General features: G+C 41.6%; 3 protein-coding genes and 1 long non-coding RNA gene across 5 annotated transcripts; 2 read left to right on the top strand and 2 right to left on the bottom strand.

Moving 5' to 3' along the window:
- Window positions 1-5,107: 5,107 nt before the first annotated feature.
- On the top strand, window positions 5,108-8,768 carry six7 (SIX homeobox 7). Its single transcript, XM_005945312.3, has 3 exons — window positions 5,108-5,910; window positions 7,027-7,190; window positions 7,374-8,768. The coding sequence occupies exons 1-3, from the start codon at window positions 5,503-5,505 to the stop codon at window positions 7,582-7,584; spliced, it is 783 nt and encodes a 260-aa protein (XP_005945374.1). The 5' UTR covers window positions 5,108-5,502; the 3' UTR covers window positions 7,585-8,768.
- Window positions 8,461-10,977, bottom strand: LOC121812097. The gene is made up of 2 exons (XR_006052868.1): window positions 10,155-10,977; window positions 8,461-8,514 (listed from the first exon to the last, which is right to left on the bottom strand). It is a non-coding gene; the product is annotated as an uncharacterized LOC121812097 (long non-coding RNA).
- An 11-nt stretch (window positions 10,978-10,988) lies between these two features.
- zgc:101810 (uncharacterized protein LOC493612 homolog) lies at window positions 10,989-16,232 on the top strand. The gene is made up of 9 exons (XM_005945310.3): window positions 10,989-11,195; window positions 12,270-12,380; window positions 13,536-13,694; window positions 13,797-13,926; window positions 14,051-14,187; window positions 14,302-14,451; window positions 14,537-14,682; window positions 14,780-14,912; window positions 15,579-16,232. The coding sequence occupies exons 1-9, from the start codon at window positions 11,148-11,150 to the stop codon at window positions 15,747-15,749; spliced, it is 1,185 nt and encodes a 394-aa protein (XP_005945372.1). The 5' UTR covers window positions 10,989-11,147; the 3' UTR covers window positions 15,750-16,232.
- A 2,620-nt stretch (window positions 16,233-18,852) lies between these two features.
- On the bottom strand, window positions 18,853-59,914 carry rin1b (Ras and Rab interactor 1b). 2 transcript variants are annotated; one of them, XM_042213260.1, is made up of 12 exons: window positions 59,606-59,914; window positions 39,275-39,418; window positions 38,762-38,876; window positions 36,957-37,029; window positions 36,503-36,594; window positions 35,676-35,848; window positions 35,190-35,471; window positions 34,494-35,049; window positions 27,281-27,589; window positions 26,739-26,870; window positions 24,875-25,044; window positions 18,853-20,965 (listed from the first exon to the last, which is right to left on the bottom strand). In XM_042213260.1, exons 2-12 carry the CDS (start codon window positions 39,416-39,418, stop codon window positions 20,642-20,644), a joined length of 2,370 nt encoding a protein of 789 aa, XP_042069194.1. In that variant the 5' UTR covers window positions 59,606-59,914; the 3' UTR covers window positions 18,853-20,641. The 2 variants fall into 2 exon arrangements, with proteins under 2 accessions (XP_042069194.1, XP_005945371.1); XM_005945309.2 differs by having other exon boundaries at window positions 35,190-35,474; window positions 59,606-59,913.
- Window positions 59,915-71,573: the final 11,659 nt, after the last annotated feature.

Below are 71,573 nucleotides of genomic sequence, written 5' to 3'. Positions count from 1 at the left end.
AACTATGAGATCCAGGTTTGTCTTTCTGTAAACAAATCAGGCAAAAAAAAAAAAAAAAGCTAAAGAAAAATCAGCAAGTTGAGCAACTGGATCTACTTCTGCTCTCCTGAAAAGTGATCGATCACTACGAACATAAACCAGAGGATTTCCTCCAACTTACTGTTGTTAAGAATCAGCATATCGTGTCAAGAAGATGAACCTTAACCCAGTGTGTATTGGGAAAAAGTCAAGGTATACTCTAGACAGACTGGCAGTCTGTCACCTTGTTAGCACCCATAAGCTGTGTCCCAATTCAGGGACCGGAGTGTGTATTTAAGACCAGGTACATCACGATGGGCAAACGACACTCGGTGTGAAAACTCTGCTTCATCAGGGGATTTCGAGCCACAAACATACAGAAAATGCAGATGATGTTTTTTTTAAGGAAAAATGTGGAGATCAGTAAACTGGACAATATTCTTTGCATATATACATAACTAATATTAGAGTACAGAACTTTTTGTAGAGGCACCACTTGAGTAATTGAGCAAATTTAAGCACAACAGCAAACATAACAATCAGGAAAACAGAATTACAAAACAATAAGATGACATAGTTAAAATATGATTAAAATTAAAACCTATGCTGTTCACAGAAAGACGCAGTTAGTTTCTAGTTGAGATTTAAAATCTGTTTTGTGAGGCCGACAGCCTAAACTGTAGGAGGAGGCTGCTCCAGAGCTTTGGAGCTGCGTTTGCTGCAGCTGACGTCAAGAGAAACAAAAAAAAAACAGTCACAAATACCTTGTAATGGCTCAGAATACTTTAATTGTTATGATATTTCAGCTTTTGTTTTTTTAAACTAAAACCTAGATCGTCCCTAAAATTCTAGTTCTGCCTTTTCATAACAGGGAAGTGAATACAGTCATGAAAATCAATTATTTAAATGATTTTAGGAAAAGGCCGCATCATAAAAAGAACACGACAGGGACTGAATGTACTGTAACTGAGGACATGCCAATAAGCTAGTCATCTATGACTGTACAGATTTTTTTCTGCAGTAACTGTGATTAGGTTGAGATCAGGTGATTGACTCAGACACTGATGAATATCTCATTTCTTGGCCTTGAGAAACTCTCGGGTTGCTCTCACAGTTTTCTTTGGGCCATTATCTCATTGCACAGTGAAGCCCTGTCTGATCAGCTTTGCAGCTTTTGGCTGAATCTGAGCAGAGAGTACAGCCCTGTACACTTCACACTTCATGCCACCTCCACCGTGTTAGACAGTTTTCTTTCTCCAGATTTCTTCTTGTTCTTGAGTGTAATATGTGGTTTTCACCTTGTTGTAAATTTCCCTTCATGAAAGCATCTCTTGACTGTGGCGTTTGACAGTGACACTCCTACCGTACCACCACAAGAGTTGCTTGACTTGTTTAGATGTGGTGAAGCTGATTTGATTAACTATGGAAATAATTCTGTGATCATTCACTTTAGTTTTCTCTCAGATCTTTTGGTGTCTCTGAGCTGGTCAGGATATTCACTCTTTATAAGCAATACCCAGATTATTGATGTGGCCTCTGCTAAAGTTTTTGCTGTCTCTCTAATATATAGTTTATATTGTTTTTTCACCCCACAAAGGCCAAAGGCCTCCCTTACATCAAGAAGTCGGACCTCCTGTTGAAGCTCCAATAATAAGATTTGTTTTTAAAGTGTTTCCTAAATCACCATTAATGTACACATGGTTCAGTTGGATATAATTAAAATAAAAGTTGAGCTGGAAGCATTTTATTAAGAAAAATTACAAAACAATAACTGCACTTCTGATTTCACATGTACTGTTGGGATTAAATAATTTGCAGTCTCTCAATAATGCAGGAATCAAAAGAACTCGGTGAAGTGTTGGTACAGCACTGATTACTTTGTGAGTTATTTTTATGATACAGGCCTTAGTTTTGTTTAGAGGCAACATTTTATGATCCCTTTTTAGTATCTCCAGTAAAAAAAAAAAAGAGTCACGGTGAGTGATTTTCTATTTTAAGACTATATAAAATGAACCCTCTGAGCCTCCCACTGCCTCCTCCCCTCCACAAACACATGCATAATCTTTTTATTCCTCCATCTTATTATTCATTCTGCTCTAACGGCTTGGGAGTACTTAAGCAGATTTTGGTTCAGTCTGCCCTCAAAGTGTTAAACAGATTGGGTAGGGGGGTATTTATTTTAATGAAGGTGAGTGTGTGTGTGTTGTGTGTGTGTGTGTGTGTGTGTGTGTGTGTGTGTGTGTGTGTGTGTTGTGTTGTGTGTGTGTCGTGTGTTGTGTGTGGGGGTGCGTGCGTCCGTGCGTAGAGTCTGAACTTGGACGGGTTAGATTAACTATGAGCAGATCTTCACTGAGCTCATTTCCCCCTTTTCTGTGACAATGAGTGTGCCTGGCACACACACACACACACACACACACACACACACACACACACACACACACACACACACACACACACACACACACACACACACACACACACACAGAGCTAACCACCTTTCCATTAGCTCACCAATCCCACCTGGTATTTTAATCTAGATTTAGGCTCTAACACGTATCAAATGATGGCCTTCTGCTTACAAAGTAATTCTACACCCTTTCTATACCCTAAACTCTCGTAAACAGCATCTGAGGAACAGATCTGGAAAACCTCTAAAAGATTAATCAACTACTTATTAAAGGAAAATCAGCTAAAGACATTTTAATAAACTGGATCTTTGTCTCCATTCAGAATATTGGGAATAAAGTATCCAAATACACATTTAGGTGTTTATTTTAACACACTTTGTTTATTTGACATTTATGCAGATTGGTGTGTGATTAATGAGATACCTCATTTGCACATTTTAACAACTTGCCTTTAGAAAAATAACTTTTATAATGTAGTAACAAGCTGGAGAAACTTCATGGTGATATCTGTTACTTTAAAGAATCAGTTTTCCAATTAAAAATGTATGATCGCTTCATCCTGCATTTACATTTTTGCTCTGGACAAGTTTGAAAATTTTTTAGATACATAACAGATGTATAATGCCACTTTTGAATTCTTAATTTTTCCTTTTTTTTTCTTTAACAAGGGAATAAACATCAGAATAGGGAGAAACATGTAGGGGGAAAACATAATTATATAATCCAAAATGTCCAAAATGTTTTAGAAATTACATCTTTGACCCGTGTTGTGACTTTTGACCACCTGGCTCATAACTGTCTGTAGTTGTGCTTCAGTTCTAAAGTCAGGAATTATTGTTTGTCTTTTACCATATCCAGTCTCCATCCTCAGCAGATCAGATTTTATCCTTTTCCCTGTAAGAGCTGTTTTTCATGCAATAGTCAAAATTTTGAAGAGGTAGATATCCTCTCTTCTAATCATTCCACTGCTGATCCCAGAAAATCTGCAGAGGTCCCACAATCTAATGAGATCTCATAGATGATGATTGCTGTGTCTTACACGCGGAGTGCTAATCAGTACTCAGTTTTTTCCCTCTTACCTCACTTGAAGTTTTAAACACAACATTTCTGAATACTTGTAATATCAAAATATAACTCGTTATGTAAGTAAACAACTGAGGAAAGAAAAAAGTTTTACTTTGTTTTCCTTAATTTATTTGACCAGTTGCTGGTTGCAGGTTACTGGGTTAAAATCATTACTTAAGTACCTTACCAAGGCAAAATAATCATTTTAAAAAAGATATAAAACGTTTGCTCTTTTGCAGCCGTGGGTCCTGAATATGCAAGCTTTGATTCCAAAACTGTTGGCACAGAGTTTTGGAAATAAAAACAGAACGCAATACCTTGCAAATGTCATAAAACAACATTTTATTTGCAATAGAACACTGGGAACATCAATAACAAATGTTTAAACTGAGAAATCTACCTTTTTTAAAATAAAAAAATTACATTTTACAGTGTCCCAACTTTTTGACAATTGCAGTTGTGAATTGTGGAAAAAATATTCAACCTTTCTGAGTAAAAGCTTTAAACTTAGTTTTTGTTTGTTTTTTTTGTTTTGTGAAAAAGGTGTTAAAAGCTAATTTTCATGTTAATCTCATGGTTGTGCACTTTGTGTGCACATCAAATGTGCACACAAAGGTAATTATGTGTCAGCCTGACCGTCTGTGTTTCACATGAACACAAGGTTAAGACTCCAGATGTTCATAGCTCAGCCTTTGATGTCTGCTGGGCTCATATCTCTATTCTAGACAGAGTTTGAGACAAAAATTTAAGCTCCTTCTACTTATTTTAAAGCAGATGATCCTTCACCTGACTGCAACCTTTATGCAAAGTTAAATTCACTCTAGGGAGTAATCGGTGTCTGTCTGCGGAGGAACTTTTTGCAGACCCTAACTCCACATCTATATAACAGCCTAACTTTTTCCTCAATGTTGTGCTTTGTGCAGATAAAGTTTATGTTTGCATTGCAGCTGACAGATGCTTTCAGGGTCCTTAACCTGATTAATAACAGAATTGCCCTCAGACTGATTAATGAGCTGCTGAGATCAGAAGGATTGAACCGGGCAGCGGATCATTAATTCCATGTCCTGGAGTCACTCTGGTGCACGTCGATGTCCAGGGGCGTTTTCATTATGTCTCGGCCTGACGAGAGGTCGCAGAGGATAGCCGATGTGCAACCATGTCTGCTTTAATTACAGGGGTATTAGCTGGTGGGGAGATCCCTACAGCTTTGTGTCCGACATTCCCTCTGGGCCAAATGTCCAGGCAAATGTGACATTTTTTTTATATCAAGGGACATCCGGGTTTCATTGTGGCATCCAAGTGTGTGGCAGAAATACTTTCAGATATCAGACTATCACTGGTGACATAAAGGCAGAACAGCTTTAATAGAAAACCTCCCCAAAAAATTGTATTTATTTTGCATTTTTTGAGCCTTGATTGGCCTCCTCTTCAGACACTGAGCCATTTTGTGGCCTGCACCCTTTCTTGCCCAGCTTTCCTCCAGCCCATCATCCAGCAGGGCTCCAACTCCACTGGTCCATCTCCACCGATTAACCAACCTAACCTCACTTGTTTGCTCACTGCAGTCATTCTGGCAGTCAATGTATCCTCAGGCTAAGCCAAACAAGCTGATCAGCCAGCCACCTCTGTACACAGTACCCCCCACTAAGAGGCTAATGGCCGGGATGTATAATCCTTCTCAAAACAACCACAGAGATGCTAATTGTATCCCACTATAAATACTGGCCGACTCCTTGTCCTCTTTCTTCATTTACCTATGCTCGTCTAAACCTGGAACAGCCTACGCCCTTCACACCGGCTTCCCCGAAGCAATTTGCACAGATACCAGGAAAAACTCCGTTACATAAGACAGGCTCTAGATAATTGAGACAAGTGTCAATAAACCTGCAGCATCTGAAAAAAGGAGAGCGGCAGAGAGCGCGCGGGGCTTTACGCACGGATACAGCCTTTCATGCGTCTTTTGGCCACTTCTTCACTTCTTCTCTGAGCTGCTGCGAAGCAACAGGTCGAGATGTTCCCCCTGCCGATGTTCACACCGGACCAGGTAGCTCGGGTGTGCGAGAACCTGGAGGAGACCGGGGATATCGAGCGCCTCGGTCGGTTCCTCTGGTCCCTGCCAGCCGCCGTCCCTGGTTCCGCCGGGGAAGCGCTCAACCGACACGAGTCCATAATGCGAGCCAGAGCGCTGGTCGCGTTTCACGGAGGGAACTTCGAGGCTCTTTACCAAATCCTGCAGAGTCACCGTTTCACGCGCGAGTCTCACGCCAAGCTGCAAGACCTGTGGCTGGACGCGCATTACCGAGAGGCAGAGAGGCTCCGTGGGAGACCCCTGGGCCCGGTGGAGAAGTACCGCATCCGCAAGAAGTTCCCGCTGCCCCGCACCATCTGGGACGGCGAGCAGAAGACGCACTGCTTCAAGGTAGGGTTGTGGTTTCACTCTTTTGGTGACAGAGGGAAAACACGGACTCTGCAGTGCCATCAGAGGCTGCTACAACAAGCATAAACACTTCTGCAAACTACACATTAACTAATAAATCAGGGCTTTTTAACATGACTGTTGTATTCGTGCTGGCTGGTCTTTGAGCTGTTAAAATGATGACGGTCAGAGTCATGGGTTTCCCCTCAGATCAGAAATTTCTGAGACTTTCTTACTTTAAAAGAAAAACAAAGTTGAATAATTTCATTAGAGTTAAACTGTTTTTGTGCAGATATGACAAAACTAATCTACGCTTATCTGTATGATGCAGCTGCGTGTGTGTTTAAAAGGAAAGTTCCTCTGTGGATCTGTGTTAAAATTGTGGTTTCAGCAAAATTCCTCTTCTTGTTCTGTAGCCATGTTTAAGAGAACAGTTTCCAATGCACACCTTGCAGACTGCTGGTTTGCACAGCAAGACTTCTTCTGTTAGATTTATAAAACTTTTTTCTTGTGACACATTAACAATGCTTTCCAGATGTGCAGAGAAGCTCGACTCAAAAGAAAGAAAGAAAGAAAGAAAGAAAATGTTACATTTTGATGCCATGAGATTTGTTGCAGTTCCTCAGGAGGCAATTTGGCGACATTTTTGGCTTTTAAAGTGCAGTTTATAAATCACAAATCGGTAAAAGTATACAAAGTACAGCTTTAAATATACAAAATAGTATGTTTGGGGGAAGTAAAAATGCACTTTTCCTCTTGGAAGTGTGTGTCTGAAAGTGTGAGCACCCTCTAGTGGCAGGGTGGTGAAGTATCATTCAGAGTTAATCTTTAATTCCAACCCTCAGGAGGGGTAGCTTCTCCAGCAGCTTATTAAACCACTTAGCATGATCCAATTTAGTGGATAAACATTGTTATGTGTGCTTCTAATGTAGATTGTGTTTATCTATTTATAAATCCGGACTAATGTGATTATACCAGGTATCATAAGAGTGATTATTGCGGTTTAATAGGATGATATTAAAATAACACTAACCACTTTATTGTCGTCACCTTCGGTTGATCCGTCATATGAGACACGTAGAGTCTTTAATGATCCACATCATTTTAATTCTTACCCAGGAAAGAACTCGCAGTTTGCTACGAGAGTGGTATCTCCAAGATCCGTATCCTAATCCGTCCAGGAAACGCCACCTGGCCCAGGCCACCGGGCTCACACCTACGCAAGTCGGGAACTGGTTCAAGAACCGCCGGCAAAGAGACAGAGCTGCCTCAGCAAAGAACAGGTATCTCAGAAATTCCACATTTTATACAAGTTATGACTCAGAAAGAGAGAGAAACCCTGTTTAGTCAAGTTAAAGAGACTAATTAGGTGAAGTGGCTGTACTTGTCTGAAGATCAGCTCCGACACTCGCACTCTTAAAAACAAGACTTCTCACTCTTCTTCTCTTTTCTGTCCCCTGATGCAGGCTGCAGCAGGATCCTTCCCTCCTGCCCTCTGAAAGCTCTCCCAACGGCTCCCTCCAGGGACGCCATCATCACCCCCACCTGCTGCCCGCCTCCCCTCGCCACCCGGGCAGCCCCGAGGCCAGCGACTGCAGCACAGAACCCGAGCCCAGAGGAACCGGGGCCTCCACCCCGGAGATCTCCGTCAGCAGCGACAGCGAGTTTGAGTCTTGAGACGAGGGACTCTCTGTCGCAGACAGGCAGACTCTTACTACTGTCTGTGATCAGACCCAGACACACTTACAAAGACACTTGAACTTTCAGCGTGACTGCGGACACATTAGAGCTGTTCTCGGTGGGAGGAGGGTAAGATGAGACCACTTGTTGTGGATGTGAGTGGACAAAGTAAAGATATGCACTTAAAAAAAAGCACCATGGCACATGACTCTGACTGTTATGTATTAGTTTAATGTGACTCAGTGCTGTAAAAAGATAAACATCCAGTTGAGTTTCAAACTCTCAGGCGAAGTATTTGTAGAGATCATGCCTATGAGCTTTAGAAGAGATGTGAATATTAATATTTTAAGGTTGAATGCTATTTTGGTAGAGAAAATTTTCTCAGTTTTTATGGAAGCTACAAAAAGAAAAATGCCTTGTGCAGGCTGTTACTGTATGTCAGTATGTTAACACGCACATTGTTTCATTTGATTATCTTCAGATAAGAACCAAAATCAAACTGTGAAAATCCCCTAGAACTGGCAGAGACGTCCCCACACAGTGTTACAGTTTTATCACTCATGAAAAATTACATTCAAAAAATGCACAGCCGCCAGTGGTGGCACACTTAATGATGATAAAGGCAAATTTATTAAAATTAAAAACAGCCAGTAAATGTACAAAATCTGTCTTGCTGCGCTGCAGTTTGCATGTTAACATAGGGACGTACCAACTCAACACATTTCACTGCCTTAAAATGGAACTAAGGGCATCACTGTTTTGCAATGCAATAACAAGCAACGTGTTTAGAGAGACTGAACTGTAACTCATCACCCGTGCACACATGCTGCTTAAAATACAAACCATGTCATTGTGGGCTGTTTTACCTTCTTCGCTGATCGAAATCTGCTGGAAATGCTCCTGAGCTGCTCTGATGATGACGAATTCCTGCAGGAGCCGACGCAGAGGTGAAAGAGGAATCAGAGAGAATAAAACGCACTCGTCGGTCTTAACTCAATGTGCCTATTACATCTGAGAACAGTGAGACCTAATCAGGCATGAGACTGTCCTCATGACAACGACACACGCAAAGGCCTACTGTTTGCTGTCTTTCTTAACGACCATCATTTCTCATAAAGTATCGTTTCAATGATAAATGTGTATTTTGTAATGTTTTGTGTAAATAAATGAACCTATTTTTATCCAAAGCGATGCAGTCTCTTTTTAGCTATGATCAGTATGAATACACTGTTTGTCTTTCTTTAAATCACCTTCAATATCAAAAGGCTTGAGCTTTTTTCACCAAACAAAATCAGCATGAAGCCACAGATTTACTCAAGGCTTACAAAGAATCAGATATAGCCTGTTGAATACGCCTTTAAGTATCATATTAATATAAGGTGTAAAGATTTTGAGTTTTTTAAACTACTCTGCAGTGGGTTACAGTTACAATTGCAATACCAGGACTTATGTAGTTATGTTAATAATAACTTGAAGCAATCATTTTCTGTGTGACTTATCAGTCTCTCGCATCACTGTGGAGAAATTCTAGCCCACTCATCTTTACAACACTGCATCGGTTCAGTCATTTATGCACAGCTCTCTGTCTCACCACAGTATTTCAATCAGGTTGAGGTCTGGACTTTGGACCATTGCAGCCCTTTGATTCTTTTATTTTTTCAGACTATTTGTTGTAGATTTGCTTCTCTGTTTGACATCATTGTCCTGTTGCATGACACAGTTTCAGCCAAGCTTTAGCTGTTGGACAGATGACCTCACATTTGACTCTAGAATACTTTAATAAACAGAGGAATTTGACTCGGTGACTGCGACGTGTTCAGGTGCTGTGGCTGCAAAGCCTAAACCATCACCCCTCCATCACTGTGCATGAGGTGTTTGAGCTGATATGCTGTGTTTGGTTTCGATTTGTGGTGCCGTGCATCACAGCCAAACATCTGCACTTTGGTCTCATCTGATTTGTTCACATGCAATTTTGCAAACTTAACCTGTGCTGCCATGTTCTTTTTAGAGAAAAGAGATTTTCCAAACAGCCCATTCTTATCAAAAGTTTGTCTAATTGAACATTTAAAATGCTAACTGAGGCCTGCAGACTCTGAGATGTAGCTGTATAGGTCGTTTTAAAATAACTGTGAGCATTGTAGTGGCTTTTTGCTGGGAAGATAAAGGCATTATGTTACACACATGTATGCTGCAGCCCAACAAAATGCCAAAACTTCTGCTTTTAGAGAGGAGCTCACAAATGCTCTTGATCAATTAGTCAAATGCAATTGATCTGCAGCACGTGGCTGATACCAGCCCTCTAAATTCCCATGAAAGCAGTAAGGGGGTACTGTGAAAATGGTCTTTTTCACATGACAGTTTATACAGCCATCTGTGATAGATAGTTCTAGCTATCTCTTATAATCTATAAGAGTTAGCTAGATAGTACTAGCTAGATAGTACTAGCTAACTCTTATACTAACAGACACCATGCTAGCATACGTTTCTGAAGAGAAATGCACAATTCACAAATGTCTGCAGCTTCCATAAAAAATATATATGTTGAAATGTTGTTTGGAGAGACTTACCTGACTTACCAGGAACAAATGCTGTCTGTCTTTCACAAAAAAGACTTGCTCCTCTGTAGATGAGGTTGGTTCTCAAACTAAACAAAGATGGCGGCCGGAAATAGACGTTTTTTTTTTTTACCTTAAACCTATAAGAAGTTGAAAGTAGAAGCTTAGCAAGCTGCATGACGAGCAGAAAGGAGCCATGTCATTACAGGGATTACAAAACAAACAAAAAAAGGTAAAATATTAAAACAGGTTTCTTCTGGCACTCACCCATAATTTGGATTCACGCTAAATGTTGTGAAATTGCTGAAATTTGGGAAATTACAAATGATTTACTGTTTTTATCTTGTTATTAAAGATAACAACACAAATAGTCATTTAAACTATACCTTTTAATCATATGTTGCTCTGTAATTTCAGTTTAAAACTATGTCAGCACTGACAGAAAACATGCTGCTGCCATTCAAAAAGTTCTGCACCGTCAGGCTGTTATAGGTTAAAACTACTCAGATATTGGATGTGTAACTTTAAAAAAATGAACGAATGGTATATAGTACAACTTAATAAATATCAGACCTTCAACATATTGTATAGTATTATGTTACAAAGCAAGAAAAACAAACAAACAACAAACAGTTCTTTACCAACCTCGAAGTGAACATATACAGAAACGTTTCCTCAGCTGTGACTAAAGGACATTTAGAGGTAAGTGAAATGCAAAATGTGCAAAATGTCAGTCACATGTTTGTGTAAATTCCTCTTTTCTTATCTCATAACAACACACTGTAGAATAGTTCTTCTTCCTGCCTGACCACAAAAATGGGTGTTGTCACGCTCAGTAATCCCACCCACACCAGAAGGAGCAGCAAAACAGACCTGTCACTTTTTAGCCACTGCTACACTTATGTGCAATCTTAGGGCTGCACATAACACACAATCGGCTGTGTGTCAGTGAGGTTCCTGTGCAGACGGGTGGGGGTATTTTGATTTTTGCAATATTAATTAAGAATGGACAGCCAGGGGAGGAAAGTGGTGGTCAGTGACAATGGGACAGGGGTAAGTCAAGCACTCTGCAGTATATTACCACATAGTCAGATATCCTGTTAACAGTACTGGATGTTGTCTTTTATTTTTCTTTCCATTAGCATTTCGTTTTAGCATGAAAAATAATCATGTTAACTGCATGTCTTTTTAAGATATCTTGATGCAAAGTAACCTTTTGCATCGATGTCTATCTTATTTGTTTTATTGTCAATCATCTGGATCATTTAATGGCAAATATGTGAAGAAGTCCTGGGTGTGAGACAAAGTGCACTGCTGTGTGATTCCACATCTGTCTGGACTTGTCACTCCTGCCTTCAGTATGCGCACACCACCATAAATGGCTGTGGTGCTTTGAAGTGAGCAGACATTGGACAAAAACCAGGAAGAGAGACTTATCAGAGGAGATAAAATCACAGAAGTGGCACTCAGTGGTTGATTTCCGGAGGAAGATGCGCATTGACAGACTTTACCTGCTGCAACCAGAAACAGTCGTGTTTTTACCCCTGTTAGGAATGCATTGCATCCCTCCAGGCTAAGGAATGTGTGTCTGTGCCCACATGGACAAGTTAAGACAGTGTAGTAGGAGGAGTAGTTATGGCAGGTAGGAAAGCATGGGAAATTTGGTAAATCGATTGCTGTTTAAAGGCTATCTCTACATTATTGTAGGGTCTTTACCCTACAATAATATAGATATATAAATATCTATATATATATATATATAGAATATAGATATATATCTATATTCTATATATAATAATATAATATATATATATATAAATATATATAGTGTGTGTGTGCTTTCCAAATGAGTGCCAGTAAACATGATGAAATTTCTCTCGCCACTGTCTACTGTCTGTTAAATAAGAAACAATTTGTTAAATGCATTACAGTAATACACTCTAGGTCAGGTCCTTGGAGGCAGATTAATCCCAGCATCAGATTAAAAGGAACAAACCTGATTTATGAATGGAATTTTACCTGCACAAAAGGCTTTTAGTGCAAGAGTACAATTAATACGTTTAACCCTAATGCAGGAATACACAAACACAAACTGGCTCTCAGTTTCATTTTCACATCCCTGTGCAGTTTGTCAAGTGTGGTTTTGCCGGCTCCAACTTCCCGAAGCACATCTTCCCGGCCCTGGTGGGCCGGCCAATCATACGATCATCCGCCAGAGTGGGCAACATTGAGATAAAGGTAAGATTGATGTAAATGAAAGGACTACACATGGGTCTTTCAGTTAACCTAAAGTCAGAATAGAGGAGCATTGAAAAAAGATGAAATAAAGGGAAATGGGGAAATTACATCTACTGTGTGCAGAGTTCTATTAAAAGCAAACAGCATTAAAACCAGGTGAGTCATCCTGTTACAGTTTAGTGCTCTATTGAGAAACCTGGTGTCGAAGCATTACAGCATTCCCAAGAAGGATAAGGGGCCCTGCAACACTACAAAAACTACTACTAAGAACATATTAAATAGCCAAAACATAGACTACAACCACAATGGTCCCACCCAGTAACCCACAGGACTCTCAAGGTCCACGTCTAGAAAAGTCAGAGCTTTTCTGGCAGCAATACAGGGACCTGCACTATATTACTCGGGTGGTTTTAATGTTCGAGATGGCACAGTGGTGTCTGGAGCCTCTGAATGTGGAGTGTGTGTTACCCCAGTGCCAGATTGGTGGCATATCCAGGGTGTACCCTGTGTCCCACCATGTGACAACTAAGATAGGCTCCAGTGACCTTTGACTCGATAAATGAAAGAAATTGTATGGTTTTAATGCTGCAGCTGATTGGTGTAGCCATCTATAAGATCTAGATACACATCCTGAGACTTGATCATCTGTATCTCTGGTTCTCATCAACTTCCTGTGTCTCAGCTTAAAGCGTCTTAGAAGTGCACACCTGCTAGCTTCCTAAGATGCTGAGACTGTTGAGTTCATAGACTCATGTAACCTGAGATCATTCAGACCTTTTAACCTGATAATCCCTGCAGGACCGGAGCAGAGAAAGCATGAAAAGGTCATTGGTACAAATAAATAAGTAAACAAATTAAGGCAGGCTGTTGTGTAATAAACATCACATTTTCATAGATTTTTTATTTAGTGTTCACTTGAAACACCAGGTTTCCCAGGATAGCTGTCTTATATTTGTACTTGTGTATGGATGTGCATGTTTGTAACTTAATATTTTATACAGTATATTTAAAACGTTTCAACAGAAACAACAAAAATCAAACTGATGCTTTCTTTTTTATTATTATTTATTAAACCTATACTTTGCTGTAGGTCAGACAAAGAAGAGCAAAAACAAAACCATTAATATTTCCTGTCCCTGTCATCTTTTCCACCAGGACCTAATGGTGGGAGAAGAGGCCAGCGAGTGTCGCTCCATGCTAGAGATGTCCTACCCCATGGAGAATGGCATGGTGCGCTGCTGGGAGGACATGCTCCACCTGTGGGACTACACCTTTGGCTCAGAATGCCTGGACATCAACCCAAAAGAATGCAAGGTATGAACCCGTGTAAGACAGACAAAGACGGAAATGAATGGAAAAAAAAAAACTGTACAAGGACTAGATTATTATTGAGTTTGTGTATGTTTTCTATCCAAGATCCTACTGACTGAGCCGCCCATGAACCCGACCAAAAACCGCGAGAAAATCGCTGAAATCATGTTTGAGAAGTACCAGTTCTACGGCATCTACGTGGCCATCCAGGCCGTGCTCACTCTGTACGCTCAGGGTGAGAGGGCGCGACACACTGCACAAAAATAAAGGGTTTAAATCCTGACCTGCTGTTAACGGTGCAATTGACTGGATATTTGGTCAGTTTTAACTCCCGCTTTGTTAAATGACTCTGTCCACAGGTTTGCTTACCGGTGTTGTAGTTGACTCAGGAGACGGCGTCACCCACATCTGTCCAGTGTACGAGGGCTTCTCTTTGCCCCACCTTACACGCAGGCTGGACATCGCAGGACGTGATGTCACACGCTACCTCATTAAGGTGAGCTGGAAAGATCAGTGATCGGGCAAAGAGTTGGGTTTTTTTTAGTGTAAGGAAAGTATATGTACAGTTTCACAGCAAACATATGTGTGAAAAAAATGTTCTTCCCATCAGCTCCTGCTGCTTCGCGGCTACGCCTTCAACCACACTGCTGACTTTGAGACCGTGCGCATGCTGAAGGAGAAGCTCTGCTATGTGGCATACAACATTGAGCAAGAGCAGCATTTGGCCACAGAGACCACTTACCTGGTGGAGACATTCACGGTACGTTGGAGCAAGCTTTAATTTATTCTGCTTTCTAAAGTCGAGAAACGTCAGAAAAAATAACCGATTCCTCTCATTTGTGCAGCTTCCTGATGGCAGGCAGGTGAAGGTGGGCGGAGAACGATTCGGGGCTCCTGAAGCTCTTTTCCAGCCTCATCTCATCAACGTGGAGGGAGCTGGAGTAGCCGAGCTGCTGTTTAACACCATCCAGGCTGCAGACATTGACCTCAGGTCCAATCCTCCTTCCTCACTTTTCTCTAATTAATGAAGCTGAACTACTGCAAACACGCCTTGATCAGGTCCGTCTCTCGTCTGCTTTCCCATGCAGGGCCGACTTCTATAAGCACATTGTTCTGTCCGGGGGGACCACCATGTACCCGGGCCTCCCATCCAGGCTCGAGAGGGAGATCAAGCAGCTCTACCTGGAAAGAGTGCTCAAGGGAGACACTGAGAAACTATCAGTAAGAGCTTTCATATTAATGTCAGTAGAGAATGGATTCGATTAAGAGCCTGTAAGGCGTTCTTCAGTGCATTTGCATAAATATAATGTTACTGATGATCAGTGTCATCTGTATCATGAGCTGACGAAATGTTTATAGAATACATTTTCCAGTTATTTAATAAATGTCACCAGGCATTCATATAGATGCTCTGTTTTATTCACTGAACCTGAGGGCTACTTGCATGCAGGTTTTTCCACAGCAGGTCCAGTTTGGCTGTGATATTAACTCTCTGAATTTAAATATCTTTATGAGTTAAAAGTTTAGAAAAAGCTCAGTTTGAATTCCACATTTGACGCTCTGCAACATTTAAGGTTATGTTATCTCTTTTTCTTTGTATTAAAAATAAGTTTGGGCTATTTTATTACAAATACCAAAATGCATTTACTTTTTGTTGTTTTAAAGCCAAACCAATAAAGTGTGACATTTGTCATATTAATTAAATACATATCTAGAAATTGAAAGTTTATTTTGTTAACCTCATTACTGAGGTCGTTTCTCTTTTAGCAGTTTTCTTCGTAGCAGCACAGAATATAAAAAAAGGCTTAAAGGAAAGAATTGTTGTACTTATATATTAGGGCTCTGTGTTTTAATGACCTCTCCTGACTTTTCTCTTCACCCTTGCAGAAGTTCAAGATCCGAATCGAGGACCCTCCCAGGAGAAAACACATGGTGTTCATGGGCGGTGCTGTGCTGGCCAACATCATGAAAGACAAAGAATCCTTCTGGATGACTAGACAAGAATACCAGGAGAAAGGCCTGGGAGTGCTGCAGAAGCTGGGAGGTGGAGTCAGATAAAATAAAACTGAGTTAAACAGAATTTTAAAAACACAAATTAAAAATGAGGAAAATATGAACTAGGTTTTGTACTTTTAAATATTAACTCCGTACCTCTCACAGTCTCATCTCTATTCAAAACAGTTTTAACTGAGCAAAATTACAAGTTTTATCATTAAAAACACAATTTAGGTTTTTTCAGCTTCTACATACTGTTCTAAATATAACAGTTTTTTTGGACGGTGTAGGTGCTCGCTTATCCAGGTCATGTTCTTTGGACCGTTTGATGAAACTTTGATGACTAAAGTTTAAAAATTTCAGGAATTTATTTGTTGCATTAATAGCAAGTTTATGTTTTATTTAACCTTTTTAAAGCCAATAGATCTGTGCTTCAGTACTGTGCAAAAGTTTTGAGTCACCCCTCATTTTTTTATATGTTACTGAAAAAATGGGAAATAGATCCAGCAATGTATTGAAGCATGTGCAAATGTATATACAAACTCAGAAAAGGAGGCCAAAACAAAGTATTAAAGTTCTATAAGGCTTGAAAGTCAACATTTGGTGTGACCACCTTTATTCTTCAGCACAGTCTGAACATGCCAGTCACATGCCTCCCTGAAAGGAAGTCTTTGAAAAACCTTTGGAAAGGCTGGAGGACTATTGTTGAAGACCATTTAAAAAAATACAGAAAAAACTTAACATTTTATCTTAACTGAGACCTAATTTATTCTTGTGCAATACTCACGAGGCTATTATAACACAAAAACATGAATATTTGGATAAAAATGATTTAAATGTAAAGCCGAAATTAAATGATTTTGTTAAACTCTATTACTAATTCATTTTGGGACTCCACATTATGCCAACCAAACAGTAACCTGTTTGCTACTGTTTCTTAGAAATATTTGTCAGTAAAGTTTACTCGCTAAACTTGATTTAATCAAAAATTGATTACAGTCAAAGATCTTCCTCAAACACAAAACTTACCCAGTTTTTACTTTGGCTAGCTTGGCATCTAATCGCAGGGATCCTCTTTTCTTTACTCTGTTTATATGGTTGGTGGTGTTAGCTTATTGTTATTATCAAAAGTTTAACTTTTATTATTGGCTCATATAAACTATTAGTTTAGGTCTTTTGTGCTTTTTTCCCTGCACTTTAATCTTAGTTTTGGTTGATGTATATTATTATTCTTATTAGTGGCAGCCTCCCGAGGGTTCCTGGTTGTTCCTCCCGTTGTGTTTCCTTACTCCTGACTTGTTCAGTGTGTATGCGGGTCTGTGTAGGTCTCTGGGGCTATTTTTATCTGTTTAACTGTGAATGTTAGTATAGCTTCCAGTCTGCCCTCCCCAAAGCCCCGACTGTGACTGATTGTGTGTTACTCTCACCTGCATCTCGTTCCTCACCTGTTTGTCACTTCTCAGTGTATTTATAGTTTGGCCTTTGTTATAACACCTGTGTTTCCGCCCTTTGGTGCTGCTCATTTTGCCTCGGTCCCAGTTTGATTCCTGATTTGTTGCTCCTCCCGTTCTGAGACATTCTTCTTATTACCTTTAAAAATAAATGTTCAATGGACTGGCAAATACAGGCTGAACATTTGAATGTTTTGAGTGGAAAAAAAACCTGTAAAGAATTTATCTGTGGGTTTGTTTGTTTGTTTGTTTGTTTTTAATAAATGTCAAACAGAATTGTTTTTTATTGTACATATTCCTTGCTGTAAGCAATGAAAAATGATGCAAAATGTGACCTGTTACTTCTCTCATATATATAATATTGGGTACATACACTGTCTTAACTGGGTACACCAGTTCAGCTGCTCATTGCTGCAAGTAACTAATCAGCCAATCAAATAGCAGCAAGCTAATGCATTCAGCTATATAGACATGATGAAGACAACCTGCAAAACTTCAAACTGAGCATCAGAATGAGGAAGAAATGTGATTTAAGTGGCTTTGAATGTGTCATGGTTGTTTGTCTGAGTATTTCAGAAACTTGTGATTTATTAGGATTTTCCCACAAAAACATCTCTGTGGTTTAAAGAGTACAGTCTGAAAAAAAAAGGAAAATATCCGGTGAGCAGCAGATCTCTGCGTAAAAATGTCTTGTTCAGGCCTGAAGTCAGAGAGGAATAGGCCAGATTGCTTAGTAAGTAAGTAAGTAAGGTATGCAGAAGCGCATCTCTGAATCCACAACACACTGGCCTTGGAAGCAGATGTGCTACATCAGCAGAAGGCCACACCGGGTGCCACTCCTGTCTGCTAAGAACATAAAACTGAGGCTACAATTCAAACTGGACAACAGATGATGAGAAATGTGTTACCTAGTCTGATGCGTATCAAGCTCTGCTCTGACTTTTGGAAAGGAGGGTCAGAATTTGGAACAAACGTGGATTCATTAATGTTTCAGGCTCGAGGTGCATTAATGTGGGGGAACATTTTGTTGGCACACTTTGGGCTCCTTAGTACAAACTAAGCATCATTTAAACCCCACAGCCTGATGTTGACCATGTCCATCCCTTTATGGCCACAGTGCAGCATCTCCTTATTGCTGCTACACACCATGTCCCAAAGCTCAGATGAAACCGGTTTCTTGAACATGACAATGGGTTCACTGAACTCAAATGACCTCCACAGCCACGAGATCTCAGGCCGACAGAGCACCTTTGGGATGTGGTGGAAGAGGAGATTCTCATCATGGATGCGCACCAACTGTGTGATGCTGTCATGTCAACATGGACCGACATTCCCGAGGAATCTGTGCCATGAAGTATTAAAGCAGCTCTGAAGGAAAACAGGGCTCCAACCTGGTACTAGTGACCAATGAGTGCAGATGTTAGTGCCTTTCATTTAAAAAATATAATTTAATATTTTTTTCCATGAGACCTTTTAAATAACATGATAATAAATCCAAAAGCAGGACTTGGCTTAATGGGTTAATTAATGGATTAATACATGAATTACTAAATAGTCAATGATAAGTCTCAACAATCAAAGTCAGTAAGAAATTGATGTGAAGGTGTGAAATGACAGTGTTAGTATTTGCTGCCATCTGGTGGTTAAATCTGCACCCGTCAACACTCCCAACCCCACTCCAGCACTTCACTCACCGTAACCACACGGCGAACGGATATTGCAATTTTTTTTTATTGCGATACTGAGTTACCTGACAAAATACAGTCATGTGTTTTTACACTGAAAAGAAATAGTGAGCTCTCACAATGAACACATGCTTCACGCACACATACACGCACACGCACACATACGCGCACGCCACATTCGCAGAACCTTCGCGTTAAAATGAAAAAAGCATGCAATAATGTTCAAAACACATCTCAAAACTGAACCTCCTCCCCTCCCCCGACTCGGCTGATCCAAAAACTCCAGAAATGTTGGAATGTCCACATGTTTAGGTTCGATATCTACCCAACAAATTCAACTATTCAAAGTTAGTTTTAAATACACACAATAATGATCATCGATAACGACACTGAGTCGAACAGTCAGTCGATAGTGATGACTTGCAGCAGGAAGTCACCAAGAGGCTGGCGACGTGCACATTTACATTCTACCAGTCGCCGCGAGGCTCCCGGTTTTATTGGTCAGACTGTCCTCTCAGTCCGCTTATAACAAAAAGAAAGAAAGAAAAACAGGCTCGGCCAACAGTAGAACTCAAAAGCGGTGAATCGAAACATGAAACGGATGCAGTTCTGAAAAGGAATAAACACTGAGAGAGATTTTAAATACATTCGCGAGTCATTCAGTAAAATCTGTTGTCCTGGTGTGTGGATGTGATGCGCTTCCGTCTTTTTTCTTCCCTCACTTGGTTTAAAAACAGAGAGAGATGATGCCTTTCTATCACTTCCCTCCTACTCGCCCATTACTCCACCTGCCAAAACCATTAAATAGAATACGCAAGCTGGGAGAAGAGCTTCTTCTTCTTCTTTGCTTTCCTTTTTTTTCTCTTCAGGAAGTAAAAATAAAATAGTCTTTGTGGGGGAGCCTAAAAATAAACAGCTGATTTAAAGCTTCCCTCATGATTTCTTTCAAAGCAAACAGCTGTTGTGTCACAAGATGGCCTTTCTTTTATCTTCTTTTTTCGTCCCTTTGGTATTGAGGTTTGGTCGTGGCTATCACACATCTCCCCTTTTTTGTCACTGGGGTGGGGGGAAGGGAGGGAGGAGGGCACAGAAAGCCTCGTACCCCCACCTTTTAACAGCATAGTTCCATCCAGCAATCAATCTGCAGACATTTACACATAAAAGGAGCAAAAAAAAACCCCAAAAAAAGTAATAAAATATCCAATTTTCACCCAGAACTATACAGTGGAAGGGTTACATCACCGCGGTGGACTATTTGCCTTCTTGCGGCGCGCGCTCGCAGGAAGTGATTAGTTTCCAGGCAACAGTAGTCTCACAGAATTCGTCTTTGGATTCGAGCCTCTTCACATGTTTTTTTTGTTTTGTTTTTAATGATGTAATCGCTTCGTGGTATAACTCTGGGTTCATGTTTCAAATAACAACCAAAATCCATTTATTACACATTTTCCATTGTCACAAGCAGCACACTCCTTTACACTAGCAGCCACACTGAGTGGTACATGGTACAACTTTTTGGCAACACTCCCCTACGTTGGTCCTGCTCTGTTCTGCACGTCGGTCCATTCAGGGAAGAGTTTACCATTTGTTTGTTTGTTTGTTTGTTTGTTTTAAAGCTCTGCTCCTGGTCTGGAGAAGGGCTGCAGTTTGTCACGAAAAAGTCCCGACCCACGACGAGACACAACACACCGTCGGAGAGAGAAAAGAGACAGAACAAGAGAGAGAAAGAGAGAGAGAAAGCAAGAGCCACCATCCATCTCCTCCTCCTCCTTCCTTTCCTTCCTTCCTTCCTTCCTCCTCCTTCCTCCTCTATGCCTCCCACTCACTCCTCACACACCGACTCGCTCAGGTCCACGGCGCCACCCCTGGTGAGCCGCCGCATCTTGCTGAAGTCGTGGTCGGTCCTCAGGTAGGAGAGCGAGGGGCCTCCCTCGCTGTGGCTGGCCAGGTCCTGGGGCTGGGCCTGGGGCGGCAGGGCCCTCATCTCACCGCCGCTGCGCCAGTACAGGGTGTATTGCTGCGGGTCGGACACTCCGAAGGTGGCGGCACACAGCTGCGCCAGGGCCTGGCTCGTCTCCCCGGCTCTCCACTGCAACGTCCGCACGGCGCTCCGCTCCCCGTCCTGGAACAGTATCCGAACGCACCTCTGGAGGCAGCGAGGGAGGGAGGAAGAGAGAAAGAGAGGGAGAGAGAGAAAAGGAGTGAATATATATACTGTATTTATGCAAAACACAGGTCAAGAGGCTTATGGAGTGAGGGCAAACGAGGGGGAGGAGAGAGATGGAGTCAGAGGAGGAGTGAGGACTGTATAAGCACGGGCTGATACGCTGCCACAATAAATGAGCCAAAAAAAAATAAAAAATCAGAAAAAGGACGTTCATGAAAGAAAAATGCCTCTTAAACAAAGCTCCTGCTTCCCACACACAGCCGGCAGGTCCGAGAGCTTCACGCGAAAGCCATCTTCATGAAACTGCTCTGTTTTCCCCTGCTCTGCTTCATGTTACAGCTTCACTGACAAACTCCCGGCATAAATCCACTCGAGCGAGTCCACTTCCAAACTCAAATATCATCCATTAAACTCGCTCTGCTCTGGTGCTCTGCTGAAGTCCCCCCCCTCTCCTCCACCACCGCCACCACTCAGCAGACACAAACTTTTTTCACATTTTCCACAGAGCAAAAAGCGAGCAAACCCAAAACTAACAGGTCTATCGCAACAATCGCTGCTCTTCAGGCACTTGAGCCATTACATAATGTCAGATTCGACCACCTACAGACGCCCTCACAACTCTCTGTAAAGCACACACACACACACACACACACACACACACATTGTGAAAACATGCGGGACATAATCCTTTTTACCAAACATCCAACCTTGAGAAACCAGGGAGAATCCTCTTCCCTGTCGCTCACGGAAACACACAAACAGACAAACCATCCAGCCTGCCTCCCTCAACACACACACCACAGACGAATAAGTGGCTTTTAAAAGAAGCAGAAAAAAAGAAAGAAAAAGCAGTCAGTAGCAAATATAATCAACAGGTCAGCCATTATCAGAACTTACAGAGTCACTGAGCTCCTCGCTGTCCGTGTGCATATTGTGTTTGCCTGCTTCGATGGGTAGATGCAGCTCAATAAATTTCATGTTATCTGACCGCCCACTTCTTCATAGCACTTGGCTCACTGATCCCCGCCTGTGTCAGTGGAAAATCTGGCTGCCGGGTGAGTTAGATCGGCTATTTGAAGCCAGGAGAGGAACCACGTGACGAGACAGAAACGTTGTGGATGACAATGCCTGTTTTCCATGGCATCTGGTGGACCGTTACACAAACGTGGGGCCAGCAGGATGATAATAGGAGAGTGTAGGTAAAAAGTCAGCGTGCGTGTGTGTTAGTGTGTGTGTGAGCGCGCATTAATGCACGACCGGTCGTAAGCCGGCAGCCCCAGATCAGAGGATTACCTCTAAAAATGTCTAAAAACTAATCCCCCCAAATGAATTTGAAACGTGTTTGCACTCAGAAAACCAAAACAGGGAAATCCAGGTGTGCTCTTTCACCTCTGATTTAAAAACCGGCTTTCCAAAAACTCCAGCTCTGTCCCCGACTTCATCAAGAAGCTTCAGCGGTGATGCCCGAAATCAACTTTGAGTCAAATGTGGATCACTGCTCCTTTTTTTTCTACCCCACCTGCCAGAGTCACAGATAGAGGACAGTGTGATGTTGCTCAACACTGTGTTGCCATCAGTGTAATTAATGTGCTGTAATATCTGACCTCTTTGGATGGATTAGCACCTCTTTTTCGATGTCGCTTGCTTCTTTCGTGCAATTTTTATGTGCCAAAGCGCACTGTGACAGTTCTAAGCAGATGCTGGCCGCTCCAAGCTGCAAAGACCACACGTTTGATACGAGAGAGACTTTGATTGTTCTGCCAGAAGAAAAGAGATTTTAACTGGTGCCATCAAGCGATGATTTGCTTTGTTATTCCCTGACAGTCAAAGACGAAGCCAGGGTAGCCTGCTTCTGAGTGCAGCTTTGTGTTTAATCCATAAACGTGCAGAAAATGGTTAAAGCTATACTGCTGTCCAACACCAGCACTAGTCAAAGCAGCATGCAGAAGCTTTGCAGCTGCATGGAAACACTTGTCTTGGCCCTTGTATGAGGTAAGCTAGAGTGGATCCAGAAAGTATTCACATTTACTAAACAAGCTATTTCTAGTAACTCTGTAATTATGCTGAAACTGCCAAACTGATAAATCAAACACACAGTTTCTTGGTGAAGGGGTGAAATCAAAACCCCAAAGTAGACTCCTCTGCAAATAGAACAAAACCTGCAGATTGAGAACATCTGAGTAAAAGATGTTCTGGTCTGATAGGCGGCATGGTGGAGTGGTGATTAGCACTGTTGCCTCACTGGGTTCGACCCCACCTGTGTGGCGTTTGCATGTTCTCTCCGGGTACTCTGGCTTCCTCCCACAGTCCAAAGAGATGCAGTTAGTGGGGTTAACGTAACTGATGATTCTAAGTTGCCCATAGTTGTGAATGTGAATAGCTGTCTGTCTCTCTGTGTTAGCCCTGCAGTCCGAGCATCCTGAACTGGAACCTTGATGGATAGATATTCTGTTCTGATGAGCCTTATAACCCCAAAAAACATTTAGAGAAAAAGATTGGGACAGGAGATAGTTGTCCTGCGATGTCTTCTTAAACCTGGAAATAGCAGCAGGACTGAGCGTGCAGGATGCAGGACATAAAATGTCCACATCCTTGCTGCGAATTAGACTTCAAGCAGCTCCTACAATTACTTCCTCTTTCTTACAATCTAAGACGTGCTGGTGAGCGCGCAGGGGATAGACTGTTTAATACCCAAGTCTGATGCTTTGCTTCTTACACTGTGCAGCTGTAGCTCAGGTGTTACAGCAGGTCCAATCAGAAGGTCAATGGGTTAATCTCTGACTGCTCCAGGCCACATGTCTAAGTATCCTTGGTTAAGATACCAAACCCCGTGCTGACACCCCTAAAACCCCCTTGAATCCATCCGTTGGAGTGTCAGCGTGTGTGAAATGGTGGATGTCCAGGAAACGCCAGGCACTGCTTGGTAATAGCATCAAGCTGAGGGAAAGGCAGACTGATCAGAGCAGAGAGACGGAGATAAACCACCTGACAAACAGGCGACGGTTCACCTTTTTAGCATGACAGTGACTTGAAGCTAATAACCAAACAGCCACTCTGGAGTGGCCTCAAAGCAGCTCTCTGCCTGTCCCTAAGTGACCCCATCAAATCCCAGACTTAAACGCCACAAAACATCAGTCGAGAGGTCTGAATAGGCGCCTTGCATCCCATCAGGCTGAGAGAATCTGCCAAGAAGTATAGAATAAAATAAAAGCTTATTTTGGCTGCTCCCTAATTCCCAACAGGGTGCCACAGCAGGGTAGCTCTGCGTGTTTAATTTGGCACATTTTCTTTATGCCAGATGCCCTTACTGATTCAACCTCAAAGGGATTTGCATCTCCTCCTGGGATCAAACCAGAGATCTTCTGCTTGTTGGGCAAACGTGCAAACCACTACATTATGGAAACAGTCCAAGAAAAATGGAATAAAAGCCACACTTTTACAGGCTTGACCAGAGTTATCCAAGAAAGCTGAAAACTGTAAGGAGATTTCTGCAAAGCTACTGATTAGCATTAGTTTCTTTATCCATATTATCAGTTTAATCCAATTCCCTGCGTTGGTAATAACCTTCATGTAGAAAAACAGATTAAAGAAAGAAAAAAATAAGACATCCGCCTCACATGTGTTTGTTTTTCTTTTGATCGTCATTCATCCACCTGTAAGATTTAGTTTCGTGTCTTTAAACCGTTTCTGCCGTTAAGTCGTCCACACGGGCCAGAATATCCCATTAGAGTTGTCTCACTGCATAATAAGCAGCTGTCCACACATAAATCACCATTTCACACAAGAGAGGTTTGTGTGAAGGCTGTATACTACATTACTCCACAACAAACCCACATGTAATGCTACTAGGGCTTGTGCACTGCTACAATCGAAGCAGGCGGCGCCTACTTGGCTCTGCTGATTCTCTTTCTGTCTCTGGGCCTCTCGGCTCCGTCTGCAGCTCCACTCTTTCAGCGCTTCTTGGACCTCTGGCGTCAGGCAGCCCGAGAACGGCTGCTCCTTGTCCAGGCTCTGGATCAGACGCAGGCTGGCGTACACGCTGGTCAGGTAGTAGCCACCTGTAGGCGAAAAAGGTGTAGGAGGGAAAAAGAGTGTAAAAACAGGACTAAATCTTGCATCACATAGTACTTCCTCCTACTCTGTCCTTAAAAAGATTGTCTTAAACTTCACTGCCATGTTCTGCTTTCAAGAGATTTTTCTTTTTTTGTTATTTACTTCCTAAATTCACTTCCTACACTCTTCCTGTGTAAGTCAGAGGTACGAATTAATAATAGAGGATAATAATATAATAATAATGTAGTAACAGCTACCAAAATACAAATAAGACAGAGTAGATTATGAACAGTCAGTGCAATTTTAAGACAAAAAGCGAGTAAAATGTGAATCATCAAACGCAGATTTGTGGTAATATTTGAAAATGTGTATTTTTGAAACCAGGAAAAAAAATTAACTAGCTGTCATAAACCTTCATAATATCTGTTACCTGTGTTCCTTCTTTCTGTCTTTTGTTAGTTTTTCATCTTTAACTTCCTGTTTTAGATTGAAAGGTTAGCTTTTTGTGTGTGTCTCTTCTGGTTTTAATTCCTGTTTGTCTTCCTTTCCCATTTTCACACTTGTGTCCTCTCTCCTGCATCCCTGACGATTTTTGATTATCAAATACATTCAAGTATCTACAAACGTTTTGCATCAGTGTTTTATTTCTACTAATCGAATTTATTCATTAAAGTCACTTTTCTTTATATGGGAATAGGTATGTAGTATTAGTAGAAGTCCAACAGCACAGTGTTCGTTAGAGTAATTTGCATTGCCACCATATAAACATAAAAACACATAAGAAAAGCTTCACACAACAAAAAAAACCACCAAATCATTTGTCAATGACCTTTTTAAAAACAGTTTAAGGTTGCACTTAAAAATATTCCAGTCTGGATACAATTTGATTTCTTCTTCCTCTTTCAGCTGCTTCCTTTACGAGATGCTGCGGTGGGTCATCTGCCTCCATCTCACCCTATCCTCCTCCGTCACACCAACACTCCTCATTCACTACACCCATGAATCTCCTCTGTGCTCTTCCTCTTCTCCTCCTGCCTGGCAGCTCCACCTTCAACATCCTTTGTCAAATATATCCACTCTTCCTCCTCTGCACATGTCCAAACCCTCTGACCCTTGTTTCTCTAACTTTCTCTCCAAACTGCTCAACCTGCGCCGTCGCTCTGATCTACTCATTTCATCTCCAGCTCGGTCTCCTGTCTTTTTGTCAGTACCACCGTCTCCAAAACATACATCACAGCAGATCTCACTCCCATTTTGTAAACCTTCACTCATGCTGCCATCCTTCTGTCATAAATCACCCCTGAGACTTGTCTCCATCCCCGCCACCCTACCGACACTCTCTTTTTTATCTCTCTCGTGCATTGTTTATTGCTTTGGATGGTTGACCCCCAAACTCAGAGGAATCAAAAGCACCTGAGAAGGTAATTTGGTCCTATTTGGCCTTTGGCCCCACTTTTGATTGTTATATCATCAAATGTTTATGTTGTCTGGCTATTACAGACGGTGATTAAAAATAACCTGACTCAGTTATGCACTGTGCTGTCCCAAAACAAAGACAGCAAATGTAACAAAACTATTGTGATAGCTGCTCCTGCACTGCACAGTAACAGAGGTTTAATGATGGCTGTTGTACCAAAGATATCCTGGGACGACCTGAGACAGTGTTGCGGTGCGACCGATGCCACAGTTTAGGACCTACCCTCTCCTCCGAGCCACGAGGGCTCCAGCAGCTCCATCATGTACTCCACCTCTATGAGGATGTGAGGCTTGTTACACTCCACGATCACATAAGACAACGACGGCAGGAAGTCGTCCCAGCTAACTTCCTGTCCTGCATATATATTAAGAGAAGGAAAGGAAAAGAAGAGGCTGTCATCGTTCTTTCTGACAGCTTGAAATGAACATTGTACCAAATAAACAAGTGTACAAAAGCAAGCAGGTTGTGCTGCTGCCCACACAGATACAGTTTGAAATATGAAGGTTTTGACAGTGAAGAATGGCTCTGCAGAGACGCCTGACCTTCATTTTTTTCGTCTTTCTTTCTTTTTTTTTTTTTACAGCCAGGATCACAAGCAGCAGCGACAAAGCCCTTTATCTGTAAACACTACAGAAAGTGAAAAGTCTCCAGTCTCAAACTTGATCTTTAACTAAAAACATCACAAATCCACATAAAACTCCAGCTGAAGTGACTCCATCTCTGGCTACCCGTGTTTCTGTCTGTGCAGCATCCAGCAGTCTCACCGTGTAAGGACCCCATGGCCTTGTGCACACACTTGCACACTTGGAGCAGCAGCAGCACCTTGTCGATGGGCGAGTGGGTCCGCTGCATCAGGACCAGTTTCTGCTTCACCCTCTCCACCTCTCGGCTGTCTGGAACGCCCGTCCGAACACCGAGCCTTTCCATGGTGGCGTCCCCTTTCAGCCGGAGCAGGTTCTGGGTGAGACGCTGGGTGGAGCCGTCCTGATTGTGCAAAGCGACCAGGGCTTTCTCGAGGTGGGACCTCAGAGGCCTGAGCACACAGGAGAACATGGAGCGCTCCAACGCCAGGTCTGCGAAAAAGGGGAGGGGCTTGTTATTCGGGAAAACCAGCATTTATTCTGACAAACTGATGCACAAGGAAGGAAGAGAACTAATTTTTGTGTTTTGTGCAACTGGGAAATACTGACACAGAAAGGTCTGCAGCAACACTTTTCATAATGCATGAAATTCCTTTTAAATTAAGAAAAAGCAGAAGAAAAGCTTTTTTTCCAGTTTTTATTCTGTCCTGCATTTTGAGAAGCACCCATGGAAATTAAAACAAAGGTACGTCTCTAGAAGAGGATCTTGGGGCCGCACCTTCTTCCAAATGACGTAATCACCTTTTTGGGTGAGGAACAGTGTTGTTCCACTGTGCATCACTGTAAATATAACTATAAATATAACAACAACCACTCAAAATTCTTCAGGTAATTTTATATTTAAACAATAAAAATACAATTAAAAAATTGGCTCCCCCTCCTATATTGTGGTTTGGTCTTCTGCAGAGGCGTGTCTAGAAGGTGGGCATGGGTGGGCACCAGCCCACCCTCAAAATGTGATTCCCCCACCACCAAAGCAGCACCTTCAAACCAGAGGAATGTTAATCTTGTAGTTCCTGATACCACTGGATGAGAGCACAGATAGGACTAGTAGGAATGTAACTGAGTACATTTACTCAAGTACTTCACGTAGATTTAATGTACTTGTACTACATTTAAATATTTCCATGTATTCTATACTTGGAATGCAATTATTCCACTTCATACGCCATTTGTTTTAAAGCTTTCGTTACTTCTTATTTTGCAAATTAAAGAGATTCACACATCAGTAAATCAATAATTATAACCCCAAAACATCATTAGTACATTTACTTCAGGTACTTTACATATATTTGAACTATTAAGCTAGTTAAATAGGATTATAACTGTTACTTAGGTTAAACATCTAAATTCTTTTTTCCACTTTGCAAAACAACTATTCATCACAAGATTGTGTTTAAATTCTCATGCAGTTTCACTTTTCACACAATAAATCTGCAAAGGCAGGGCTGTATATGAGCTTTACATGTTATAATTTATTCAATTTAATATTTCTAGATAAATGCCAATGTCAGTTGTTTTCTATGGCACATTTAAAAGCAACAAGGTTAAAAGTAAATGTGCTTTGCACAACAAGCAAGATAAAACCACAGTTCGGTAAAATAAACTTTGCAAAGGTGAACTTAAAAGAAAGCATATTTGAGACACTGTTCTTTATGCTCACTAGTCAATAGAAGAACTTTTTTTACTTCACACCTGAGTCTTGTGCTTCAGTGCTGCCTCCCTGTACGGTATCAACACCCATGCTGCAGCGCAGTAACAATCCTGATGCTAATGGATTAATGAAATCAATTAAAATAATGACCTCATTAACCTTGCTGAAATTTTAACCAATTTTCAAGTGGTTCGTTTTAGTATTTGTTCCTGATTTCCCATGAGACCACACGGCTGGCTCTGCATCCCAGCCCACTGCCACTCCATTTACAAAATCCTGGAAATGTCTAAGTGGGGGGTGGGGGACCATTAGGGACCGTAACATTTTATCTACATTTATTTTAACGATTACTGCTCTCAAATACTCAGCCATCATCCAGTGACCTGCGATAAAGTGCACATAAAGTAAAATTACCTTCAGAAAACAGACAAATATATGAAAATACATAAAAAAATTCCAACAAATAACATTGGCTTGATTTTTTTTAATGATCTCGCCCACGCCGTGTCAAGTCCCATTGTCTGGTTTCAAATTAATATTTAGATTATTTATTTAGAACCTTCATTTAGAGGAAAATAATAATTCAGATAGCAATGGATCTGACAAAGTACGCTTAATGGAGCGATCCACAGAAACACAAATTACAGCCTTAAAAGGTTTAACTACTAACACACATTACTTACAGAGCGTACTGTACTTGACTGTGTGCTTTCTGTTTTGCCTCACATCATATAAAATCAGATGTGCTTTGGATTCGGGAGATTATTGCTGAGTGAAATGTTGTTCAAACTCTTCTGCTTCAGTGCAGAGTGAGTGTTTGTAGAAACAGCTCCTATTTTGCATGGTCACATTAACCTGAAAGCGACCCTCCCTGCAGTTCACCTCCCGGCACAGTTTTTCCATTAACCCTTTTCTCAGAGCACAAACCTTTGCAGAGACACAGGAATCGTTTCAAGGTAACACAAATCAAAGTGATCAGCAGTCCTCCTCTGGCTGCAGACTGAGACTGGGATTTGTGCCTGCTATTCTTAGTCAAGACATAGTTACAGCAGCACATAACTGCTCCAAGAAAAAAATGTCTAGACTGTCATTTCGATCATCTCTCATCGCTTTGGGCGTGTTAAAGCCTGGGAAGACTGAAGGTGGTGAGATACCGTGTAAAAAAGATAAAAAAAAAACAAACAAAAGGCGATCTACAACCTTCTGACAATTTATTGTGAACGCTTATTTCCATCATTGAAAGTTACAAATTATTAGCAGGTAGAGCTAAATCAAAAGAAATTGAGTTTTTATCTCAAAATTGAAACTTTAGATTTAGTCGAATTTTTGAGTCTTTTTAGTGGCAGAAACAAGTTTCCATAATTTATGGCAAACATCCTGGCAGTTTTGATTGCATAGTATCATTATAATTAATAATAATACCAGCTATAACAGTTTGAGCTCGTCTGGAAAGTCCACACGGTTTAGGAGTGTTTGTGGGAATTTTTAAACATTCTTCCAGAAGAACATTTGTGAGGTCAGACACTGATGTTGGACGAGAAGGCCTGGCTCTCAGTCTCCAATCTAATTCATCCCAAAGGTGTTTTTTGGGGCTGAGGTCAGGACTCTGTGCAAGTTCTGTCAAAGCACACTCATTCATTCATGTCTTTATGGACCTTGTTTTGTGTACTGGTGCAAAGTCATGTTGGAACAGGAAGGGGACATCCCCAAACTGCTGCCAAGGTTGGGAACATTTAACTGTTCAAAATGTTGGACATGTTGATGTGCTGAAGCATTACGAGTTCCTGTGCGACTGAACCTTTGCCTACTACTTCATGGCTCAGTTGCTGTCGTTCCCAATCGCTTCCACTTATAATACCACTAACAGCAGTGAGGAAATTTATTAACTGGACTGGTTGCACAGGTGACGTCCTATCACGGCTTGTAGAAGCAGTCTGCAGGCCTAGGTGTTCGATTTTAAACACCTGTGGTCATGGATTTAATTTGAACAATGATTTGGATGGGTGAATGAATACTTCTGGCAATACTGTGTATTCATTACATAAACTAGGGATCCCAGAAACTACAATAGTGGCTCTAACTAGCAGCAGGCATAAGCTATACTTTCTCATCTTTGTTAGTTTTTCTGGGAACTCCTTTGTATCTCCCAGCCAATTTTCCACCTCGCTTGCACAAACCTGGCTCCCTCCTCGCTCTAGTCTCGTCTGCTTACCCACAATTCTTAGAGAAGTGCTTCACAGATGTCACAGAACTGAAATAAGGGTAAACCTTAGCTTTCTGTTCAGCAGGTCCTCACTTACATTCCCCTAAAGATAAAACACGCTTTAAAACCTGCCTGCAATGAAGAAACAAGCATATTTCTGCAAATGTTAAACGACCCGTTTAAACCTCCCTGATCATGTAATTAGAAATGACATTTTCTCATCCTCTGAAAAGCTCAGGAGTGTGTGTTTTTTTCTTTTGGTTTTGTTTTTCATTTTGTTTTGGGGTGACAACAGTGAACTCGTGTACATGTAACGGTTCACATGCGAGCCTTCCCTTACACGTGTAAAAAACACACACTCGGTGGTTCTCCTGCAGTCAGTGGGCAGTCCTGACTAAGTGGGTAACAATTCTCCAGTGCACACTGTTTTTCCACTCATCATCAATATCCTCCACTCCCTCCTCTCCATGCTTCATGTTTCCCTGCTGCATAATCCTTGAACATCTCCCCCATCTACCTCACTATAGCACTCCCCCTTGTGATCAATCATTCCCACCCTCTAGTCTCTGTTTATCCACCTCCCTCTCTGCTCCATCTCTCTCTCTCTCTCACACACACACAGCTCTGGAGAGTAATAGATTACATGTAATGTGATTACAACCCAGGTACAGAAAAAAAGCTGACTTTTTCTTTTCTCTCTTTTTTTCCCTTTTATTTTTTGAGTTGTTACTCACAGTTCAGTAACTGATTACATTTTCAAAGTAACCTGCCTATTTCGATCTCTCCCTCCCACCCTCCTCTGAATCGTGCTGCTCTTCAAGTGAGCGTGGGACTGTGATATCTTTTTATGATAAACGAGGGGGAGAAAAAAAAATGCAAATGCCTCCCACCGACGCAAAGCGAGATAAATCAAAATCGCAGCGCAGGAAGGAAGGAAGGAAAGGGAGGACGGAAGGCAACGGCCGACCGCTCTCCCCTGAAGCCTCTGAAGCCAGGCAACCATCCGTCATCACACATTTACACACAAGCACACGCACCTGCGAGCGCAGACGCACACACGCGCAGACGCTCGGCCACACACAAAGCAGTCCAAACACGACCAAACCTACGCAGAGGAGCGTGTCAAAAGATCTAACTAGAATGCTTCCAGAGTAACACCCTGCGATGTCTTTACAATAATGAGACGAGTCCCGCTTTGAATGCGATGGATGTGAGTGCAGGCGCGTCGGGCCGGGCTTTCCTAATGCTATTTTCTAAATACCAGAGACAATATGAGCTCCACTGAATGAGACTCTACCCCCCCAACCGCCCCCCTACGCAAACTACTTTGTGTTGACAGTGCCTTTCACTGGAGCCCGAGCAGCCCACCATTTATCAGAAAAGGCTGTCTGTTTCCACAGACCTGCATCCTCTGGCACAGTGTCTATTGAATCACTGTTTTCTAATAGTACAGTTTGTTGGTTTTTTTGCTTTGTTTTACACATTTCTATCTCTCCTCGGTCCCTCGGTGCACTCACCATCGCCTCCTTTTTTAAATGTGATAAACCAATCAAGCATTCATATGAGAAAGGGTGGTGAGGATATTGTGCTCAGACTGTGATCCAGCACAGTCAGCTAAATTTGATCGAATCCTTCCCTCGGCGAAGCAAACTTACTTTGAGCTCCTCTGTGGCTCAAACTGAAAGATACTGAATGTCGTACAATCATGTTTAACTGTTTAGTTTTGCTTTGAGGTGGGTGTGAAGCGCTTTTGAAGATACATGCTAAGGAAGTGAAAGGATTGAACAGTCCTATCGGAGCGGGGCTGCCAGGGGGGAGGGGTGGGGAGGATCATCCACACCAATCAGATTATTGACAAAATGACCGCGCTATAGAAGCAGAGGACCAGCAGTGCAGTACCAACTACAGCACTGAAAAGACTCACAGTTGAATGGATAACACTGATCATCTCACTAAAAGGAAATTTAGCCTTTATATGGATGTTTTGTGAGTTTTTGAGGCCGTCTTCTAATCAGGGTGTGTGGCTTTATCTCCACATGGGGGATCATCATGTATGAAATCACAGCCAATCAGTTCTCTGGAAAATAGCATCACCGTTCCTGGAAGATCCTTCAGACCTCTGTTTGTGGACAGTTGGAGGGTCTAAAGTTTTTTAATAGAGCGTGAAGTCTCTGTGTTTCAGTAACTGATACAGATTCTTAGACTCTTTCTTTTAAAACTGACTACAATTTTTCATCAATTTTATTGCTCTATAAGCATCAAGATATGATTCTGAAATGGGAAACGGATGTATACTTGTGGACTTTATATCAAATTCATGCCGCATTTTTTCTTTACTTGCTCAGAGAACATTAAACCCCTTTGGAGCAGCAGGTGATAAAGTTGTGATATTGAGAAGTCTGTTAACCCACGCAGATGGGCTCTCCTTCGTGTCTTTAAATAGATTAAACTTTGTGAATATTGTCACTCTTTACTTACTTTTAATCCTAAACTACTGTACAGAGTTTGTCCTCTATCTCTCACACACACACACACATGGCTGATTTGTCTGTAGCAGCTGTGTCACTTTCAGCCCATATTGTGTGTGTAACCTCTTCATATGTTTTTTGTAATATTGTAGTTTTATCTTCCTTCGTAAAAATCCTCCACTCTGCTGCCTGCACTGTTATCCATGATTATGATCAGCAGGATGCTGCCAACACCAACCCGTTCCTGTGAACACACTTGTAGCTAGATTGATAAAGCCTGGTTTAACTCATTGAGCTGATAACGACCTTCGTGTGATTGCTTATCCTGATCGCCAGTGTAAGAATAAGTGAATCCAGATAATAGAAAAAAATGGCACAGGTCTAGCAGACTAGGAATGGATGATCTGATATTGTCGTTTTGGTGTTGTTCCTGGAACAACATTTACTATGTTGTTTTACGCCGGTTTTTCCCGAAGTCGCAAAAGTATGATGTCACAACATTCTGATTGGTCACTTGCAATGTTGATCCTGGAACAACATTTACTATGTTGATCTGGGAACAACACCAACATGACGATATCAGATCGTGCGACTAGGAATACCCCACCATGGCAAGAGCACAAAGCAAGGCCAGCAGGACAATGCTCACGTCTTCAGCTCGAACTATGAGAACTGACTTCACCTCAAATTCTCTACAACAACATTCAATCTGTGCAATGAGCTCAAAACAATTCGGATCCACAGAGGCCACTCAAAGCAACCATCAGGACACCACAAAACACCCTCAGGAGGAAACTGAACTAAAAAATACTTCATGTTGAATTCCAGTTATTTTAATTTGTGTAACAAAGTAAAAACTAAATGTTCCTCAATGGAATAAGATTCTGCTAATAAACCTGCTCCAGCTCCAGCTTAGAGAAATTTCAAAAACACAGATCAAACTATGTTTTAAATGCACCGTGTTTCATATCAGAGTGTATTTGCATGTTAATTATGTTTGCATTTGCTTACCCTTCTCGTTCTCTGGCACCAGGGTTTCAATGGGAGGCTCCAGCTCTCCGCTGTCCAGCAGGCAACACTTTGCCTGGGACAGAAAGAGGCGCAGACCCTGCAGAATCTGCACGGAGGTCACGCGTGATGAGGACGATGCCGAAGGCGAAGACGTCAGGGATTTGAGCACCTCTCTCTGCTCTAGGAGGAAGTCCTGAATGATACCCCCGAAGATTGAACGCCTGTCTCTGGACAGCTCTTCCACCAGCCGGGTGAGCCGCTTGTCTGGTGCAAAGAAGCACACAAATGCCTCGCTCATGCGGTGCAGCCCGCCGCGACCTCGAGAGCGCAAGAGTGGCGGGCGATGGTAGGCGTGCATTTGGGTTTGGGACATGCTTTCAGGTTCCGTGTCTGAGTCATGGTCCTCATCCATACTGCTGAAGGAACTGCTGCTGTCGAGCTCAGCCAAAGATGGAGCCGGGCGGCGCTCCATGGCCAGAAGTGCCACCTCGATGCCTGGCTCCTCAGCTGGGCCAGACGGCTGGGGCTTCGGAGGCTCCTCCACCTTGGGAGATGTCTTGAAGAGAGGAGAAGTTATTGCATGATGTGAAAAGCGACATATTTACTATAAATCAAGACAGAAAGGAGGTGTGCTCACATATCCGTATCAGTATAAGCATGCTTTGACGTGCAAATAAAGATCCTGACTCTTATTACTTGTGGCACATAGACAGACATCAGGTCATCCTCCTCAGCAGATCCAGGTGAAACAGCAGGAGTTCTCCTCAGGACGCCTGCACCGGCGTGAACTCTCCTCTGTGGGTTGTCGTTGGTCTTGTTCAGCCTTTCTGACCCACCAGGTTGCTCAACCGAAAGGGGAGGTGAGTAGGAACCAACCCCCTCGAGGGACAGATTCATGGAGGACTCAGAGAGCCGGAGCCGCATGCTGCGCTTGAAGCGGTGCCGTTTGTTGGAGGCACTGTGGTTTGTGAGCTGTTGCTGCTGTAAAAAGGGAGGAAATGGATTCAAGGGTAGATTGATGAACTGTTTATTTTTCTATAAGTGATTATCTATAAGAGTAAAGTGCAGGGTGTAGTTATTTATCAGTTGCAGGGACGTTTCGATTTAGAGCACTTGTAGAGGCCAGAAAAGCACCAACGGGTGTCCTTGAAAGGTCTCAGAGAAAGCTTCTAAGCAACTAACCTTGCAAACCTCCAGCTGCAGAAAGAGCGGGTTAATGAAGCACAGTTTGCCTTGTGTGCCCCTTGACAGCAGGGGACATCGGTCCTGGACCCCAGTCTGGGCCTGACTGGTGGATGCAACTGGCTCCATCGGTCCATTTTGGATGTCTGAAGCACTCGGTGAACTCCAGAAGTCTAATTGAAAAACCAGGAGAGGGGAGATAACTTAAATATTTGAGTAAGTCTTTATTGTACTTTATTTTACAAGTGTTTAAACAGCGTTCCCATTTTTTAATGTTTCACCTGCTTGAAAACTAAAACAACACACAACATTAACCTGTGTTTTTTACTGCAAGCTGATCCAGAAGCAGACTGATTTTGGAGAAGCATGATGAGAAAGAGTCTGGTTATCACTTTTCGCAATGAAGTCACACCCCACTGCACTACAGAAGCATGCCGCGCATTTAAAAATAGACGCAAGCTGGCAGCCACCACTTTAGTCAGCTATTACTTTACTCTCTCATTCTCTCAAACTTTGGTTTTCTGTCAGCGATCTTGTCCTGAACACATCTTTAAAGTCCTTAAATCTCATTTAGGTTCAGTGTTAAAGGGGGAAAAAACCCTCAACAGCCCCACCCCCACCTCTGGTTAGTGAATTATGAGAGAGTAGGACAAATAGGAAATACCTTATGGTAGCAGCTCTGTTGGGCTGAAGTATTTAGGCAATTTAGACAATTAGACAGGCTGACCCAAAAATGCTGATCTACGTTAAGTAACACTTATTATTTGGAGCAAGCGAATGTACCTGCTGCTGCAGTTTATTTTTTAAAGAGGCCACCAGTGACCGACCTTGTCCCATGTGTGAGATGGCCTCCAGCTGCCTGTGTGTTGACGCTCTAACGATGGCATCAGGTAGCTGCAGAGGCAAAGGCAACACATCCCTGCAGATCAAAGAAAAAGAAAAGTTCAAGTTTGAAGATATGTGAGATCAGAAAGTTAAAACTAGATACAGTCAATTTTACTACATGCAAGGAAGTCTGTGGACAGCTAAAAATTACGGGAATAAAACTGGTTTTAAAAACCAGTGGGCATCAAGATGCAGAAGAAGATTTAGGACCCAGCGTGCAAAGACTTTGCTCCCATTTAGGTGCAAAGGCATTCGGGGAGATCTGCCACTTCTGTTAAGAAATACGATTTGGGCATTCGGCCATCCATAGTGAAGTGAGGACTCTGCATAGGCCAGTGAGGTTGAATGTTAGCAAGAAGAATGATTGAGATTTATTATCAGTTATAATATTATTACCTGCTGATACAGTAGAAGGCCACCAGTCGACACAAGTCAGGGAAGCTGAGTGCTGAGCTCTCCAAGGCGAACGCTGGTTATACACAGACAGAGTTTGATTGACAGCTAATGGGAGCAGTGGGACACTCGTTCAGCTTTAACAGGAAATGTGCCAGTTGCAAAAAAAAATCTGGAGGACCCATCCTCTCCGGCCCACATCACTTCACCGAGAGAGTGTCTGAGCTGCACTGCGCCACAAACGCTGACTGGGTTGTCAACTCTCACACTTTTGACATGAGACACCTGTTTTCAGTCTGTCTCACACTCTCATGCTGTCAAAACAAATCTCGCTCCAATTAAGAGGAAGCCACGAAAAGAAGCCTTTATGAAAAGTAATCCATGTTAAACAGGCTTTCTCTCGACAGTCTGAACACCAACATGACAGAAAGCACCAGACTGCAGTTTAGTTCGTTTAGTTAGTGGATGCACACTTCGCCAAACTTCACCAACATCACAGATCGACTTTCGTGGATGTTGAGTTTTGCCTCGTTTACTCGACTCTACATTTTTCATCTATTACACATTGAAAGAGAGCAGAAAATCACTGTGATGAGTTTGTAGCAGGTTTGACCTTCACCAGTAATACATGTAATCCATTTCTGACAAGCCTTTAACAGAAACTAAAGTTTACTTTGTTTTATTGATTTATTTGATTATTGGATTTATTTAATGAACTTTTCTCTGAGTTTATTGAATATCTGCTGCATTCAACAGCAGCATGATCCATTCGAGCATCTCAGAGAGCAGTGCAGCCATCCTCTGTAAAGCCATTTGTTTTGCTCTTTTTAACAGATTGATGTGTAAAGTAAAAAGTTTTCTCGTTTATTGCTTTTTGAAGTTTGAAGTTTTTGAAGTAGCAATGATTTGTATCATTGTACCACCTTTCTGCTCCATTACGGGTCCCTACTTCAATTTTTTTTTTAGCTCCATCTCACCCTAACCCAATATTCTGTCACACCAACTTCAAACATGTCCTTCTTCACTACAGCCATGAACCTCCTCTGAGGTCTTCCTCTTTTCCTCCTGTCCAGCAGCTCTATATTCAACATTGTACACTATCCTTCTTCAGCACACATCCAAACCGTCTCGTGCTTGTCTATCTTAACATTTTCAACTCTGCTTCCTGTGCTTTTGTCAGTGCCACTGTCTCCAAACCATACATCTTGTTGTAAACCTTCCCTCTTACTCTTGCTGCTATCCTTCTGTCACAAATCACCAAGACACTCGTCTCCCTCCACCCCTCCCTTCACTCTCCTATTGCTTTTTCTGTTGCTTTGGGTATATTTAAACTCCTCCATCTTTACGTCCTCTGCTCCTTGCATGTTCACGTTTCCACCTGTCTCCCTCTCATTCACACATGTATTCTCGTTTGTCTTTCATTCCCCTTCTTTCCAGTGCATACCTCCACCTGCCCCAGGCCCTCACAACAGATCATTATGTTTTATAAAAAGGCTAATTTTGAATATTACATGTGATATGATGAAATAATTATCAGTTAATTTCGTTTGTGCACATCTAAAAAGACGTAAAAACAAGCCTGACATGGTCTTTTTTTAGAGGTACAAAGATGACAACTTAGTGGCTGTGTAGGTAATTTCTAAAAAATAAGAGTCCAACCCTGCTGTACTCCACCACAAGCCCTCTCCCCCACATCCCCTCGCCCCTGATCTCACTCAGCCTGACTCTTGGCAGCTGTGGATGTGTTGAGTGTTATGTGTATTGCTTCAACTGCAGTTGGCTGATAATTTAGCTTGTTTTATACTCACTGGAGTCCTCCTCACAGATGAAGCACTCCTTAACAGAGGAGGCACTTCTGTCCGCTGTCACCCTCAAACACAGCACCTTCCTCTGGGTAGAGCTGCATTTGCGCACTAGAAATGTCTGTAAGCACAAAAAAAATCACCGAAAATAAGAACAGAACATTTTTTTTAGTTTTCTCAGGTCTAGGAGCTGATGTCCACTTCACGATTAAGGTTAATTTTCATGGTTTTCAATCAAACACATTTCATTTTAATTAGTGGAGAATTGCAGTTGGCATGAATAGGTTGATTGGTGGTACTTAGATGATGATGTTAATTAGATGAGGACATTTAGACCACCCTCAGTAAATATGAAGCTAAAGCAGGGAGAGCCAGGAATCATATCCACGTAAGATTTTACAAAATCCTGCTTTTTTAGTTACATATGTAACCATCCAGTTCATTGGTATGCACAAAAGATTATTCATTATTGTTTTACCTGATTAAATAGTATGAGTAATATGATTGATAGTTCCTCACCCCGACAGGTTCTCTGAGCAGGATGTAGAGGGCAGCTTCTTGGTTGAGTGACAGCTGCAGCCACACAGGATGTGTGAGCAGCAAACGATCCAGGACGCTGAAGGCCCGCTGAGAGCCTCGCTGGGAACTGCCCACCTCCTGCATCTGCAAGACAGATGCAACCAGAGAAAAAAAACAAATCAGACAAGCTGTTCCTGTCAAATATTTCAAATTTCAAACTTCAAATCATGATTTTTTTTTTTAAGGACAGAAGTTTAAAGAAGCAGATTGTGATACAGCAGCACAGTACCAAGGAGGTTAGCACTGTTTCCACACAGCGGGGATGTCCTGGGATCAAATTCATCATGTGGCCAGATCCTTTCTGTGTGGCGGTAGTAGTTAGGGTGGTTAGGTTAATTAATTAACAAATTGTTCATAAATAATCTGTCTTTCACAGTCCAGTGACAGACTGGAAACCTGTCCAGTGTATACCTCTTCTAGACAGGCTAGACTCCAACCCCTGTGACCCTGATAAAGGTAGGAGGATGGATGTATGTGTTTACTCTCTGCCCCCGTAAAAAGTGATTAGGTTTCATATTTTAATTGCTGTTGTTAGCATTTTGTACCAAGGGAAAAACTTTGAAATGTCTTTACTTTAGTTTTATTAAATAGTCATGAACCATTTTAGCCTCTATTAAGAAAAGTAAACACATGTTAGACTACTACTGATAATAATGATAACAATAATCTATTTGCTTATGAAGTCCCACAACATCAAGAATCAACCAAATTTGGCACACAGGCACATCTTAGGCCACCAAGTTTTTATCCATATCAGATATTATGATATCATCATGTTGCCTAGCAACAGGCAAAATGACCTATTAGTGGCATTTAAGGATCTAGTACGTTTTAGAAAGGTTTGATATCACGTTAATTACACAGCATTAATGTAATATTTATACCCACAACAGTTGAATTACACATAATATATTATGATGTCACTACACTGCCTGGCAACAAACGAATAAATGACCAGTTTTTAGCTTTTATGTACCTAACATGTTTTTAATGAGGTGTGGTATTGTTTTTATTCCACAACAAAAACATCTCACATATGTCCACAAAAACTGAATTGTTCATGATGAATTATAAACAGCATCATGTTACCTAGCAACCACCTACCAATGGGCTAAAACAACCTATTGTTAGCATTTATGCACCTACCACACCTTATAAAAGCATTTTATCATTCCAGTTTCATGAACAGGCCAAACAATACTGTCGTATGGGCATACAATAACAATAATAATAACAAGTTATTCACATGGTGTGGCCCTTCCCCACCAAAAGCTAGCATGACTCAAGAATCATCTGTGTGGTCCAGCTGCTAGCTTAGCATTAAGCTAGGCTCCAACACTGCTGATGGGACACTTTTAATGTAACACCAGACAAACTATAACACTTCACTTGAGTAGAACAGACTAAGTTGTTAATTATAGTTCAGAAGAATATATTATGAATATATAAAATAGTGTTAAATGTCAATAACCGCATGGTGTTAGAGTGGTGTTAGCTTTTATACCCAAGTCCTCCAAAACCTAATCAGTGTCAGTATGTTTACACTGTTGTCAGTTGTACTTCCTGTCTAATGGTTTGCCCTCATTAGTGTGACCTGTGTTTAGTCTGCAACACCTGTTTCCAATTAGTCATCAGCTTCCGTGGAGTATATAAGCCTCTAGCTGTTTGCTCACCACCTGTTAGATTATTAATGATTTCTGTTTAAATATGGCTTGACTTTTGCCTGCCCCTCATTTGGATTGTTTGTCGCACAAACTGATATCCTGTGTATGACCATCGTGTGTTTTCTGGATTGAAGACTTTTATTTCACCCCAATCCCTCCGCCAGCCCCCTCACAAGAGTTGTATTAGATTTGTCAGAAAGCCCACATAAAGTCTCAACAAAGTGTTATTTATGTCGTGCTGTGTGTGTGATTTATGCAGAGTGCATACATTTTTATTTTTTGCATATTTTATAGTGTCTGTAAAGCTGTACTTGCTTGAGATAGATAGAATTATTAAACAAGAGAAAGTCAAGAGATTGAAGTGGTGAGCCAATTTTTTTCTTGATAAATTATTCATGGTCTCAATTAGAACATATTAGCAATCCATTCCTGAGCTTTGGGGAAGAAACACCACCAGTTTCCTGCCATGTTTTTTTTTTTTAAACTCAATGGCCCTAGCGATGACACTGCGGCTCCTTTAGGCCCGCGCCACACTCTGACTTTTACCTGCTGCCTGCCTGTGAGCGGCTTTAACCATCCTCATCCTTTACCAAACTTCACAAATCCTGAACATTTAAAGCAGCTTTACATCCTTCTGTTCCTTCTATAATCTGCCAAAGTCTGCTGTGTTTCACATGCTGCACACCTCTCCTCCTTCTGTCACCACTATAGCAGCATTCCTAAAGAATTTATTGCACTTACACTTTCTAAACAAATTCACCTTTACGTGGACGTGAAGTGAAACTAATTCACTGTTTTTTGGGATTTTTTGTGTTTGCTTATTTTTGGCTCTTTAATGTAAGCTTTCAGTCACAGTGTTACTTTCTCTGTAAGACTGGCTTGCTGCTGGATGTCACACTGTGTGGGCTGCCGGCGAACGCTTGCGAGCGTAGCAGCAGATGGTTGCTATGGCAACCTGGGCCTACACATCCTACCAGGCATTCCCACTCAGTGAAACACCCTTTCTCTAACAAGTTGGAGATGCGTGCACACACACACACACACACACACACACACACACTGTTGGCTGACGGGTGACAGGTTTTTCCGGGGTGCAGAGGTGTTTTATTTCTAGGACGTACTTCTTTCCTTTATTCTTAAGGAAAGTGAAGAAATGATGTTGTTAATGATCATTATATTTCCAGTTCCTCCTTTTCCTTACATCAGACCGCCGAAGCACAGCTCACACACGATCTGTTTCAACGATATTAGTAAAAGCATTATGAATATTGTTTTCCTTTCAGTATCACATTTGAAATTTTCACATTTTTCATCACCTCCTGTCACCTATTACATAACCCTCCCCTCCTCCAGGAGAAACAAGTTCCCAGTCTGCACCCTGCAGGACCATTAACTGTAGATAGCACAGGAAAGGTTAGGAAACAAGTGCAGCACATATCAGTCACATTAGGGTCTGTGTTTTATGATAATAGCCACCTATATAAGATGCTTTCTCTATGTAAGAGGACAGTTTTAAGTGTGTTGTTGTTCTTCTTTAGCCTTTTAAACCCAGAATGCTAGTTTTCCAACACCTGTTAGTATTACTTAGTTGAGTTGTTATTGTAGGGTTACAAATTTAATTTGAATAAAGAAAGCCACTTGTTGCAGAGGTCAGATCCAAGAGTTGAGCTGCTGACCATAAAATCAAAGAAAACATGCTTTATTATCTCAACTATCTTAAAAATACAGACTTCTTTCATTCTGTGTGGGTAATTTTAAAAGACCTTTCCACATATATTGCGTCCATGTGTCTTTAAAAGTGGTGCGCTTTAATCAAAAAGCTTTTTCACCATGTTTCATGTTTGTTAATGTTAAAAAAACGGCTTACCAAATATTTGATGTGGCAGCAGCACCTCAGCTGTCTTGTCTCATAAAGAAGATGGTGGGAATGCAACAGATTAAAGTACTGCATTTAAGTACTAAAAGTCTTGTCTCTTTTTTACTTTTTAAATGATCATTTACTGGTAATTTAAATGTAGATACCAGTAAGAAAATTAAAGCCGAGTGCCTTAAAGCTCGTGAGTCGTGGAAAACATCAGCCAAAATCCCCAATAGACTCAATGAGGCCCAACATCGATGGCTAAGACGGATCTTGCAGGCCTCTTACCAAGACCATGTCACGAATTAAGACATCCACCACTGGACTGCCACACGTCCCCTCTGTGACATTGTGACTGAGCGATGTATGCACTTTGGAGGTCACATTTTACGCCAACTCCCGCGCTAACTGCCCAAGACTGCCCAAGCAAACCAGACCGCCCCCGTACAACATGGCAAAGGACTTTCGTTGATGATTTACACACCTAAGACATAGCATGGGGTGAGGCCGAAGGAGCTGTAGCTGATCAATTACGTTGGCGGAGATCTGCCACCCAATACGGCGAACAGCGCGGGAGGGTAAAAAGCCTTAAACTTGGATTCCTCTTATTTGTTAAAGGAGGCCAAAATACCTGTGACTACAAACAGTTCTGGCTCCATAGAAGTGAAAACCGACCTCAGACCTGACTGCTTTAAGCACTTCCCTGATGACTTAATGCTCTTAATTGCTTATTTGGGGTCTTATAGAATAATATACATGAAATCAATTTTGGAAAATTTGGCCACAAGTTTCAGAAAGGAGGATTATCCAGGATGTCCTCATACATATGGTTTCACAGTAGGATCCGCCCCTCATTTATCACATCCAAAATACCAATATAGGGATGGCAACATCAGCTTGAATCAGACAAAACACAATAAATAGTAATAACATTGTCTTTTGCAACCAGAGGTGTTGCCCCTTGTGGGTGTTGGGAAAATGCAGGTGTAAGTACCTCCACTGTTTACTTTACTCCTCAAACCCCTGGTCTATGTCCTTCTGCAGTCTATGCCCTATAACATAGCCTGATCTTAAGGTTTGAGCTAGCTTCCTTTAACAGTTCCCATCATTAGCCAAAGCTGAAGTTAATAAAATCTGCTATTTCTTGATATTCCCTGTTTCATCGAGCCGTGGTCGGCCATCGGCCATGGCTAAATGTCCACTGTCATAAATTTCAAACCTAATTTCAATCAAGAAAATCCCTTTTTGTTGGCTTGAAATACAAAGACTGCTTTTGTTTACTTCGAGTAGCTATTGTTTCAGAAAATACTGAATTGTGAAGCTGCAAATCTGCCACTGTTATCCTGGCAAGCCTGACGACAGGCAGTTTTAAATGAATAAAACAAAGGATGAATCTTTATCCTTCAAAAAAATAAAAAACTCAGACACACTTTACATGTGCGTCACAAGTCAACAAGCAGCATCACTGTAAAAGTACAAGTCATATATCAAGCTGCTTAATGAATAATTAAAGTTCAAAATACGTGTTTTGTGTGTATATGTGCGTGTTTTTACCACTCTGAGTGGGCTTGGAGAGTCACATCATTGTGTATCTGGAGTCAACCACAGTCCGATGACCCGAACACACACACACACACACACACACACACACACACACACACACACACACACACACACACACACACACACACACACAAGACAAGCAGAGAGAGAATGAGAGAAAAAACACAGAGCAAGACACAAATGTTTTGCTAGCCATCTCCAGGTCCACCTTACATAAAATGCAGTGCTGCCCACACACACACACACAAACACACACACACACAGAAAGTCTTATGTAATTCCCTCAGAGAAACAGAGAGGGAGAAACACAAAAGAAAGATAAAAGATAAAACGATGAAAAGAGAAGAGAGAAAAGCCGGCACTGCAAATTAAAGCTTGGATAAGGAAATCACAACATCGGTGGGCCCGCAGCGCTGCGAGCTGGCAGACTGGAAATGTAATAAGCAGAAGGAGACGACGCACGCTGTATATCTAACAAGGTGTTTTTGCACCTGAGGGCAGCAGCTGCAGCATAAGCAGCAGCAGTGGGAGCCCAGCGGGGTAGAGCATAAAGTCTGATGCTGCTGATCGCACTCAGCACTTAACAAGAAGTAGATGAAGAGACAGTTAGGGCAAGGTTTGACTGAAGCGGGATGGGGAGAGGAGGAGGAGGGAAGGAGTGCTGAGCCCAGTAGTGCGATTCAGTGGGGAGTTGTTGAGGATTTTTAGAGAACCTTAAATTATGTTCCTCTTCTGGGAAAAAGGTAGAGGGGAGAAGAGCTTGTACAGTCAAAACTGGAGTGAGTGCTACAGAGGGGGGGAAAGGAGAAGCAGCAGGCTGTTGGTGGGTAATTTGAGCAGGAAACATCAGATTTTATTGTGCAAATAATGACTGACTGCTGGAGAAAACCTGACTACACCTTTTGGAGAGGAGATGAGAAATTTTGAAAGAAATCCGAGCATGAGCGCGATGCTGCACAGAAGGACTGCGAGCGATGACGGGCTGACGGAGTGACTCAAACCCTGACAAAGGACGATTTTACAACAGACGTGAGAAAACACAGCAGGTGCAATAGGTATCAGTGTTTTGTTTAGATTTTATAGGCAGTGGTGCATCATAAATGGTGTACAGAGATTACATCACCACCTGTCTGTCACTGGACAACAACTCAGGACTCGAGAGAAAAACGGCTTTTAGGGCTGAATGTGAGTAAGTCACATTGTGGGGGATGAAAGAGATCGCTAACAGTGACCAGCTGCTATGCTAGAAGCTCAGCTTCATGCAGATGGTCAACATCATGGCGTCCAGATTTGCAGGATGCAGTTTGTCCGCCTCCACAGCAGCGTCCACTCAGGATGCACAGAAGCACAGTGGCGCCCCCAAGGGATCGAGCTTATTTGAAGACTTCACAGACAATGAACCCAAAAAGCTCTGCTGTGTCATGCATGTGAGGGAGAAGAGTATTGTCAGGTGTGCAAGGCAACTACTGGTTCTACAGCCATGAAATATGATTGGTCTTCTGGAGCCTCTACCCGCCCACCCCCACCCCTCACCAACACCACTGGTCTAGAGTACAGCTGATCTGCAGATGAACAGCGCCATTGGATCTAAGAGTGGACAGGACTGTGCATAACACATTTACTCAATGTGAATGGACTCATTACCCTTTAAACATGTCATACAACTATTGTTTTACACCATTATTAGATATTGAAAACAAATCTACATTTCATGTAGATTCATGTTCATTTGAAATATAAATCTGAAACTAAAATAATCCCACATCATCAACAGTTCAGGCTGCTGGTGGTAGAGGTGGTGCAAGGTGTAGGGGATGTTATCTTGATACACTTTAGTACCAAATAAGAATCCTGCCTCAGTAACACCACAGCCTGCCTGAGTATTGCTGCTGACCACATCCATCTGTTTATGACCACAGTGTGTCATCCAGCAGGATAACACACCATGTTACAAAGCTCAAAATATCTCTTGAGCTACCAACCTCCTGAACCACATCCACGTGACGTGGCACATCTATAGTCGCATTAGTGGTGAACAGCGAGTTTGTGTTGCAGTTCACTGCAGAAAAAACATCCAGTGCTCTTTTTTTTTTAAATCGTTTTTAGCGTTATCGTCGGTGTCCCTGGGTCTTTTCCCGAGTGTTATGAATAAATCTTCTTTTTTTAGGTACCGGTACTGGTTTTATTTTGTTGTATTTATCCGCAACACCTTAAAGGCCAGTCCATGAAAATATTGTGGCGCAAAAAAGGTTGGAGACCGCTGACATATTTGATTAACTAAAACTTGTGCATCCTTTCTTGCAGCAAACCCCAAGTGTTTGCTTTGACAAATTACCTTCGGTTCCAGTAGGGATGAACTTTAGACCTACCTGAGACACAACAAGTAATCCATCAAAGAAAGCCTAGTGTTTTGCAGTCACAAGGAGGGAGAAGATTTAAAAACTAAATAACAGAATGTGTGATAAAAACTTAATGTAATGTAACATTAGTAATAACCAAAAAAAGCCCTCCTGAAATGTGAAATCAGGCTGTCCCAGATTTTTGCATGCTGCCCCTTTATTCTCCCTCCTGCTTCACACTCCTGCATTTCCCAGCATTCATTTCAGCAGCCTCCAGAGAACACTCATAAACTTGTTTTCAGCTGAGTTTTATGTGTAGGTGGATGTAGCCATATAATGACAGAGGCAGTAATAGCAAAGCAGCGCAGGCGTCCAGTTAAGCAGAAACCTTCACGATTTACACATCTGCAAGCTGTGATCTGCAAGCCTGATCAGTTATCCCAAATAATGAGACGGGAAATGCTGCTGGTGATTGATGCACTGTCAAAAACGTCAAAGAAAATTCTAAATCATCCGTACAGTACTTCGCATTTTGCCAGCTACTCACAGGGGAAAAAACAAACCCTAATGCAATAAGTCCAGGGAAAGTTAGAGAGGCTCCTGAGACGGCAGCAGAGGAGGAACGAGGCGGAAACTTAAATCTCAACAACCCACCCACTTTTCACTGAGCTGATGCGGCTTCAGCTTCTGCCACACCGAGTGAAATCCACCGAGTTCTCACAAATGTAAACTCCAGCCAATAAACATGCAGTGATAGTAATGCTGAAAGCAGATAGCAGTGCCGTGCACTTTGCTCATTGTTACATCCTACATACGGTGTTTCCATCTGGAGTCTTTGATAAGCAGGCGCTGGAAATTCACTTTTTTTTAAAAATCATCTTCTACAGATTTTACATTTGGCAGGGACATAACATTTCATGGATATACGCTGATGTTGCAGCTCTGAGAAATCCACAGGATGCACAGATTTCTGCACATTTATAGCAGCTTACCATCGACAAATTAACATGACTAATAATAAGAATTAACAGGTTATTGTGCACATTTATTAATCACATACAGAAAATGTATTTTTCCCAAGTTCTGTTAAACAGAGCAAGGAACTTTTAACGCAGCTTTTCCAAACATCCTAGTTTTATTATAGATACTTACATTACTTTACGTTCCCCATTTGACCTCCCTGATGTTGAAAGTCAGTTGTGCGTTGTTTTTGCTGGATAACAGCCTGCAGTCGTTTGTTGTAGTTTTCAGTAAGTATCACTTACGTCTCCTCAGCAATCCCAGGCCATTCTTGTTTCATGGGTTTTTCTTTCTGTAGCTTCACATATCCTTCTTTCATCATGATTCCTTCCATCTTGACAAGATTCCTGGTTCCAGATCTTCTGAAGCATCCCCACAACATAATACTCCACCATGTTTCACTGTGGAGTTGTTTTCCTCTCTCTTCTTTCTCCAAACATAAGCAGCATCTCTGTGGCCAAAGAGACCTAGTTTTTGGGTCATCTGAAATCTTGTGCCACACTTCCAGTGTACATAATGTCTCCAGGTGGTCCTTTAATCAGACAGTAGTCAATCGTTTTCTTTCCAGAGTCTTTGAAATCTTTGTCTTCCCACCTCTGCCAGGTTTAAACTGTCTAAACTGACTTATTTTGCTTTTGACATGATGCGTTTTCAAGAAATAGCTCAAACCCATGCTGGAGTTTTTATACTGTGTGTTAAATAAAAGATAAGCCTTACTTTTAGTTTGATTTTACAAAGTTAAACCACATCATTGCACAGTAGAGGTTTGTGCTATGGCTCAATAAACCTCTCATTTTTTCTGTAATTGTGTAGAAAAAAATATTCATTCATTCTTTGAAATGCTTAAAGAAAAGTAGAATGTTTAGAAATACTATGTCGACCATCCCTTAACTGTTAAAAATGACTTTTGACAAAAACTTTAAAATTCATAGGCCTAATAGCTGTTCTCACCTGTATAGCATTCACTCCAGCAAGTCAGGCTCAAATGCATGCTCAGCAGATCAGCTGATCTCAGTGCTAACCCAAATCAGCTGTAGGTTCAGCTGATATGCATTGTGCAGTTGGCAAATGTAGCGTAGAACATGCTATTTGAGTCTTTTTAGCTCACATCAGTTGCTGCCTATTGCAAGCCTCTTTGCAACCCACTGTCACCACAACACATCTTCTCTTGTCATTTCAGACAATGTGTCTTGCTGCTGCAGCAGAAAAGTTTTTCCTACTCTGAAGAGGATGGTGGCAGGAAAAATGTGTACAGGCATTAATATATTGCGATGAATTTATATTTGTTATTTCTGATCAATATGGCGGCCACATTGCTGGATTTATGAACAGTGGCCAGTGGTGTATCTACTTGAATGTAACTACACACTGTTATATACACAGTATACGCCAGCTCTAACTTCATAATAGTTGAAGCCTTAACATGTCAAGCAGAGGTAGTTCTAAACTCAAACACAAATCAGACTAACAACTGTGTACTTAAGGTTCAGCATAAATTCTTGCTTTGACGCCAGCCACTCTCTCATCAGTCTGTAAAATCTCTCATTTGCATAAGAGTGACCATGACAGTGGATAAGTATAGCCAGCAGCCCATCACTGCATGCGTAGGATGACTAATGGAACAACATAATTGCAGTGGGCTATAAGTATCCACAGGGGGCAACAGTGGGCACGGGGGCCTGCTGACTGATGACAGGTGTCCGTTTTGATGCCTGCTGCATAAGCGGCATAGCAAAGGCACTCAGGGCCAGTGACAAGGAAGTGAGAGCAGTGTTGTGTGTATGTGTGTGTGCATGACGAAGTAGTACAAAGGCATTAGTATGAGTCAGAAGCAACACTTGGGCTGTAGGAGAGAAGAAGGACTGTTAGCATAACTGTGAATTTTCATAATTTTAGAAGCATATCGGTTAACTGATGTGGTGATTCAGAAGGAGCATTATCACAAATAGTTCTGTCAGACCAGAGATGCGTGTCTGTGTGTGTGTGTAATGAGAGGAAAGCTAAATGTGATCCATTATGATGTCAAATCATTTAACTGTTCCATTTTTGCTCCATAGTGTGACATAGAGGTCAGCCTGCAACCTATAATCATTCAGCTTTTGTTGATGGCAGCTTTAGGTATATAATGCATGTTAAAATCTTATGATTATTTGAATTCAGGATAATTTGGCGTGAATAATTGCGTGTTTAGCACTGAAAAGAGCAAATATGAGGTGTGGAGACTGCAGTTATTATGAGGTGTAAATCTAATATAGGATATTTTTAGATTTGATACGGATCCCAAATTGGATAAGTATGCCCATTCAGACAGAGAAATAAAATGAACCGTGATTTAAACATAAGAAATGAAAAAAATAATCCACAGTATTGAAGTCCTCCTATTAAAACTATCTATAAAAGCACATTTAGACTGAAAAAACATTAGGAGTATAATTATAGTACAAATTTACCGCAGTCATTAACCCTGAAAAAGAAAAAACTCTGAAAAGCACGTACTGAATACGAAACAGCAACTTGCTGATGAACATCTTGCGCGGGTTAGCAGCTAAAGATACAGATATTTTCTCAGGAGTGACTAAAAGCAGAGCTGAAAGTATGTGAATGTTAGCGCTAAATTCAGCAGGTGAACAGAAACACCAGCTGAATGATAGAGCTGCCTGTTGAATGGAATGATGCACGTGTTAGCTAAACTATTAGCTATCCAGTCGTTAAGTCTGACGTCACTCGCCGTGTCTGGGCCTAAACTCCGCTGCAGGTCCATATATCAAACGATCACTATGGCATTACTGAGAGTTGAAAAACTGTCTAAAGTCTTTCATCTTTAATAAAATGATCAGCGTTCTGCTCTACCAGGTGTAACAATTGAGTTTAACATCCAGGCATCCATGAAAACGGAATTTATGACATTTAACGGAGTTAGAAGTTAGCAGGAGTTAGCTCGCTAGCTTCTATCTAAATACAATATAGCATGTCCTGACTGCGGGGTTTTGGAAACAAATTAAAACGTACAGCTCTGTTATCACTTCCAACATAAATGAAGACAGAAAACTAAACAGCAGTGACGTTTGTAGGGTTACTGAAGTTTGGCTAGCTGGTATATAATGATGTGCTACGTGACCGCTAGCGACACAGCTATGTTAGCATAATATAAACAAGCTAACTTTTTTTCCACTCGATAAAAGTTAACGTGAGTGTTCTCGGTGGTCAGGAACAAATGTAATCGCATGGCAGGATGCTGTAAAAGGACCAAACTTCAGCCAGGAGAACAACTGAGATAATCCATCCACAATACGAGGTTAGTCATTCATATACTGCTGCATGGGCTGGGCTGTAGTTACATCCTAAGGTTTTAAAAACTGAGCTTAAATAAATGATTAGTGGTAATAAAAGCCGAGGGAGGTCAACAGTGATCACTGACTGTTTTAGGAGCTTTTTGAGATAAATAGAAGAAAATACAAAACATTAAACATGTTAACAACACAAAAGCCATATTAAACGCAGACTACTTTAGGCCCGGAAGTAGGATTCGTCACGTCATCACTTAACACCGGATAGTAAAAGCGCTGGGGAGAAAATAAGCCAGTGTGGACATTCTGTTAGGTGTGGCTGTGTGCAGACAGGAAAAGGACCCAAGGTGCAGACTCCGGAGACAGACGTGAACTCAAAAAAGGCTTTTAATTAGGTACTCAAAAATATAACATAACTGAAAAAGCTCAAAACAAACTTAAACCAGAGAAATGACCAGAACACACAGCAAAGTAAACGGTAGATCGCGACACAGACACCAAGAAACACAGGGCTTAAATACACAGAGGGAGCAATCAGGGAATGGGTAACAGGAGGGAAACACAGCTGGGGCAAATCAGGCCTAACGAGACAAGGGGGAAGCAAAACCAGACACATTAACATCAGACATGGACTTTCAAAGTAAAACAGGAAACATAACACAGACTCACGGGCAGGCACTATAACAAAAGGGAACAGAGACGTGGGAACAGGGCAGACACAAACACTGACTGAACACGGGGATATAGGAACTTAAGATACACATAGACACGAACTAGACAAGGGGATGCAGGTGATAGGGGAGACAGAGCAACTAAAGAAGACAGAGACATAAGCCATTAGATAGAACTCAAAGAAACCAAAAACTAGACAGTATAAATAATATAAACTCAAAAGCCCTGGGTCGACGACCCAGGCATCCTAACACATGCCAAAACTTGAGTTCACTTTGAGAGCAAATGTTTCCCTCTTTATCAACTGTACAAGGAGTCATGTTTGTTTGAAAGGCTGAAAGTTATCATTATTAGAGAGGTGGAGGCTAACACAGGGGGCTGTCATGCTAGCTCTCTGCTAGGCTCTCACCTATGTTATTTTAAGTCGGTGAAATTCACATATTTTTGGTGTTGGTGCCTTTAAGAATATTCCCATTACATTTTTCAGTAACACGTTTTCAATTCAGTAATCACATTACAGTTAGATTTACTCATTACTGCATTTTCACGGACAGCATGTGTGCTCATTAGGATAACCGTTTGTGTTGGTGTGCGGGATAGTGGCCCCAGGTTTATATTGTTAACTGGTTTTTATGTGATGACGCATTTAAGCCATGTTACAGAGTAACGTGAAAACTAATTAGCAAGTAATGTAACAAATTACTTTTTTTCTGTGGAATAGTTAAGTAATGTACTGCATTACTTTCAAGAAAAGCAGTGACTAATGTGAAATACATAACCTTTACTGAATAACAACCCCAACACTGCTTGCTAATAAGGGAGCAGCTGAAAGACAACATGGCACTAATTAGCAGCTATCTGTGTCGGTGGGTACACACATGGGATAAAGTGGGCCAGTGTTCCAGCACCTTCAGCTAATGAGTATTTAAATCTTACAGTTTACGATACAAAAATACTTTCAAGTAAGCATTTTTGTTCTGTGCAGTTTGACACAATGGGTCTACTAGCTAAAGGTACAGATACTGTATTTCACAGGGACAGAAAAACAGAAACAACATGTTAATGTGTAAAACTGTCGGAGGTGGAAAAAGATGTGGAAGTGTGGGAGAAGAGGACAGGAAAGTAAGAAGAAACATTTAAATAGGAAATTTAAAGCTTACATAATGTGATGTGCTGCTGGAGTTGAGTTTTTTTCATATTGTATACAATGTTGTGGTACATTTTATAGTGATTGATGTTAAACGGCTGCAGGGCAGGTTGTGGTATCCTTGGTATCTGGCAGGTTAGTTCCTGGCTACTATGAGAGACATTGACAGAAACAGAAACGGCACTAAAATAATTCGGAATAAAATTTTGTGTGAGAATTTTGCAACAGGAGGGATGCCTTGAAAGTTCAAATAATTAAAACCACTACAAGCATGTAGTACACAATGGTACTATATGTGTATTCTGGCCACAAATAAAGAACAAAAACGACAAAACAATAAAGTACATCCGTTTCCCAGGTGACCAATCTATTTTGCATGTGTCACCAGAGGGCACCAAAGGCCCATAGAAAGCATTTTCTAAATACAAATAAACTTTAACCTAAAGTAATCCTAAATGTTTATTTCGTAACTACAATATTCTAATATGTTATTTGAATGCTTGTGCACATGTAAACAGTATTTATAGACTATGCATCCATCCATTCGCTTCCGCTTATCCTTTTCAGGGTCGCTGGAGCCTATCCCAGCTGTCATAGGGCACCCAGGGTACACCCGGGACAGGTCGCCAGTCTGTCGCAGGGCCAACACACAGGGACAGACAACCATTCACACTCACATTCACACCTAGTGACAATTTGTATTATCCAATTAACCTATCCCCACAAGCTGCATGTCTTTGGACGGTGGGAGGAAGCCGGAGTTTATTTATAGACTATTTACATATAAATAATATAAATGTTCTTCAGAAATGTACACATTAATTTGACTGACCAAGCGGTGGTTAGCATACCACCCAGACTAGCAAGTTTAGACATTAGCAACTTAAGAAAAAATATACACAAGAAATAAAGCTATTGAAATCTAGTGCTCTCTAATATTGATTATACATAACAAATGAATAAACTTACGTGAGTGCATTTACGCATCCTCAGAACAGACTTTAGCTACTGTGAATCCACTAAGTGTTGACCACGCTGCATAATGCTGTAGAAGAACAGCTATTGGCCAATAAACCCAAGAAGGACCAATCAAAGAGCTCAAAACTAAACCAATAAAATCAAATCTTTACTGAAAGCATTTTTATCAGTAGCGGTTAAGCTTAAAGAGGAAAAACCTCCTAAAGTCTTATTTGTGGTAAAAGTAAGCAAACTTTTAAAAGAGGTTTTTAATCAGATATGAGTGAATCTGTGCATTTTGTAATATCCTGGTTTAAATTTAAAGTTTAATTTAATAATACTTTAAAATTTGTTTTAAATTTGTTTAAAAGTAACAGGACCTGCTTCCAGAAGAACTTTGGTAGGAGTCATCAATGTGAATTTTAGCTGATATTTCACCCTTTTGCTGTCTTTTTATTAGTTAGGATTTGGAAAGGATTCATGATGCCTCATATAACATCTACTCATATAGTGTAGGATGCAGCTGGGTGAATCCAGGAAGAGGAGGAAACCTCAGAGCCAGCAGTCAGCTGACTTCAGCTGGTCCACAAAAAAAAACGTGCTGGAGCCCACATTAGACATGTATGCTGCTTTTTTCTGAGTGACTCATGAGCTATCCATGCACCTTGCTAACTAAGCTTGATAGTATTAGCAGGTAAATTCATATTCAAACCACTCATCCAAATATGTGACGCAGCACGGGAAAAGCCAGTCAGAGATGCCAACCAACAATCCTGGCTGTGCACAAAAACAAACAAAACACAAAAGAAAAAAAATCACGAACAAGGAGACATTCCAATATTTCTGTTTCCAATATTTTTGCTATCTTAACTTCAGTGTCTGCAAATATGTCTCAAAACTGTCAGAATTTTTGTAAAATGTAAAAAAAAAGTAAAAAAAATAAAATTCTGTCTTCAGAATGTTAGCTTCTAGTCCCCCAGAAAACGTATTTTTCTTCACAAGGCAGTAGGTGGCGTCACAGTGGCCTCATCTATTTTTAAATACAGTCTGTGGTCCCACAACAAAACAAAGTAAGTGGTCGTCATCAGCTTTGAGAAAGTCTAAAAATGTGGACTATTTGTGAGCAGTGACTATTATTATTTATATACAAATAATCAGTGGATAAAGTTTTGACTGAGGTTTTAATTTACTGCAAATCTTATTTACTGTGTCTTTTTCCCACCGTGTTTTGGAGCTTATCTGGAAAGCCTGTACTCGATTTGGAGTGCCAAAGTTGTCCATCTGAACAGGTCACTGAATCTTGCATTTTCCTCATAATAAGAGCTGGAAAAGTTGCCAGGATAACAGCCCGGCCACATTCACTTGTCTCCCACAAAAACTGGAAACCAACTTTCTTCAAGATGCTGTCACTTTGCCGTTGTCACTTCTCAAAAACACATAACAACTGGAATCTCACCACGCGACTGCCAGATTTTCTCACACCGCTTTCAGCAAAAACAAGGCGAAACACCTCTCCTCTCCTTCTTAATCTCTCTTTATCCCGACTGCAGTTAAAGCTGTGATCCAAAATGTGCTTGGAAACAATAGGATCCATACCCTTAACAAAAGTCTTTTCAGCATCGCAGTTCCTCCTTTTTTCTGGTGTTGCTTGACCTCTGCATGACTGCGTGATTCACAGTGTAACTAATGACGCATGAGGAGCTCTTCATACAAAATGGTATTTTTGTAAAGGACTGTTAGGTAATGTCAGAGGTTTTTCCATAAGCGGGAGTGAATAATATCTCTAAAAGTTGCGTTTTGTCAGGGGTCTTTGGAGAAGATATTGATTGAGTAGATATAGCATCTCGTAGACTTTGTGCTAATATCAGTTTTAGCAGCTTTTTAAGACTTTGATTAGGAACTTTAAAGTTTAGTTTTATTCTATCAAACACTTTCCTCCAAAGAAACCTCAAACTAGACGATCATGTTAGAGTTAGGACTAAAAATGTTTCCTAAACTATTAGTTTGCTGATAAGACTTTAGTGCGTGTATGTGCGTCCATACATTTGGTTAGTATTTAAATTCCCCGGCTTTCCTGCGATATCTACCGTGGATTTAATCTCACAAGCGCGGACTTGACAACGACAAAGAGGGATCACTTTCATCTTTCATTTTCAGATTGTGTTAGAGTGACCACAAGAGGACAAAAGCCTGCATTAATACTGTAATCTCTCTGAAGAAGCCAGGGGAGGAGGACGACAAACCAGATCTGTTGGTTTTCAAGTTCTGCTCTATTAAACAACCCCTACTGATTTTTTTTAAAGTGCTGTCACAATAAACGTAAAAATGAAACAGTCAACTATTTGTTTTTTGAGATATTTAAGGAGTCAGATTTAGCAAACTCGCCGTCTTTAATCCGTAAACCAAATTCAAATCTTTTACTTTGTGATGTTTTGTTGAGTCAGTGTACGTAAGCCGTAAACCTCTCGTCTTGAACATCTACCTTGGAGCATTTATCCACCAGACGTGCTCAAACCTGAGGGAAAAAGCTGTTAGGTTGCCTAAGAAACACACCTATATTAGGACTATAACAACACACTTCCTAATTTAATTACACTGCATGAAACAGTAACTAAACGATATCCTCCAAATCCTGCTGTTTTACATCCACTCCGTCAGTGCTGTGGTGCATGCGGTACCCTAACAGTGAGGAGACAGGGTGGATCTGTGGTCTTAACCAGGAGGTAATGAATATGAGGCAGTGCAGAGCTTCTGATCACATCATGTCTTATCGATTTTGGAGTATTTGTACTTCGAACGCAGAGTGTTGTTTTTCAGAGCTCCATCTGTCAATAACTTGTTGAGTTGGAACTGATTAATTTCAACATTAAAACCAATAGAGGTGGTAATTTGGGGATATATCTTTTATCATACAAAAGGCACTCTGTAATTTGTGACGTGTCCGTGACCTTTTACTTGTTAATACTACATATTAGCTTGCGAGTTAGAGGAGTGCACGTGTGCAGTACGACAAAAGTGATCACTTCTGTGATGGTTTCTTTCAAGTGGTTATGTAGGTGTGTTATTTTCTGCTGCCTCTTTCGATGCAGGCAAAGCTTTACCATAACGTTACGAATGCAGCAATCATTCTTAACTGATAAAGACGACATCTGGGGACCTCCCCTCTACCCTTATGATGTCATTGATAAAGATCAATGACATCATTAAAGACGTGTTTCGACCACCGGTAGACCACTCTCACTTGAAGTTTGTTTCTGCCGCTGACAAACTAAAACACTTTTTGGGATCTGTAAGTCATAATTTAGGTTATTATCTCATTTCAAGTTTTTTACTCAGACGTTTTGCGTTAGCAAGTCAAAGTTTTGAGATAATACCTGGAAATTGGGACTCAAGTCTCTGAGAAGATCCGTTGAAACTTCGAGCTTATGGATGCAAAAAAAAGATGTTTTTTCTAGAAATGATTGGCACTAATTATTAAGAAGAGATTGGAAGCTGTGTTTTTGTTTGTGTGTCTGTTTATTGTTATTGTGGTTAATATGAAGCTATAAACAGAGAGCTATACCAGCAACCATACCAGGGAGATATTATCATAAACATCTGCTGTTTCCATACAAAAATGATTGTGCTTTAAGTTCTCTCTGTTAAGACCTGAGGGTGTTGGGGTGGCGACCTATTCATGGTGATACCTCACCTCTCCAATAAAAACAACAGCTCCAGCAGCACCGTCACGACGGTTGGATAAGAAGGAGTATGTATTTTCCCCATTTTGCATATACTTACAAAAAATGCAATTTTTTTTACTCGTATCACATTGTATGAAGCATTGGGTGCTACTGACAATTTGTTTTCCTGTAAAGTGCTGCCCTGCCCTACTGTGCATTTAAATTAATCTGACTTAAGCTGACTGGAGAAGGCGTTCGCATTGGAAAGCGAGCGTCTTACATCCTAAGTTAGTGCAGCTTAACTTGATTATACTGCTGGGACACACTGATGGGAAATGGTTGTTATCTAAAAAAAACAAAAAACTAATTACATCTTTAATAAAGTTTTGATTCGGTGCCCAAAATAGCCTCTAACTGAAGAGTAAGAAACTGCTCTCAGCGGAGAAACTGTCTCCTGTGCCAGCAATCCTTATATATCTGCCAGACTTTTCAAAATGGTGGACGTTTGCTTCAGGAGTGAGCACTTTTTTTTCTGTTTTTTCTCTCTTGTGTTTCAAGGTGATGCCACAATTTCTTAGCAGTGAAGAGGGGAAGCCTGCCATGTACATGAGTCAGGTTACTGTAATGTGTCTGTCTGCGCACTGTTTCCAGCACAGAGGACAGGCTGCTCAGCAAAGGACTGAACTCTGTCCAACAGCTCTGAGCGTCATGCCTGGGCACTCTGCGATCGCACTCCTCCTACACAACACAGGGCAGAAAGCAGCCCCCCTCCCCCTACACACACATAAATATATACGCACACATTTGGTCAAAATCAACATGTCAGTCCACCATTCAGCAATCACAGACTTCTTGTAGGTAGGACGGCATAATCACAGCAACGACTCGCAAAGCAATCAGTAATGCTCGTGGCCTCATCTGCATCTGCATTTAAAAGAAGGGTGGGGGGTCTTAAAAAAATAAATAAATAAAAACTATATTTAAAAAAAAAAACAGCAGTCATGTAAAGTCACAAAACGCCACTTACAGTAATGCGCCTCTCAGAATTAACGAGCAAAACAACAGCGAGGAAGTGGGAACATCACATCTACTCCTACGCAGGCAGGATGGCACTTCAGTTTTAAAGTTATGTAACAGTCCATTGGTGTGAGATTACATTCACTTTGCCCTCTGAGGGGAGACAGGAGATCAAGATACTTCAAAAATAAAAGTCTGAGTGGCTAATTGAACACTGGCATGCCTCGTGAAGGTGCAGTTCAACCAAAAAAAAGAAAGAAAAGAAAAGAAAGCCAGGCGGATGGATGGGTGGATGGATGGTCATTAGTTCACCTCCAAAACCTGCAGAGATGAAAATTTGCATTACTTCTCGTGGGTGGCTGGTTTGATTAGGTGCTGGAGGAAATCTGGGGGAAAAAACGCCCTGAACTTCTGCTTGTCTGAGGTAATATGGTAATTTGAAATCTTCAGGCTGTACACAGACAAATCTGCAGCACAACCACTGAGAGACAGAAGGAAAAACCATCAGTAAAGTTGAAGGAGGAACAGCCCAAGTACACAGTGCAGACCTGTGGCTGAGAATAATGAACACCTACACCCAAACTGTTATTATCATGTAAAAAACATCCATATTAATTTCATGAAACCTCCACTTTGAGCTTTGGGTCGTGCGTCAGCCTCACTCCCACCCGCCCCCCTGCACCAACGCTTTCCGACCGTCCTAATCGCTAATTGATTAATTGGCACAAACTTTAATGTCGAGGGGACGCACACGCGTGAATCACCGAGCTGCATTGTTTACCGAGACGTCCCCTGCTGACCGGAAACTACGTTAAACAACAAACGCCGACGCGCTTTGAACTTGAGAAGAGAAAGGGGACCTTCAAAAGGGAGGAGAAAATATTAATACAGCTACTGGAGCCTGGAGCTGTGCTGCATGTGCCAACTCTCCAGGAACTACCTCTTCCTTTTTTTTCCAACTTCGCGCAGGCTTATTTTTATTTATTTATTTTTATGCATCTTCACAGCCAGTCACACCTGTCTCCCTTTTTCTTTTTTCTTTTTAACGCAAATTTCGATTCCAAAAAAAACAAAAACAAACTTACCTTCTATCTGAAGGTGGGAACAGGTGCTGCGGGGCGCTGTGCGCAGTCTGCTGTCTTAATTAAGCGTCCGCGAGAGTTTGATGGTTATGTACGAAGAGGGTGCCGAGCCTCCGAGTCCGAGCACCATGCTGTGGGAACACGGGCTTGTCAAGAAAATGCGCACAACACCGGCGACAAGGCGGAGGAGCGCATTTTTAATTCTGTCTGAGCATCTGAAGTGATACACAGTCACAGCAGAGACACACTGTGTGCCCCCCTCCCGCCTCCCTGACTCTGACACTCACTCACTCACACCAATCCAAATCACACCATGCCAGGGAAAATATTCTGCTTGTAAATCCACTTTTTTTCCCTTTTTTTTTTTTTTTTGACATAGTGGACACGATATTTAATAGAGGGCGTTTCCCGTGTAATAATGCAGGAGCCTCACAAAACTTTAAGCCTTTTGTAATGTTCTCATGAGGTTGATGGACTCCAAGAAGGAGACAGCACCAGTGCAAACTATAAAAGACGAAATCATTTGTGTTTTAGGGGACACAAGGCACGTTTTTAAATCTGTGATATAACCAAGAAAATAGCGTAGAAATATTATAAACAGAGTTTTTACTGCAGAAAGGCAGCGAATCGTCCCACTTCTGTTCCCCTAATGAAGCCCTTGAGTATATAACGCGCTGTTCAGGTGGAAGAGAAAGCGCACAAAGGTCCTGAAAATGCTAATTGAAACAATTTGCATTTTCCCACAGAGACTAAACGATCAGAAATAACACCGCTCTTTATAAAACTGCGTGTGTGTGACCATGGGAGAAGCTGTGAGAAGCGTCACATAACCGGAACTGGACTTTGACGCACTGTGCGCTTTTTTGTGAGAGCTATTTCTGGACTGCTGCATCAATCTTTTTTTCTTTTTTTTCTTCTTACAGGTGAAGGTGTGTGGTTCTGCTAATGGCCGCCAGGTGGCGCCAGAGTCCGCGCTTTATGTCGCCGACATGGCCAAAAAGCTCCAGAAGTTTTCTGAAACAGGTGAACATTTGGTTCTGGTTCTTTATGTGTGACTTTGAACAACATTTACCTTCTTCTGTATCTAATGAATGATGTAATATTTTACATATGTGAAGCAATAAAATAATAATAAAAAACATGTTTAACTTACTAAACTGACATTTGACAACCTAAAACTGTGTTTAAACTGAATGTAGAACTTATATCACATCACTAACTAACTATAACTGTGTCTTTATGTGGCCATAGGAAACTAACTAACTATCTGGATACCTATAACTACCTAACTATAAGGACTATTACTTGATATGCTCAGTATGTGGATTGGGGGGTTGACAAAGCATCTGGCATGTTGCCAGATTTTCCCTGTTGTAATACAACAAAGCATTAGCCTACATTATTTTGACATTGATAATAAATCAGGCAAAAAAACAAAACAAATGGAAAGAGCTTGATTAAATGCTAATACAATTTTAGTAAGTCACCAGTCTGACACAGGGTTAATGGAAAGAGACATGTCAGGCAACCACACAGGATCACGTCTACACCTACGGCCACTTTAGAATCACCTATTAACCTAACAAGCAAAGTGGACTGTGGGAGGAAGCAGGGGTGCCCAGAGGAAGCCCACACAGGGACAGGGATAACAAGCAAAGTCCACACAGGCAGACCTGGGTCGAGCAGAAGGTTTCAACCACATACCGTCCTGCGGCGAGGCAAGGGGGCTAACCATTGCACCATTGTGCCACAAAACTCTTGTCCTGAATTTTAATTATATATGCTTTGATACTGTTGGTCATATACGCTTTTTTTAAGCCCAATTTTTATTTTGTTTACATATGCTGTACCATCCATCCATCCATCCATTCATTATCTTTAGCTTATCCTTATCAGGGTCCCAGGAGAGGGGAAGCAGCTACCATAGTGCAAGAGGCGGGGTACACCCCTGACAGTTTGTCAGTCTAAGGCAGGGCTAACACAGACAAAACAACCACTCACACCTATGGGTAATTTAGAATCACCAATGAAACTACCTGCACTAACTGACATTGTGTTAATGTAGCATTGGCATATTAACGCACAATGCTACAATCCTCCCAGGAGTAGATGTCACAGCAAATTCACCCGAAGGTCAGACCGTGTAAAAAAAAAATCTCCATCTCAGAGTCAACAGGCCTCAGTTATCTATAAAAGTCATGACAGTACAGATGTTTGTTTCACACCACTAAATTTAGAGGAAACCAAACACCTCATATCAGCTGTAGGCACAATGTTGGAGAGGTGATGTTTTGGGCTTGTTTTGCAGCCACAGGACCTGGACATCACCCACTAACAGAGTCAGCCATGAACTCCTCTGTATACCAAAATATTCTAGAGTCAAATGTGAGGTCATCAGTCTGACAGCTAAAGAGCTGCTACTGCTACGCTTGGCTGAAACTGGGTCATGCAACAGGACGATGACCCCAAACACAGTCGAGGTCCAGACTGCTGTGGTGGGACCTTAAGAGAGCTGTGCATGAATGAATCACTGCAAACGTCAATACAACGAAAGCACACTGTAAAAAAGACTGGGCCAAAATCCCAGCACAACAATGTGAGAGACTCATAAAGGCATGCAGGAAATTATTACGTCAGGTTATTGCTGCTAAATGAGGTTCTACAAGCTACTAAATCACAAGGTGTACTCATTTTTTCACATGTCTGTGGTTGCTTCAGTCCCTTCTGTTATCCATGTAAACTCTCACGTTGTTATGGAAGAAAGCCATGATTAATGTTATGACTTATATCTTTGCTTTCACTGCCAGATTTGCAGACATAATAAGCTGCTGTGAACAAACTTCCTGTGGGTGCAGAACGCGCTGCTTGTATGAAATAGAACTGGACCTCAGTTTTGCTCATGTGGTTTCTGAGAGGCTGATTTATTAGAATAGGGAGTCGAGATTCAATGGTCATGTCGCTGAGATGTTTGTCTGTCCACGTATTTCTCTGCGGTGCTTCAGGAGCAGGTCAGCTCTAGGTGTTTTTACCCTAACCTCATGCCTCTCTCTATATTGTTTCTCAGATCAGCTCTAACATGATAATGTGCCTGCCTGCCCACACTCCTCATTATTTATCCTTCTGAATGCTTGGTTTGCTGGTGCTCTGCCAGCTCCAGATGTTATTTGAAGTCTGGCATCACATCATTATTCTCTGGGCCTCTGCCATGCGTCCTGTGTTCACATTCATTCCTCTGCACACTCTTTAGTCTATTTAGGATTGTTTTCTTGTTTCTTGCAGTCGGACTTGTTTTCTTGTCATTTTCATGCCTCCCTGGACCCGTCCTTGACGAGTGTAACTGTGAAGCTCAGCCATTTTTTAAAATGATGACAATGACATTTACAAAATGATGTCTGGCATGTGGGACTTTCTTCTTCTTCTGCTACTCTTTATTTGGCCTAAAAAGAACATTGTTTTAGTATAGGTGCATTTTAATACTGTCATTCAGGGCTGTTGGAAAGATTTTAGCAATACTGGCTTTAATTTTTTTTTAATTACTTACCTTTTTATTTAATGCATTTATTTATTCACAATTGATTTTATGCAAGTGGAAGCAGTTCTCTTGGGAAGATTTCTGCTGATATCAGCCGATGCATATTCTGTCAGCTCCACGTGCCAAACTTAACTCTGAATAACTGCATCATTGTCGGTTTTCCTCGAAATAGCACCAGTGTTACATAAATGTGGCCAGAAAACTTTCCAAGAAGTGACTGACCCATGAAATGAAGTGTGAGACGCTGATAAAATGGGCTGTGAGATGCAGTTCAGAGATCAAGCAGAAGCTACTGAGTGGACCATGTGTTTGAGTTATTTCCTCACACATGCAGAATTACTGGAGCAGTACTTTCCTTCAAAGGCTCAGCTGTGCTGCCAGGAATAAAGCCCCGGTGGAGAAATACTGAATTCTATATTTTCTCATTTGGTCTCTGTAGAAACTGCAGCGAGAGCTTTGTCTGCATCGCCGGCAATAAGTTGGACTCTTTCCCGGTGGATGCTGGACTTTGCCAGGGCTGCCCTTTGTCTCTGATTCTGTTCATCATTTTATGGACAGCATTTCTCAGGGCCACTCAGAGACCTCTCTGCTGTTTGTGGATGATGAGGTTCTGTTGGTTTCATCAGGCACTGGCCTCCAGCTTACACTGAAGCAGTTTACAGGTAAGCGAAAATAAGAACCAGGAAAGAGAATTTGCACCTCCAAGTTAAAGACTGTGGTTCTCAACCCAAAAATGGTGGAGTGCCCGCTCTGGGCCAGGGATGAGTTGCTGCCCCAAGTGGAGGAGCTTAAGTTATCTTGGGGTCTTGTGAGGTAAGAGGGAGCAAGAGCTTAACAGATGGATTAGAGCTGCATCTTCAGTAGCGTGGACCAGTGTGGTGAACAGATAGCTGAGTGTAAAGGCACTGGTGAGATCTGTGTTCCTACTCTCCCCTATGGCCACAAGCTTTGGCTCATGACAGAAAGACTGAGATTGTGGATATAAGTGGCACATATGAGCTTCGACCAAAGGGTGGCTGGACTCTCCCTTAGAGATCGGATGAGAAGTTCGGTCATTCGGGATCAGAGATGGGCAGTAACGCGTTACTGTAATCCAATACTTTTTTCAGGTAATGAGTAAGGGATTACTATTGCAAAAACAGTAATTAGATTACCGTTACTTTCCCGTAGGAACGCTGCGTTACTGCGTTACTAAAACCGTGATTTTTTTGCGAGAATGTCTCGCGACAGTGACGTAAGCGAGTGCGCGTTGTGACAACAGCTGTGTGCAGATCAACAATGGATCACATATCGATTGTGGGAGAGAGTATGAGCGTGCAGCGTTTAAAGCGTGGAAGTACTGACCTTACTTTGAGTTTGATTCCATAAAAAGTGACAAAAACATTAGCGTCCTGTGCGTGGGAAGAAAACTTCTTTTTACAGCGAAAAAACCCCTAAACTTCCAACAAGCACCGAGTGCGCAACGACGTAATGGGAAACTCACAGAGAAACTCGCGGATTCTTCAACTGACCGCGGCACACCTGCACCAGGGTAACCCTCCGCCTACCGCAGTCCTGCTTTACAGGTGAAAATAGAGCAACAGGACCGCTGAGTCTTTGACTTTATTTATTTTCTGCTGTGTTTTACTTGCATCTATTTGAAAGATGAGTGTAAACACAAAAAATATTTTATTTTATGTGCTGGAATGTGCAGAAAATAGGTTTAAATGTTAAACTAATTTCTTCCAGTCAGAGAATGTTGCATATAATTAAATTTTTGCTTGATGCATAAAGTTAAAAGATTAAAACTAATAAAACAAGTTTTAAAAAGAGACTTTTCCATTTGATTACATTTTGTATGATGGATTATGCAGAAAAAGTAGAATTGGGCTGAAAGATCTATCGCTTTATCACCTCTTCAGGTTGTAAATCGTGTTTTTAAAAAGTAACTAAGTAACTAAGTAATTAATTACTTTTGAAAATAAGTAATCAGTAAAGTAACAGGATTACTTTTTTGGGGAAGTAATCAGTAATTAGTTACTGATTACTTTTTTCAAGTAACTTGACCAACACTGTTCGGGATGGACGGTCAAGCTGCTCGTCCTCCACATCGAAAGGAGGCAGCTGAGGTAGCATCTGACTCGGATGCCTCTGGGCACTTCCTAGGTGAGGTCTTCCCGTGGGCTTGTCCTAGATACGAAGATGGATGGATGATGGACAGATGGATGGAAATTATAAATAGCTTCATTCACCTCCTGCTCATTTTCAAAACCAAACGATGCAACAGTAAGAAAACTAAATCTCAAGGCTTTAAAAAACGGGTGTTCAGAAACTATTTTTACGTTTTATAAATGTGACGTTAACATGAAGGTCGAAGAGATTTCTAGTGCCCATTTGACTTGCTTCATTTTGGGCACCTCTGTCGGTTTTGCTTTGTTTTCAGTCTTGTAGGTTTTTATTTGGGAAGCTGAGAGATAAATTATACAGCTGCCAGTTTAAGAACACAGCAACATCTGCTATTATAGAAATGTGGCTTAACTGATATATCAAGTCTTTAACCACTCATGTTGATACATAGCTAGTTACATTTTCTGTGCAGACTTCTTGTGAATAACTTAATCCAACCAAACTGGCACATGAAACTGTATTATTCCAAGGTCAGGGTGTGTGTGTGTGTGTGTGTGTGTGTGTGCATGTTTTTAATGCCGCATTTTATCAAGCTGCGGTCTGCTGAACGCCTTCAGGGGGGAATCTATGCTTCCGATGTTGTGTAGCTCTCGGTGTTTCACTGCTTGGTGTTTGCCTTGTTCGGACATCCTCGTCTTTCCAGCAGCTTTCACACGCCAGATCACTGTGGGCCAGTTCCTCCATCCACTGAGTGGAAATCTCTCCAGTGTGGCAATCTGCAGCCGCTCGGAAACCAACAGCGCCCAGCTAATGCTAATTAATTGCAACACACACGTGCACACGCACATGCACATAAGTCCTCTCCCTTTCCTTTCTGCCCTCTTGCTCTCTCTCCCTGCACAAACACACACTCATGCCGCCCACAGCCCTTCAGAGTGTGAACTAAAATGGAAGTGATGTGTTGTGGTCTCAACGCTGCAAAAAAGCATCTCTGACTCACCAAGAGATAAATGAGCAGGGACACGGGCACTGGTCATATGAGATACTGTCAGTGTGTGTGTGCGTTACATGTTAGAGTCATGGCAAATATTGTGTGTAGCCTCATATCCAATGCTGTTGGGTGATCATGTTGGCAGACAGATGCGATGCTGTTCGGGCCTCTTCGTGTCAGTTCGAGAGCTCTTCAGGGAAAATAACATGATAGACAGAAGACAAGTAGCTGCATTGTAATAAGTAGCAGTTTATACAGCTCAGGAAAGTTGTGTTTTTTCATTCTGTCATTAGAAACACTAAAAGCAAGTGTGTGTTCAATTTATATGTAATTTCCACACTAAGGCTTATGTGGTGAAATGTAGTTACACCCGTTCAGCTGTTCAGTTCCTCAAACATCTGACACATCATCTGATCACATGACAGCAGCTCAATGCATTTAGTCATGCAGACGACCTGCTGAAATTCAAACTGAGCGTCAGAATGAGGAAGAAAGGTTAAATTTGAACGTGTCATGGTTGTTGTTGCCAGGCCAGGCTGGGATTTTCCCACACAGCCATCTCGATGCTCTACTACTAATGCTCTGAAAAACTGAAAATATCCACAGAGCGGCAGCTCTCTCTATGAAAATGCTTGTTGATGTCAGAAGAATGGCAAGACTGCTTTGAGCCGATAGGAAGGCAACAATACTTTAAAAACCATTCATTACAACCAAGTTCTGCAGAACAGCCACACACATCCAACCCTGAAGCAGATGTGCCACAGCTGCAGGGGACCACATAAGGTGCCGTTCCTGTCAGCTAAGAACAGGAAGCTGAGGCTACAGTTTACACAGGCTCACCAAAAGTGATCAAAATGCTGCCTGAACAGTCTTGATTTCTGCTGCAAAATTCAGATAGCATTGTAAGGGCGATGTTGTAATGTAATGTGTAATTGTGTGGGGGATATTTTCTTTGCACATTCTCGGCCCCTCGGTACCAAGTGAGGATAATTTAAACACCACAGACTACCTGAGTATTGTTGCTGACCATGTCCATCCATTTATAGCCACAGTGCACCATCTTCTTATGGCTGCTTCCAGCAGGATAACACACCATGTCACAGCTCAGATGATCTCAAACTGGTTTCTTGACCATGACGGTGATTTGACTGAACTCAAATGACCTCTGCAGTCACCAGATCTCAATCCAATAAAGCACCTTTGGGATGTGGTGAAACAGGAGATTCACATCATGGATGTGCAGTGACCGTGTGATGCTGTCATCACGATATGATGAGAATGTTTTCAGGACCTTCCTTAATCTGTGCCATGAAGAGTTAAAGCAGCTCTGAAGAAAAAAAGGGTCCAATCTTGTACTAGCAAGGTGTACCTAATCAAGTGTCCTGTGGGCATACATTACCTTCAACAGCCAGAAGGTGAAAGTGTTGTTTCATACTTTCAAAATAAAATGCTTTCTAATTTTTACTGAGCTTTTATAAACTGGCAGCACAGTTAAGATTTTATAAGTTTTATATATGAAAGATGCTCCAATTAAAATTTCAATGAATTAAATTTACATCAATCAAAAAGTACTAATACGAGATCATATCCACACAGAGACGTGCAAAAATGCACGTGCCAGTGCACTCACATTCACCCGTGTGCTGCTGGGCTCACACTGCCTCCGGGCCTTGCAGCATACGACAGCAGGCAGAAGAGTTGACTTGGTTTTATACGTCCCCTGTATCCTGTCTGTTTCCCTGCCTTCATCACGGATCAGTGCTCCACCACACAGCTCAGTGACACCTTGTTCACATCTCCTGGACTCCAGAATCTGACAAGTGAGTTAACGACTAGGGATCCTGTGGCCTGATAATGACTGCAGAGGCCAAGAAACAAGGCAGAGGGATGGTCTGTATTGCATGGGTATTACTCAGTGAAACCAGCATGCATCTGCTTTTCACAGGGAGGGCCAGTTGGACAGGACGCACGAAGACTGTGACCTAAATTGGTGGACTGTAAAAAATGTGGAGCAGATGTATTTTCCTCAGTTGTCATGAAGATAAACCTTCAAGCTCTGCAGCTTTCACTTGGTAAACCTGTACTAAAAAAAAGTGACATTAGTCTGTACTCTCTGCTCAGAACAGCAAAGCAGCGTTTCCTGATTGATGCGTGTTGCCACTGTTTCATAAGGTTTAAGCCAAGTTGCAACCTTCAGAGCTGAAAACGAAGCCAACCTGAAGTAGTTTCCTAAGGCTGTCTCCAAAAGTGAGTCCAGCTTAGCTACAGAAATAACCCAGCAATTTAAATCACATTACGGATTAGAGTTATGCTTTAGAAGGCGATGGGCTGCTTTGAGTAAGAGGTGGCTGCTTTTTGTTCATGTTTAGTGTTGAGTGTGCACCAACAGATACTCTAAAGAAGTTCTTCATTTAGTTTCTTAGCATGTGTCCAACTAAGTATGTCAGACACTTGCTGCAGTATCTTCATAGCTAAGCGAGCTGGTTGGTGTTAGCTGAAGAGTACCCTCTGGCCCACACACAGTCACCTCCACCTTCAAAATAAGATGAAGGTTTAATAACAACGAGAGACTGTAATTTCTGGACAAACTGCAGTTGGATTGTTGCTGCGATACAAAGAAAGGATCTAAATATATACATATGTAGGGATATATTTTTAAATTATAGAGATATTTAATCATCGTAGACAAAACGCTCAGCAGGCAGAGCTACCGCTGGACTCAGAGGTGCTTTTGTGGTTGTGGTCTGTAGAAGCGGATGAGGATCCTGCCCTCTGGTTTGATGATCCTCTTCACTTCCAGCACAAATTAAGTCATCAAACTCCAGCTTGTGCAGCCAGAAGGTGAAAGTGTTTTTTCATCATGCAGTGTGTAAACCATTGACACGAGCCTAGCTCTCCTCTCTAACTCCTATAGTACAACGGCCACCAAAAGATATGTATCGTTCGGACATTTGAGCGGTGCTTCTATGACAGATGTTGCAGGACTAGTTGGATGTGAAAGTTCTGGAAGATTAAAATATAACATGATTTTTTCTTGTTTTAAAATATACAATATATACATGTACAATTATAAAATACACCATGAAGACTAGAATACAGTCAAAAAGGAAATGCTAACTTATCTGGCTAAACCACGACAGTCTTAGTGTGTAGCTCACATTTTTCTATGAAGTCTATGTACGTGTGTGAAATGTCAAAGACCAACAGCACCTCGTTCCAATTATATTATCAAAGCAGAAGACAAACTCCAAGCTTTTTTATTGGAGATTATGTATCGGAATTTCAGGAGCGGGACCACGCCTCCAAACACGCTCCTTCCGGTTGTCATCTGTCACGATCCTGGGTCTTAGGACCCAGTGTTTTGAGTTTTAGTTCATTTTGATGTTTATAGTATGTTTAGCTCATTAGGCCTCCTATGTTGATTTGCTTATTAGTTCCCCCTTGTGTTTCAACCCATGTTAAGTCTCCCCTGCCCTTCATGTCTCTCTGTGCCCCCTCTGTTCTGTTTATGGTGTGTCTTTGCATGTTTGAGTTTCTTGTTTTCTGTCACCCTGCATTGTGCATTATGTTCTCATGGTTGGTCTTTTGTTACTCCCTCTAGTCTAGTCTCTTGTGTTCAAAGCTGAGTATTTCCCTCTGTGTATTTTGGTTCTTAGACCTCTGCCTTATGGTTTGTCTCTGTTTCTTAGTTGCTGTCTCCACTGTGTCTAGTTCGCGTCTCTGTGTGATACTTCCTGTTTTACTTTGAAGGTCCATGCCTCATGTGAGTGTTTCTAGTTTTGCGTCTCTGTCTCGTCCAGTCCTGATTTCTCCCAGCTGTGCCCTCCTTCTGTGTCTCATTCCCTCGTTATCCCTCTGTGTATTTAAGCCCTGTGTTTCTCTTTGTCAGTGTCGTAGTCTCCCTCATAGCTGTGTGATTTTTCCCTGTGGCTCCTCGTGCTTTAGTCTCCCCAGTTTAAGTTTAGTACTGTTTTTTGTGTTTTACTTTATGCCAGCATTAAAGCTGTGTTTTTGAGTTTACGTTTCGTCTCCGTGAGTTTGCGTTTGGGTCCTCTCCTGCCTGCCACACAGCCGAACCATGACAGTCATCTATATAGGTTCCCCCCAGTTCTGCAAACTTTTCAGTCTCGTTTACATGCCACACCATCCCTCCCTCCTTGTTCTCAATTCTTTAACTTCTTCACTCCTGTTTAGTACACGAGGATCTGCCAGGCCCGGGAGCCGTCGCCAGCTTCGAGGCCTTCCCCAAACCGCAGCTCACTTCACGTCCAAGCATTCACCTTTACCTACTAAAACGCCGCAAACCCTAAAATGAGGACGTGGGCCCAGCGAGTGAAGTTTTAAAATGAGTCTACAAAGTTCAGCAATGACTTTGTTCTCTGTGTGCTTCACGGCATTGAAGAAAATAGAGACAATTGATTTAATGGAATCACTTCCTTACGTTTGGTTGTTGCACTTTCAGATAGAGACCTACTATAATTAAATTCGGTGTAGTCCATGATCGCAAACTGAAATGTTTAAAAAATAATAGACAAATGCAGGTTTCAAGGAAATGTTAATCAGTGTTCACTGTACATTTAAGGCTATTCATTCTCTCTCTCCACCATACCTCTCTGATTTAGTACAGATGAACTTCCCATCCCGGTGCCTCAGGTCTTCATCTTCTCTTTCTCTCTCAGGGCTTTTAGTTGCTCTGCCCCTCGGCTTTGGAATTCCTTACCCCCTGACCTCAGAAATATTAGTTCATTCCCTCTTTTTAAGTCCACCCTCAAAACTCATCTGTTTAAAATTGCTTATGTGTAAACCTCTGTATGCTCTTAACTTTTATCTTTTATTCTTATTATTGTGTATATTTCCAGTTTTTGTGTTTTTATCTGTTGTACAGTGTCCTTGGGTGTTTTGAAAGGCGCTATTTTTAAATAAAATGTATTATTATTATTATTATTATTATTATTATTATTATAATATTACAAGCAGAAGGTTTTTTTTATTATCATTTTAATAATTGCAATGAAAAATAGCCCTACTACTGAGACGCATATTTTTCTCTAGTGTAGATGGAGTGTTTCCATCCTTGGTTTGATTCCTGGAGGAAACATGAATCGCTTGTGGATTGTGCCACGAAGGGCATCCAAGCATGTGGAGCTGCCTGCTGTGGCAACCCCTCGTGATAAGGGAGGAGCTGAAAGTAAGTTTTATTTCTGTGTAGCATGGCAGTATAATCGACAGGATTACACCTCAGGTGTGTCAAGTGTTGCACTTTGTATACGGGGCCTACACACTCCTGTTACAACCAGCTGCACATGGACAGCGTTTTCACTCAGCCAAGGTTGAATGATGAC

This window comes from Haplochromis burtoni, unplaced genomic scaffold, assembly GCF_018398535.1.
Source record: "Haplochromis burtoni strain Fernald_Lab_line unplaced genomic scaffold, NCSU_Asbu1 Contig_430, whole genome shotgun sequence".
In the NCBI taxonomy this organism is placed as follows: domain Eukaryota; kingdom Metazoa; phylum Chordata; class Actinopteri; order Cichliformes; family Cichlidae; genus Haplochromis; species Haplochromis burtoni.
The sequence above is the reverse complement of the archived record's forward strand: the minus strand, read 5'-3'. Positions and strand labels throughout refer to the sequence as shown.

What these genes read in the sequence shown, in the direction of transcription:
- zgc:101810 (XM_005945310.3), top strand. Translation starts at nt 11,148, where the DNA reads ATGGACAGCCAGGGGAGGAAAGTGGTGGTCAGTGACAATGGGACAGGG. An exon ending in TCAGTGACAATGGGACAGGG is followed by an intron (nt 11,196 to 12,269) that starts GTAAGTCAAGCA and finishes ATCCCTGTGCAG; the next exon opens with TTTGTCAAGTGTGGTTTTGC. An exon ending in GCTCACTCTGTACGCTCAGG is followed by an intron (nt 13,927 to 14,050) that starts GTGAGAGGGCGC and finishes CTCTGTCCACAG; the next exon opens with GTTTGCTTACCGGTGTTGTA.
- six7 (XM_005945312.3), top strand. Translation starts at nt 5,503, where the DNA reads ATGTTCCCCCTGCCGATGTTCACACCGGACCAGGTAGCTCGGGTGTGC. An exon ending in AGAAGACGCACTGCTTCAAG is followed by an intron (nt 5,911 to 7,026) that starts GTAGGGTTGTGG and finishes ATTCTTACCCAG; the next exon opens with GAAAGAACTCGCAGTTTGCT. An exon ending in GCTGCCTCAGCAAAGAACAG is followed by an intron (nt 7,191 to 7,373) that starts GTATCTCAGAAA and finishes CCCCTGATGCAG; the next exon opens with GCTGCAGCAGGATCCTTCCC.
- rin1b (XM_005945309.2), bottom strand. Translation starts at nt 39,418, where the DNA reads ATGCAGGAGGTGGGCAGTTCCCAGCGAGGCTCTCAGCGGGCCTTCAGC. An exon ending in GCCTTCTACTGTATCAGCAG is followed by an intron (nt 36,595 to 36,956) that starts GTAATAATATTA and finishes TTTGATCTGCAG; the next exon opens with GGATGTGTTGCCTTTGCCTC. An exon ending in AAGAGAATCAGCAGAGCCAA is followed by an intron (nt 20,966 to 24,874) that starts GTAGGCGCCGCC and finishes CGCTGCCTCCAG; the next exon opens with AGGTGCGTTCGGATACTGTT.